Here is a 72,089-nt window from a genome sequence, read left to right as displayed (position 1 = left end):
TAGTACTCGAACCATGGAATCACCTCTCGATCTGCTACAAATCATGGTACTCGAACCATGGAATCACCTCTCGATCTGCTACAAATCATGGTACACGAACCATGAAATCGCCTCTCGATCTGCTGCAAATCATGGTACACGAACCATGAAATCGCCTCTCGATCTGCTGCAAATCATGGTACACGAACCATGAAATCACCTCTCGATCTGCTGCAAATCATGGTACACGAACCATGAAATCACCTCTCGATCTGCTGCAAATCATGGTACACGAACCATGAAATCACCTCTCGATCTGCTGCAAATCATGGTACTCGAACCATGGAATCACCTCTCGATCTGCTGCAAATCATGGTACACGAACCATGAAATCACCTCTCGATCTGCTACAAATAATGGTACATAGACCATGAAATCACCTCTCGATCTGCTGCAAATCATGGTACACGAACCATGAAATCACCTCTCGATCTGCTACTTAAAACCTCCAGAATGTTCCCTGTATCGAGTATGGGTCCTCTACTTTCAGTGGTACGGGCCCATACTACCTGCCACATCTACCCATACTTTCCACACGGACCATCCCCGAGTTCCTAAATAGCTGCTCGACCTTCTCAATCACCAACCCCGTCATGCGTGTTCGCTCCTCTGCGAAATATCCTACTCTGTCAGCGTACTCATCTGACTAGGGTCACCCTTTCTTAGGCTCTTCCTAGGTTCTCACACTTCTCCGCCATCAGCTGCTGAAGAATTCCTTATGATGCCAGCCATCCACATCCTGAATATCGTCATATTCACTTAGTATCTGACTCTCATCATCAAGAGTTCCACAAAGAACAAAGCAAGCAGCATTCGGGCATCGAATAATCTCTACCAACATGCAAAACCACTCTAGGTCGTTACCCACTTGCTCTCCTCATACTCAAAGGATACCACCGAACCCAAGCAACTATACCCCACGCGAGCATCTGACTACTCCCTCAGTAGACTCCTCAAATGCTTATCTAGGTATCTCTCCTAGATTACTCCTCTACTCAAATTCCTCTCTAGGGGATTTCTGCTGGATACTCTTACTCAGCACATCACAGACAACCGTAATTCCTAGGCTAAGGCATCACAAATCAGGCCACTCTAGTCCTAACATATGAAATACCTACCCTATATCTAACATGCATAAGATCTCATAGCATATCTCATAATACAAACGTAAGGGTATTTTGGGAAATCACCGTTCGGGCTCTGGCTGATTGTACACACTGCTCCAACTCGTATTCTTTTAGAAACTATTGCTCGTTTTCGAAAAATCATTTCTTTGAAATTTTTTCTCAAATCCTCAGTTTGAGTCCAGATTTACCCGAAGGCGCATCTGAATCCCTCAAACCAAGGCTTTGATACCAACTTGTAACACCGTAATTTTTAAACAAATTTTTCATTCTAAAATCGCATACTTTTCATAACATATTGTATAGAAATCTCGTTTATTCAAATTACAAAACACAACTCCATTAGTAATCCAGGATCCTCAAAACATAACTCTTTCTCTGGTGTGTACAAACAAGCCGGTGCCTTCCCGCGATCCTCTGAGATACCTGAAACACATAACACATAACACGGTAAGCACGAAGCTTAGTGAGTTCCCCAAAATACCACATATAACACATATTAGCCACTCGACGCTATAACTCTGTGGGCCCATTGGCCCTAACTCTGTCGACCCTATGGTACCTAACTCTGTGGACCTTCCGGTCCTAACTCTATAAACTCTGGAATACACACAGCATAAATCACATAGAAATAATGCAGTGCAACACATCACATACATAGCATACAAGATACTCTGTCACATAACTCTACTTACCACTCAAGGTAAAGTACAGTGAGAAGACTCACCTCGCATGATGTCGGATACCCTCTCGTGCTCGATAATCCGACCTATACTCCTCCTATCAAAATGATAACATCTCTAATCAAAATCCTCTCATGTTCTCATCCCTAATAATGGGTAGAAGACCATTCTACCCCTCTCTGACCTCTCTTGAATCAGCTTGACCAAAACCCAAGGTCAACTGAAGTCAACTCTAGTCAACGGTCAAACTTTGACCAGACTCGTCGAGTGCACATGGGTGACTCGGCGAGTCCAAGCGTGTCCTCTGAATCCTCCTATGGCCTCTCTCGGCTCGTCGAGTTAACCCTTCACTCGACGGGTTACCACGGATCACGAATCGTGGGGCAACCCGACTCGACTCGTCGAGTCCCCATATGGACTCGGCGAGTTCCCTCCATGGCAACACTCAAAAGACCTTCTGAGGCAAGATCTGTTTCTCTAACTTATAGATCTGACCTTCTTACACCCAATAATCACGTAAAGGTTCAATCTTTAAGCTCATGCAACCCTCTTATGCCCTTATATGAAGAATTAGCTCCTAAAATGGCAACCTAGATCCATAACCCCAAAGGGACTGCATAAAGCTGGAAGATTGGGACTCTCTGGACCTCTTAAGGTCCAGATCTAAAGCTTATTCCACATTGGGACCTCATATGCATCATATACTATCCAAGAAAGGGTAAAGAAAACCCTAGATTCAAGGATTTTACACAAAAACAGAAGGAATGGGCGAAATACTACCTCAAAATGGAGATCCTTGCTTAGATGTCTCAGGATAACAACCTCCTTTGGTCCCTCAAGCTGAATCCCTTCACTTCATTTGAAAAACCACACCAAAATTACTTGATTTCATCACAAGAACTCTTCCTTGGCTCCAATGGCGATTTAGGGTTTCTCACAGGAGATATGAGGCGCACCCAAGGTCATAAGTTCCTTTAAATATGCTCCAACCCCAGAACTTAGGGTTTTTTCTGCCCAGTACCTACTCGGCGAGTCCATCCTTGGACTCGTTGAATCCGCTCATTAAGTCCACGCGGCAAATCTCGACTCGACTCGGCGAGTTGGTCCCTCAACTCGTCGAGTCCCTCCTCAAATCTCAAGATTAACCTACACAATAATGTCCCTGTAAATCCGATTGTTACAAACAATAACAACATATAACATACCAAGTTTTATCTTGACATAAAACCAATAATAGCAACATACTTTATAACTTAACATATAGAACTTCCGAATATAGCTTCGGAACTATATCACACACAACCTATATATAGAATCCTAAGTATAACTCAAGATCTACATTAGTAAATTAACATGCTGACAAGTTGATAATAGTTGTATATATTCAAAATATTATATTTAGAACAACTATACCCCGGCTATTATAACTATATACTATCATATATACATAATAATAATGTATATATAATATTTAGCATGCGTTTTCCCCTGAAATATTAGAAAGTGGGGCCGTGAAACTCACCCTAGTAGCGTGATTTTATGTAATCTAAGCAGAAACGGTCAAGTTACAAGGTCGTCGGGGCTCGGGATGCAAGATGGTCTCAGCAAAGGAGAGAGGATAAGGAAGTTTAGGTGTAAGAATGGCTGAAGTCGGACCTGCTATTTATAGTAAGGATTTTGGACCCTCACGCCGTGAGTTTTATAAGGACGTATACTTTGAGTTGTATCATAAAGAAAGTCTATTTTAAATTCCTCTTATTATAGAGATTTATAGTGTTTGGTTTATCATAACTTCTTCATGCGAAGTCAGATTCAGACGTTCTCTATATTTTTGGAATCGTATGGACGTATACTTTGAGTTGTATCATAAAGAAAGTTCATATTTGTATTAGAATTCATCATGAACTACATAACACTCTTATCATATTACTAGTTTAACAAAATCACATTACATGATTGGCATAATCACATGTGATTGTCTATTGACCTATTTTGACTAGTGTTACATTCTCCCCCCGTTAGAATAATTTTGTCCCGAAATTTATCTTATGGATTGGGTTTTGTCAAACAGTTGGGGGTATTTTTCTTTCATCTGATCTTCACGTTCCCAAGTAAATTCAGGTCCTCGTAAAGAGTTCCATCGAACTTTCACTATAGGAATACGACTTTGCTTTAATCGTTTGACTTCTCGATCCATGATCTCAACAGGTTCTTCTACAAAGTTGAGTTTCATATTGACTTGTATCTCTTCGAGAGGTATAAAAAGAGTGTCATCGGAAAGACATCTTTTGAGATTTGATACGTGAAAAACATCGTGCACATTACTTAGCTCTTGAGGCAACTTGAGTTGGTATGCGATGAAACCAATTCTTGCTAGAATTTCAAAAGATCCTATATACCGTGGGTTTAGTTTTCCCTGTTTCCCGAATCGAATTATGCCTTTCCAAGGAGAGACCTTCAACATTACTTTATCTCCAACTTGGAATTCTAAAGGCTTACGTCTTACGTCAGCATAGCTCTTTTGACGATCACGTGCAGTCTTTAATCGATCCTTAATTTGCACGATCTTTTCAGTTGTCTCGTGGATTATTTCTGGTCCAGTACGTAAGGTATCGCCTGTACGTTCTCTGGCCATCTGTGTATCTCCAACTTCTGCCCAATACACTGGGGAACGACATTTTCGTCCATAAAGAGCTTCAAATGGTGCATCCTTGATGCTGGTGTGATGACTATTGTTGTAGGAAAACTCAATTAACGGTAAATGAGTATCCCACGTATTTCCAAAGTCTATTACATAGGCTCGGAGCATATCTTCTAAAGTCTGAATGGTTGTCTCACTCTGACCATCAGTCTGTGGATGGTAAGTTGTACTCATATCTAGACGTGTTCCTAAGGATTTTTGTAGAGATCGCCAAAATCGTGAAGTGAATCTACTATCCCGGTCAGAAATAATAGAATTTGGAACTCCATGCAATCTGACAATTTCCTTAAGATAAATTCTAGTTAGCTTTTCCATCTTGTCGGTCTCCTTAATTGGTAAGAAATGGGCGGACTTAGTCAATCTATCGACATTACCCAAATAGTGTCGAACCCACTAGGAGTTTTAGGTAACTTAGTGATGAAGTCCATTGATATCTGCTCCTATTTCCATTCAGGTATTTCTTGTTGTTGAAGTAAACCTGAAGGCTTTTGATGTTCTGCCTTTACTCTAGAACAAGTCAAACATTTGCTCACATAAGTAGCAATTTCTGCCTTCATGTTTGGCCACCAATAATGTACTTTTAAATCTAAGTACATTTTGTCAGAGCCTGGATGTACGAAATATCTGGACTTGTGCGCTTCTTCTAAGACCAAGTCCCTGACTCCACCGAACTTAGACGTCCAAATTCGGTTCATAAAGTGTCGCGTTCCGTCATCTTTTTGTATAAGTTGCTTTTCCATTCCTCGTAAAGCTTCGTTCTTGATGTTTTCTTCTTTTAGAGCCTCAAGTTGAGCTTCGCTTATTTGTGCGGTAAAGTTAGAATGGATAGTTATACTTAATGCTCGTACCCGTCGGGTTTTAATATATTCTTTCCGGCTCAAGGCATCTGCTACCACATTTGCCTTTCCGGGATGATAACAAATCTCACATTCGTAATCATTCAACAATTCGACCCATCTTCGTTGTCTCATATTAAGATCTTTTTTGTTGAAGATGTGCTGGAGACTCTTGTGGTCGGTAAAAATAGTACACTTAGTACCGTATAAGTAATGTCTCCAAATTTTTAGTGCAAAAACTACAGCTCCCAATTCAAGATCATGGGTAGTGTAATTATTCTCATGCACCTTAAGTTGTCGTGATGCATAGGCGATAACTTTTCCTCTTTGCATCAACACACATCCCAATCCTTGATTTGATGCGTCGCAGTATACAACGAAATCTTCTGTTCCATCTGGAAGGGATATGATTGGTGCACTACACAACATTTGCTTCATTTTCTGAAAAGCAGCTTCTTGTTTGTCTTCCCAGTTGAACGTCGTATCCTTCTGGGTTAGTGTTGTAAGCGGCTTGGCTATTTTGGAGAAATTCTCTATGAATCTATGGTAATAGCCAGCAAGTCCTAGGAATTGACGCACCTCTGTTGGCGTCTTTGGTGCTTCCCAATTCCTGATTGCTTCAACTTTGGATGGGTCAACATGAATTCCTTCATTGCTAACTACATGACCTAAAAATTGTACTCCTCTAATCCAAAACTCACATTTGGAGAATTTAGCGTACAACTTTTCTTTTCTTAGTAGTTCCAAGATTATTTGCAGGTGTTGACCATGTTCTTCCTTGGTTCGTGAATATATCAATATATCATCGATAAATACGATCACGAATTTATCCAAGTATGGTTTGAAAACACGATTCATGAGATCCATAAACACTGTTGGGGCATTGGTCAATCCAAAAGACATAACTAAGAACTCATAATGACCATAACGAGTTATAAATGCTGTCTTTGGAATGTCGTCTTCTTGTACTCTAAGTTGATGGTATCCTGATCTAAGATCTATCTTTGAGTAGTAGCTGGATCCTTGCAGTTGATCGAATAGGTCATCAATTCTTGGAAGCGGATAACGATTCTTGATCGTTAGCTTGTTCAGTTCCCGATAATCAATACACATTCGAAAGGATCCGTCCTTCTTCTTGACAAACAAGATTGGTGCTCCCCAAGGTGAAAAACTTGGTCGGATAAAGCCTTTGTCAAGAAGTTCTTGTAGTTGGCTAGACAATTCTTGCATTTCGGATGGAGCCAACCGATAAGGAAATTTCGCTACTGGTGCTGCTCCTGGAATTAAGTCGATTCGAAACTTGACTTGTCGGACGGGAGGTATTCCAGGTAGATCTTTAGGAAACACGTCAGGGAAATCACATACTTGAGGCATGTCCTTGATTTCTTTTGTTTTTCTCTTCCTATCTACAATGTGGGCTAACAATGTGCTACATTTCTTATGTAGATATTTATGGGTCTTAGTACAAGAGATGACTTTGAGGTTCTTCCCAGATTTATCACCATAGATAATCAGGGCTTCGTCGTTTGGTAAAGGTAGTCGTATGGCTTTCTCATGACATAGAATTTCGGCGCGGTGTGAAGATAACCAATCCGTGCCAATTATGACATCAAAACTACCGATAGGCATTGACATGAGGTTGACGTGAAAAAGGTAGTTATTAAGAGTTAACAGACAGTTTTCTAGGATTTCATGTGTTCTCTCAGTTTGACCATTAGCGATTTCTACTTCATAGATTTCTTTTAATTTACTAGACTTATGACTTAACAATTTTCTAAACGTCGGAGTTATAAAACTTCGATCTGCTCCAGAGTCGAAGAGTATAGTAGCATATAAATTATCTATGAGAAACGTACCAGATACGACCGAAGGGTCCTGGATAGCCTCTCTGCTTCCGATCACAAACGCCCTGCCACGTCCTATGCCTCCTTGACTCCTTAACTTTGGACATTCTTTCTTGATGTGTCCAACCTCCCTACACTCATAACACTTTCTTCCTTCACCATGGCCTGCTCCAGTATTTGTTTCCTGATTCACTGTTGCAGGTGTCGTGCTCCTGCAGTAACTAGCAGTATACCCCTTTTTCTTGCACTTCGTGCACACAAAACAGTCACCTGGATGATGACGGTTGCACTGATTGCACCATGAAGATTTTGGTTGCGTAGGTACTGTTGTCGTGGCTGCATAATTGGTTGCCACTTCTTGTCTTTTCTCAGATGATTGTTTGGGATTCTTCGTATTAAACTTGCGCTCGTTTGTCCCAGATTTGGGAGACTCAGCCTTTGAGACCACTTTTGTTCCTTGGATCTCTGTGAGGGTTAGCTGATGAGCTATTCTCTTGGTGCTGTCATAGGTCGTAGGCTTTGATGCGATCGCCATGCCTTTAATTTGCGATGCTAAACCCCAGATATATCACTCAATTTTCTTATATTCAGGGGTTACAAGTGTTGGACACATTACTGCAAGATCATTAAATCTAGCAGTATAAGCTTTTATTTCTGAACCCTTCATGGTTAGGGTCCACAATTCTTGTTCCAGTTTATGTATCTCCTCCCTAGGACAATACTCTTCTACTAGCATCAGTTTTAGCTCTTCCCATTTCATGGAATTTGCAGTATCAATTCCCATTGTATTCACATGGTTGTTCCACCATGTGAGTGCTGCATCAGCGAAAGTACATGCTGCAAAGCGTACTTTACAATCATCTGGACAGAAGCTTATTGGATAGACAGACTCTGTCTTTTCTATCCACCTAGTCAAATTAACTACCCCCTTATTTACATGAAAGCTTTTTGGCCTGCAATTCATAAAATCTTTGTAGGTACACGTTCTAGCGGTCCCTACATGGCCTTCATTTCTAACTCCATCTCTTGTGACATTAGATAGAGCCGCATCAATTCTTTGAGCTATGATTTCTTCCAGTTGTGCTGTACCTATTGGGGGGTTTGGTTCTGGTGGTTGTTGTGGTGCTGATGGTTGGTTAGGGTTTAGCCGATTACTCCTTCTAGGCATTTTGTTTTAGTTCCTAAAATAATAAGAATTTTTATGAGTTTTGTTAATTATTTAATACACGAGTACTAAATACTTCAATTATTCTTCAAAGTGTAAAACATGATGGACAACACAATGATTACTGTAATATATTCTTCATATTATTACCAGCGGTTACATCAGTTTATTTAGGTTTATAAGAGAAAAGTTTCTATAAACATTGCAAAATTGGCAAGGTTTTCTACATCCTTGCTATAAACTTTCCTCTTTTCGCCTTAACTAGTCTGATTTCTCTGTTTACACAACCACTAGTTTTAGCTTATCTACCAGAAACCTAAATGATGACCTAGCACGTTAGTGACATTAACCACTTTCTCCTCAAGTGCTTGAGTTCTCTGCTCAAGACTTCCCGTGCGTTCTTCATTTCTTGAGGTTTGATTGTAGAGTTCTAACTCTGCAATCCTTGCATCGTGAGTAATCATGTTATTATAGGCGAAATTTATACGATGATGGACATCCATCACCGATTCCTGATCTCGCGTCCTTTGTCCTTCTAGCCTTCGTACTCTTCCAGAGATATGAGTAGCCCTTCCTTCAACAATTTCAATTTTATCTTCAAATTTCACACTTTTCTCAAACAATTAAGATAAAGTGTTATCTTCAGAAGAATATGGGAGATGTGGTCGAGATGATTGACCAGTCTCATACATCTTAGCAGCTCTTTCTTCCGCCACCCACCTATCAACGGTTTGTGCGATCCGTGCAGGTTCATTTTGAACTCTATGACTTCCTGAAGATGTCGCCTTCTGATTCTTCTTAATCTTTTGCCATATCAGTATGGATTTACGTGCCGTGCGTTTCATTTTTACTCCTCCTGGAACTTTACGGTAAAGAGTGTTCGCGCAATCCGTCATTAACCGATTCGGAACCCATACCCGAACCAGACCCAGATCCTGAACCCCCTGCTCCATGACATGTCACCACCATTCTGAAAATACACCATAACAATCATCAGAATACTCATCATAACTAGAGGGATCACACACACTACAAGTTCCCTGGGTTTATCTCAGCCCTCCTTGACTCGAGTACAGATCCTCTGCTTCCAGTAGTATGGGCCCATACTACCTTCCATATCTATCCGTACTTTTCTCAATAATTTCCTTGACTCTACCAAGTCCCTTTCACTACTACTGCTATCAATGCTATTCTCATCCTAGGCTTACCCTAGGGTAATCTCCGACCCACTCTCTGCCATCAGCTGCATAAGAAGTCCCTGCTATCTCTCCCTAACTAGCTCGCGAATACCATTACATATCACTAAGACCAGATAATTATTCGAATGAGAGGTCCTACCCTACAATGGTTGGACTCAAACAAGAGCTGTGAAATAGGGCTAGACCTAACCTTCTGAAATTATTCAGCCCTCGTAATATGTAACTTAACGTATTCGTTTACTAGTTAATTAAAGATAACTAGAACTCCTAAAAGCACAAATCAAGCAACATTCGTGCATTGAGTAACCAAAAACAAGCATATCCTAATCAGCCCATCATATCACTGACTAATCAGTACTAGCATACAGTTCAATAAGCTCATACAGTAGGCATACAAGGCATCCTTCCTAGATCCTTAACCTTAATCTAGCATGCAGTTCTCATACAGATACAATAGGCATATTAGGCATCCTTCCTAGATCCTTAGCCCTAATCTAGCATGCAATCATCATAATCATATCATATATCATAACAAACATGTATGGGTATCTTACGGAAAACTTACTTGAGCTCAGCCGATTGCACGCATCACACTCCTTGTTCTTTCTCAAAACCCTTAATTTTAAATTTTAGAAAAAATATTTTCCTTGTAAAAACCTTTCAAACCCTTGATTTGAGTCCAGACACCCCGAAAGTGTGTCCGGATCCCTCAAACCAAGGCTCTGGTACCAATTTGTAACATCCCAAAATTTAAGACCAAAAAATTTCATTTTCAATTAGGTAATGTATAAAAAAAGTAGTTTGAAAACATGCACAGTGTCATCCGATATTAAAATCAATACGTCAATAATCCAAAACATGTCATAATAAAATATCATCAGAGTTTAACTCCCAAAGATCTCATGTGCGGAAAACATAGTGTGATGCGATGCGATCATGCCGAACCCTTTCCTTTCGAAGAAGAAGTACCTGAAACCAAAACTAAAAACCATAAGCACAAAGCTTAGTGAGTTCCCCCATCATACCACCTACCATACAATACACATACTGCCTAACATATCTGGGTGTTGGCCTACCCCTTCCGTCTCTTTCAACCGGTACCCGCCTAGCATATTAGGGTGCTGGCCTACCCCTTCGGTCTCTCTCATCAGGTAACTGCCTAGCATATCTGGGTGCTGGCCTACCCATTGGGTCTCTTTCAACCGGTTCCGGGGTCTATTTCGCCCCTACTACTACCATATAACAGGCTACATAATCATATATAAGCATATCGTCATACATATCTGGGTGCCCGACCTACCCCTTCGGTCTTATTGACCGGATACGGGGCCTATTTCACCCCTTACCACTAGAACATAATATCATAGAATACTAGCATATAAACTATAACAGATAGTGGCATACCAGACAATTATCACAAAGACAATATGTTGAGAATAAATCCGAGATGACGAATGCGGTATATCAAGAACAATCAAGAATCAATCACCATAATATGAAAGTAATTTGATAAAGGTTTTGTGTATATTGATTATGATATGAACGTACAAAGAAAACTCTAATCTGAAAAAAGCTTACATCAAAAGGTAACCTAATGATTATTTATAGGGAACATAAAATATTTACCATAAATATAAAACCAATGCCTTAATATAAAACCAATGCCATAGAAGAGCGCGATGAAGAACTTCTACTGTAAAGGCACTGTAGGGAATCATAAAACGATTAACCCTAAAAAGGCTTTCCTAAACAACCAAACATGCCAAATCAGTTTCAATATCTCAAATACTCAACAATCTCCCCCTAGATGATGAAACCGATGAAGATCATGATTTTCGATCTTCTTGGCATTTCTCCCCCTAAATTGTGAGACTCATCAGTGCATGGGGTCTTCAAAGCGAGAGAAACAAAAATATTATCTTCCAAATGCGAACTCCCCCTTGAATAATCATCACTCTCCCTTGAATCTTCAACAAATACCATGGAGAGAATCCGGAAAGTTAAGAAGAATCACCAACAATCTTCAAAACCCGTTAGATTAGATGAAATAAATCCTTTTAGAATATACTCAATTCTCAAAAATTAAAATCGGAAAAATAACAAAAATTAATTTTGTATTTTTTGATTTTTAAATATTAGACAAAAAGAATGGAATAAGAAGCAATTATTTAGAAGGGTTTGAAAAGAATAAGACCAACGAAGAGAATTAGAAATGAAAATATTTTGGTAAGAGGGGTAAAAAGTGGTAAAATCCCAAAAGATTGTAAAGAGATTTGGAGCTGAGGTAGAAACTGCTGAGTTGAGTATGCTCCAAGGACTGAACATGTAAATTGAATAATTTCCTTCAATTTAACGGAAACAAGTCAAACAACTCCGATCTTTGACTTGAAAAAGTCAAAATCAACAACATTCCTTGATTTGCGTTAAAAAAAATCGATCCATCTCGTTTCAAACAATTCCGATCCATGATTAAATTCCCATTTCGTTTCAATTTTAATAGATTGAAAATGGTCGATCAATTCCGATTACTAGAAACGCATTATTCTATTCGATTTCTGAATGAAGCTTCAAGATCCGATTTTGGTTTCAAAACAATACGAACCTTCGTTGACAATTAATTGCGATTTCAAAATTGAAGTTTGAATCACCGAATCTTTGCAAGCTGCGAATCATAATCAACATACGAACCTTGAATTGCGACTGTGTGTTAATTGTGAAACCGATTCCATCTGAATGTTCCTAGATGAACAGTGAACAACGAATGCTTGCAAGCTACGAAACGTTCGGAGCGTTCAATAAAGGAATCGATGAAAACGATGAATTTGGGTTGCGAATCTGTCTTGAACTGCGAATGCCTCCCAACGTTCGGAGGTATTCGGAGACGAACGTCAAAATTGTTGATTGCGAGTCCAAAATTCCGACTGCGAAGGTTAAGCGACAACAACGCTGCGTTCAATTGCAAAATTGGAATTTTACATCTAAGTTACGCATTTGGTCCCCAGAGTATCAGGGAAGTAGTGATTTTGACCCAATATTCCTAAAGTAACATCCTTTTGACAATAACTCCGAATCTGACCCTCGTTTTGCAGTACACAGACAGTTTCAGCCTACTTTTTGCTTTAATGTAAGATTGCAGCCCTCCTTTTGCAGAAAAATGTCCTTTTTCACCCACTTTTTCAACTTTTCACATTTTTGTCATTACCAACCATTAAATATCAATAAAAACTGATTTCTTCAACACAATTTCATATCTTTGACTGATTTTTCACTAGATTTCACCAGATTTTGTCCATTTTTTCGTTTTTTTTCTTATAAAGGACAACTTTTAAGACACTTTTGGTACCCATTTAAGATTCAAGATTAAAGTTGGTTTCTTACACACCCATTTATTTGAAGAAAATCTATCATCTTCTGAAAATAATACCCGCTTTTTAGTTGGAAAACAAAAATCTCAATAGAATTCATTAAACCAACCAAATTCTCTTTTCTCTTTCCTCCAACTTCTAACATATTTAGCTGAAGGAAAATGTGAATGAAATTTCCTTTGAACATTCTTGACTTCAGCTTTCTGAACCTTTTCACATGCATTAGGTACTTGTACCTTGGGCATCCAAACCTTCTTCATTTTACTCTTGTTCTTGTTCTTGTTCTTCCTTTTCTGATTTCTAGGCTTTAGAAACGAATTTTCAGATCTGAACAACCTCTTCATCTTTCTGAATCTAAACATTAGAAACCTTTGGTACACAAACTTTTGGAGTTTAATAAATCTGAACATCTTGAAGTATTGGCTTTCTGTAAGGAATCATTCATTCAAAAACATCATCAGAACATAAAAACTCATCTGTTTGAGTTCCAATTGAACAAAACTCCTTCACTTTCACGATTTCGGAGGAATTTCTTTGAGATTCGTCTTCTGAAGTACCAGATTCGGAATGTAACACTTCTGGAAAACATGAACCACTTGACTCCCCATCAACAAGAACATCTGGAGTCACCTTTTCTTCAGAAACATGAAGAACATTATGAACTTCACCAAGAATATCAAGAACATCTCCCTTTTTGCTTTTCAGCTCTTTTCATCTCCAAAGTTTGTTGTTTATTTTCTCGATATAAATGTTCATAGATAATATGTAATTGTTTTACTATTCTCTCATCCTTTTGTAATTCACCATCATTAACACGTGAGTATTTATATATTTTCTTATCAACAAAAAAATTATATAACTCAGTAACATCCGTCAACGTAGAATCACCAAGAATATCAAACATAGTCCCTTTGTAGAAACCATATATTGGTTTAGTAACCTTTAATCCAAGTTCTAAAATTAAGTCAAAAAATAAAGAATCCATTAGATCTTCAACAAGAAACTGAACTTGAAGAGAGAGAAAGTAGATTGATGAGAATTCTAGAGAGAGAAAAATGGATCTGAGATGGTTTCTAGAGAGAGAAAACAGATCTGAGACGAATTTTAGAGAGATAAAGTAGATTTGAACACAAAAATTCAAATAAACACGAAAATTTTTCTTTTAATTCTCTTCCAGAACACGATTCAAGAACAAATCAGATGAATTAATGAGTAGAAGATAACAGATCTAAGATGGGTTTTGCAATAAAATGAGATATTTTACTTTTTCTTTTCAGAAAACTTACAAAACTTGAAGAACAAGGTGAGATTCATGATAAAAATATCTCCATAAACAAGATCGATTCTTGCAATAATCACTTAGATCTATAAGAACCTGCTCTGATACCACTTGTTGAGAATAAATCCGAGATGACGAATGTGGATTATCAAGAACAATCAAGAATCAATCACCATAATATGCAAGTAATATGATAAAGGTTTTGTGTATATTGATTATGATATGAACGTACAAGGAAAATCCTAATCTGGAAAAGCTTATATCAAAAGCTAACCTAATGATTATATATAGGGAACATAAAATATTTACCATAAATATAAAACCAATGCCTTGATATAAAACCAATGCGTTAGAAGAGCTCGATGAAGAACTTCTACTGTAAAGGCACTGTAGGGAATCATAAAACGATTAACCCTAAAAAGGCTTCCATAAATAACTAAACATGCCAAATCAGTTTCAATATCTCAAATACTCAACACAATCATCTAACTACAAACTCCTACTAGTGGGTCGGCCTTCGTGCCTTTGACCCACTGCTACCGGGAAGGTAACTCACCTCGAATACTGGAAAGTAGCTGAAAATCCTCGGCTCCGAATATCAATCCAACTCAAGTTCCTAAACATAAAAGATTTCCTTTAATTACCCTTTCATACTCATGACCCCTTAAGGGTCAACTTTGGTCCAAGTCAAAGTCAAAGTCAACGCTCCGAGTTTACTTGACTCGTCGAGTTTTCCTTTCAACTCGCCGAGTTCCCATAACTCATAAAATCATGAAATCGCGATCCAACTCATCGAGTTCTTCCATGAACTCGTCGAGTTGTTCCTTATCAACAGAATCGGGACTTTTCAAATCAACTCGTCGAGTCCATCATTGGACTCGTCGAGTTCCTCAGTCTGTTATCCCCCTTCTTAACCCATTAAGCTATTATTCTTCAAACTAAGGCCCTATCTTCTGGATCCAATATGGAAATACGTCTAGGAGGGTAAAGTTTCCAACTTTACCCATTAAGAACCTCTCACCAAGACATAAACTCAAACCCTAACTCAAAAGGGCTTAGATCCAACTCCAAAAGCCATTAAAACTTCAAGATAGACCATGAGGTCATAGATCTAGACTTTAGGGACAATTTGGTCACGTAAATGATGGGTTTTGAGCATTCTAACACTTCCTAAGTGTACATGCAACCCTAATAACCTTGGATCTATGTTTGTCTAATAATCATGCAAAGTTGAATTCCAATGTTATATTCCTATCTAGCATACATGGGGAACATTTTTAACTTGAATGAAAGATAGAATAACTTACCTTGTTGTTGATTATGATCCTTGAAACCTTGTGCGCCTAGCACCCCAAGTGTGATGCCTCAAATGCTTCACACAACACCAAATGCAAAGGAGTAAACTTTGAGAGAATCTTACACTTGCAAAATCGGCTCTAGCCCTCTTGTTTCTTAGTGTAGCCTATTTTGGTGGAGAATGGGTTTCTTATATAGTGTTGACATATCTAGGGTTACACCATGTAAACCCTAATGTGTCATGACTCTTCATTTCCATGACCCATGGGTTTGTAACTCCCATGGAGCATCCTATGGGTGGAACCCAACTTGATAATCCATGGAGCCTCTTAGCCCACTATATAAGATATGGAAGATTTACATAATCTACCCATATATTTAATTAGTTATCTTTTGATCACTTAATTAATTCTAAATTAATTCTTGATCAAACTAATTAAATAATATTATTAATATATTAGAACTTATAATATATTAATAAACCATAAGTGTTATTTCTCTCATTTTAGTTTATCCAATTGCATGGTGCCATGCAACCCAAATGGACCATGCCGGGTCGGGTCAAGTACATACCAGAAATAGTTATGGACTTAAACACCTTATCCAACAGTCTCCCACTTGGATAAGTCTAATAACTATAACTGCAATACTTCAGGAACCGATCGGCAATCGTAGCTCTTTCAAGGTCTCTCGGAACTGAGAAGATGATGATACGCCATTTAAGATAAGTGATCATATAATCCTCTGTTCTAGATATCAGCCGGACAAATACATGGAACAGTGTCTTACTTTGTGTCCAACAGTTTGTTTCCCGACTTCCGATTTGTTTGACAAAGAACTTAATTGAACACATCAACTTAGTTCTGACCGGGCCCGGTACATAGGTCAAAACAAAATCATCGAGGGGCCCAGATATCAGCTTCTAATCCAAGAAGGAACAGATAAACTTTGACTCATATGTTTGTTCTACCACTCATTGAATTATACACAAAAGCACGTTTTATAACATCGAGTTACCAATGCATTAACGTACAATCAATGCATAACCAACTCATAAGTAACAAATCATATCTCTAGGTTTGAAGACTTATATGATATTACCGTCTCACGATCACTCGAGATAAATTCCATGAAGTGATTCCAGTGAGCGTGGGTTAAGTCCAATGCTCAGAACTTATGAGCACTCATGAGTGTTGTAGCCATGTCCAACAACTTAGACCTCTGCAACCAATCATGACAGTCTTGATTCATACCTACTTCCGACATATGACCGACTGTGGAGGTTCGAATAATATGATATACCAAACATAATTATTCTAGAAGTCAAAACATGCAAAAGAAATATAGTAAACGATCGACAAGAGATAGCAACACTTTACTCATAAATAAAACACCTTTTATTCATCATCTAATGTCAATTACACTTTACAAATTTCAAGGTTATCTAACTACTAAATCTAATATCATCCTTCAGCCCTATGCTCCGAGCATGCTGGAGATGCTTAACCTGAGTCAGTCCCTTCGTGAGGGGATCTGCTGGATTCTCATCCGATGATACCCTCTTTGCCACGAGGAGTCCTTCTTCTATTCGATGTCTGATGAAATGGTATTTTCTGTCGATGTGTCTGGATCTCCCGTGATCCCTTGGTTCCTTGGCTAAGGCAACTGCACTTTCACTATCACAGAAAATTTCCATTGGCTCTTTAATAGTTGGTACAACTCCAAGGTCTCCAATGAAGTTCTTCAGCCATATCGCCTCCTTTGCTGCCTCGCTAGCTGCTATATACTCTGATTCGCAAGTTGAATCAGCCACTGTCTCTTGCTTGGAACTCTTCCAAGAAATTGCTCCTCTATTTAAGGTAAAGACCCAGCCTGACTGAGAGCGGAAATTATCCCTATCAGTCTAAAAGCTAGCATAACTATACCCTACAACTCTCAAGTCTTCACTCCCCTTGAGGGTAAGGACCCAGTCCTTAGTCCTCCGTAGGTACTTGAGGATATTCTTTACCGCAGTCCAGTGTGCCTTGCCTGGGTTCCCCTGATACCTGCTAACCATGCTCAAAGAAAAGGCTACATCAGGTCGAGTACACGTCATAGCATACATGATCGATCCTACAGCCGAAGCATAAGGTATTCGACTCATTTATGCTATCTCAGCCTCAGTACTAGGGCTTTGTGTCTTACTCAATCTGGCGTTACTCTGGATGGGTAACTCTCCTTTCTTGGAGTCCTGCATGCCGAATCTCTTCAACACCTTATCCAAGTAAGTACTCTGACTAAGTCCAATTAGTCTTTTACTCCGGTCTCTCAAGATCCTTATCCCTAGAATATAGGCAGCTTCTCCTAGGTCCTTCATAGAGAAACACTTCCCAAGCCAGGACTTAACTTCCTGCAGAGTTGGGATGTCATTTCCTATGAGTAGTATGTCATCCACATACAATACCAAAAAGCTAACTATACTCCCACTAGCCTTGACATATACACAAGACTCATCTTCACTCCTAGAAAAGCCAAATTCCTTGACTTTCTCATCAAAGCAAAGATTCCATCTACGAGGTGCTTGCTTTAACCCATAAATGGATTTCTCAAGCTTACACACTCTATTAGGGTACTCTGTGTTGACAAAACCCTCTGGCTGACTCATGTAAACATCCTCAGCCAACTTTCCATTAAGGAAAGCGGTTTTGACATCCATTTGCCATATTTCATAGTCATGAAATGCGGCTATGGCTAACAGAACTCTAATAGACTTAATCTTGGCCACTGGAGAAAAGGTCTCATCATAATCAACTCCCGGAGTTTGTGAGAAACCCTTTGCAACCAGTCGTGCCTTATAAGTGTGTACATTACCATCCATGTCGGTCTTCTTCTTGAAGATCCATTTGCACCCTATAGTCTTACGACCTGGTACATTCTCAACCAAGTTCCAAACTTGATTGTCATACATGGACTGTATCTCGCTGTCCATTGCCTCTTTCCACTTGGCTGACTCAGGGCCTGCCATGGCTTCCGCGTAACTGTTAGGTTCATCCAGACCTATCAGTGTCTCATCACTGATAAGTGTATCACCTTCCGCAGTAATATGGAATCCATAGTAATGCTCAGGTGCATTCCTAACCCTTGTGGAACGCCTCAGAGGTACAGACTTGTCAATTGGCTCAACAGAAGTTTCCTCCTCAAGTTGAGTGCTAGGGTTTGAAGTTTCTTCACCACTTGACTCTTGAATTTCTTCAAGGTCAACTTGCCTCCCACTGTCTCCTTGGCTTATGAACTCTCTCTCTCTCGAAAGAAAGCCCTCCTAGCTACAAAGACCACATTCTCACTAGGTCTGTAGAAGAGGTAACCAAAGGATTTCTGTGGGTAGCCGATGAAAATACACCTCTCACTTCGAGGTTCGAGCTTATCATGAGTCTCGCATCTCACGAAAGCCTCGCAACCCCAAATCTTAATGTGGTCTAGTTTGGGTACTTTACCAGTCCACATCTCATGAGGAGTTTTGGCAACTTTCTTTGTGGGAACTAGATTAAGGATATGGGCGGCAGTCTCTAAGGCATACCCCCAAAATGAGATTGGTAGCGAAGCTCGACTCATCATGGAACGAACCATATCCAACAAGGTTCGATTACGCCTCTCAGCTACACCATTCAACTGCGGTGTCCTGGGAGGTGTCAATTGTGAGACAATCCCACATTCCCTAAGATAGTCGAGGAACTCTGAACTAAGATACTCACCACCTCGATCGGATCGAAGCATCTTAATGTTCCTGCCCAATTGATTCTCGACTTCCTGTTTAAACTCTTTAAACCTCTCAAAAGTCTCTGACTTATGCTTGATTAAGTAGACATATCCATATCTACTGTAATCATCAGTAAAAGTCAAATAATAACGATTAGCATCCCTTGTGGCATGTTTGAAGGGCCCACACACATCTGTGTGTATAAGATCCAACAAACCTTCACCCCTCTCACAAGAACCTGTGAAGGGTGACTTTGTCATTTTTCCAAGTAAGCATGATTCACAACTATCATCTGACTTTAGGTCAAATGACTCCAATACTCCATCCTTTTGGAGTTGGCCTATGCGTTTCTTGCTTATATGTCCAAGACGACAATGCCATAATGATGCTTTATCCAAGTTATTATTATTAACATAATCAATACACAATACATTATTTCCTAAGTTATCAACCACAGATACAGTTTCATACACGCCATCACAAGGTAATGCTTTAAAATAAAGAACATTATTAAAGAAAGCATTAATCGAACCAACTTCATTATCAAATGAAAAGGTGAAACCTTGTTTATACAATGCATGAAAGGAAATAATGTTTCTTGCCATTTCTGGCGAATAACAACACTTATTCAAATCTAAACTAAACCCACTACTTAGCAATAAAGTATAAACTCCAATCTTGGTGACAGGTAAAGCTTTCCTATTCCCCATGATTAAGTTTATTCTTCCATGCTCCAATCTTAGTGACGAAACCTTTCTTGGTTCCACTTGAAGAAGAGCCATCAAGGGTCCTAGCCTTGGTACCCTTCGAAGAGCTCTTCCTCTTCTTCCCTCTACCTTTCCCGATTGCCAAAACCGGGGCGGAGTTTGGAGTAGGAGTGTTAACAACCGACTTACCCTTAAGACCTGTTTCTGCGGTCTTGAGGAGTCCCTGAAGTTTGCTGAGTGTGACCTCTTCCTTATTCATGTGATATGTCATGCGGAATTGATCATAGCACGATGGTAAGGAGTGCAAAATGATATCTATTGCAAGCTCCTCAGGGAAGTTCACATTAAGCTTCAACAACCGATCCACATACCTTTGCATTTTCTGCATGTGGCTCGTGACGGATTCCCCGTCCTTCATCATGGTTGTTATGATAGAGCATATGATTTCATACCTCTCTTGTCGTGCACTTTGATGGTATCTTTCCATCAGATCTTGGTGCATTTCAAAAGGGTAGAAGTCCTCATAGGACTTTTGGAGTTCCGCTGTCATGGTGGCCAACATGATGCATGCCACTTTTGTAGCATCCCTTTCATGTGCCCGGAAGTCAGCGATCTCCTGGGGAGTTGTAGTGGTCTCATCAATCTCCTTAAGCTCCTTGTCAAGGACATATTCTTTGTCCTCGTAGCGGGTAATCATCCTGATGTTTCTGATCCATTCATTGAAGTTGGATCCATCAAAAGTGACTTTCCCACACAAGTTCATAAGGGTAAAGGAGCCATTAGGATTAGAGCCAGAAGCAACATTATTTGAAGACATCTGAAAGAAGAGAACAAGATTACTTTAGATATTAAGAGAGTCCTTAATAAAACACCCAAATGTAATATTAAGGCTAGGATCCAATCACAATATATTATAACTTAGAAGAGGTATGCCGTAATCCAAGCTATAACATATTTGAAAGGTAGGTGAATGACGATTCACCAATTTCCACCATGAAAAACGAAATATAAATATTAGGTTTTTAATTGGTTCTTAGAAATTCCTAGATTCTTTTGAGATTCAATGAACTTTTCAAAGGCATGTTTCAATCTCGAGTGTGCCCTCCAAGTTTTGTGACTGGGATACCGAGGATCACAAAACAAGGTGTGAAGTAACCATGCAAATCACTTGGTACCCTTAAGGTTTATCACTCAATCGATGTGCCGGTAAACCACACACGCTCCACCGATGCTATGGTAAACCTTAAGTCACCCTTTACCTACCTTGTTAAGTCCAAGTTAGTGTGCCGGTTAACCACACACGCTCCACCAACGACTTAAACAAAGTGTAAAGTGTAATTTCATGGATTAGCACCTTATTCACATTTTCCTAAAGTAACTAAGATTGGGAATTTAATAAAAGCATTTAGTTACTTTATAATATTCATCATACTTTTAATGAGAATTTATAAGTCCTTGTCTTACCCGTTCGGCTAACGACCCTCCACCGATCAAGGAAGCGGTGGGTGAGAGTGGACACCCATTAAGTTGCCATTTTATAGGCAACAACCTTATACCCCCCTTATAGACCGGCTTCGTGAATGAGGCGTACTAGCGGTAAGACGACTTGTTGTTATACATATATATATATTAGTAACTTATAATATTATAAAGTATAAGGGTTGAATTTTAACTTTTAAAAATTCTAAGGGTTGGAACTAAAGTTTTAATCAAGACTTTACATGTTCCAAAACTTGAGGGCAAGTTTTGTAAACTTCCAAAACTTTTCATTTCTTATAACTTATGAATTAATTGAGTAATAAAAATGAAGACTCTTCATTTTTATAACTCTTGTGTTCTTTTAATGGCTTTAATAAAAGTGAGACTTTTGGTTTTCCATAACTTGAGGACAAGTTATGGACTCCATTAAAACACATTATGATCATGAATTAAACTACCATGAAGGTTACAAACAATTCCTATGATCATCTAATCTTCATAAGTTCAAGAACATGAATATGAACACTTTCAAGAATCAAAAATTACACTTTAAAAAAAAACTTGTAATTTTAATAATTGCCATTGTAAATGGATTAGCATAAACATTACACCATCTAAAACAAGCTTTAAAACATCAAAACAGTTTAGGGTAATGTTTCTAGTCCATTTCCAGCAACAAATGTGCAAACTTTCATACGAGCAGAAAACAGAAAAACGATTTTTTTTTCAAGCTGTTTGCACACAAAAAAAAAACAACAAACAAACCTAGTCTCTGATACCACTGATGGGTTTTGAGCATTCTAACACTTCCTAAGTGTACATGCAACCCTAATAACCTTGGATCTATGTTTGTCTAATAATCATGCAAAGTTGAATTCCAAGGTTATATTCCTATCTAGCATACATGGGGAACATTTTTAACTTGAATGAAAGATAGAATAACTTACCTTGTTGTTGATTATGATCCTTGAAACCTTGTGAGCCTAGCACCCCAAGTGTGATGCCTCAAATGCTTCACACAACACCAAATGCAAAGGAGTAAACTTTGAGAGAATCTTACACTTGCAAAATCGGCTCTAGCCCTCTTGTTTCTTAGTGTAGCCTATTTTGGTGGAGAATGGGTTTCTTATATAGTGTTGACACATCTAGGGTTACACCATGTAAACCCTAATGTGTCATGACTCTTCATTTCCATGACCCATGGGTTTGTAACTCCCATGGAGCATCCTATGGGTGGAACCCAACTTGATAATCCATGGAGCCTCTTAGCCCACTATATAAGATATGGAAGATTTACATAATCTACCCATATATTTAATTAGTTATCTTTTGATCACTTAATTAATTCTAAATTAATTCTTGATCAAACTAATTAAATAATATTATTAATATATTAGAACTTATAATATATTAATAAACCATAAGTGTTATTTCTCTCATTTTAGTTTATCCAATTGCATGGTGCCATGCAACCCAAATGGACCATGCCGGGTCGGGTCAAGTACATACCAGAAATAGTTATGGACTTAGACACCTTATCCAACAGTAAAGCTCCCATCTTTACTCGCATGCATGACCAACTAGGGCAAAAAAGACCAAAAAGATGGTCTAGAAGTTGCATGGGACTTCCATGGCCATAAAGTTGGCACCTTTATGCCATGAAGTCCCCTCAAGACCCTTGATTTGAAGGGTTTGACCAAGTGGGACGTCCAAATCCCAACCATCAATATCTTTGGACCAAAACATGAAGCAAAACATCCTAAAACCAGATCTAAGCATGCCATAGACAAGGTTGAAGCTTTATACCTCAGACGAATAAGAAATGAAGCTCAACTTCTGGATCTACTCTCCTCCCACACGTTATTGCTCCTCCTTCCAACTTCTCCTTCTTCAACTCACCAAGAAAGCACAAGATTAGCTCACAATCACCAAAAATGGCTTAGGGTTTCGAGATCAAGATTTTGGACAGTGGAGGCTGGAAATGAGGCCAGCTTATGGGGGTTAAGGTGTTTAAATAGGGTGTAAAACCCTGAAAATTAGGGTTTCATTCTGCCAGCCTACTCGTCGAGTTGACGCCTCTAAACTCGTCGAGTAGGTTTCTTAACCTGCGTCCCAATTCGTCCCTACTCGATGAGTCTGGGGCTCCCAACTCGTCGAGTTTCTCTACAAAAGTGAATAATTTATAAATTCAAATACATACAAGGAACCAGGCGTTACACAACCATTTTGTTAACAGTAGACATGATGATCGAGGAAATTTTGATTTTCAACGCAGAGAAGGGTTAGGGTTCTTGCATAAATGTCGGGAATCAGAAAAGTTAGAATGAATGATCATCTAATATTTTATAACCGGCATGAAATTTGAATTCAAAATAATTTCCAATCACCAATTTGCACGTGTAAAGTTGGTAGTTGAAACGACATCACCTCCCGCTGCCACGTGTAAAAGTAATGAGCGCTTTTCTCAAGCCACTATAAAGCAACAGTAACGTCACATCCAACGACTAATAGTGCATTCCCAAAAGAACTGAACCGTTACCCATTATTGTTATGAACCAAGAACCATTCGTCGGTATGGAGGTTGGGCTCAATCACTTATGAAAATTGTAAGTGAAATCATTTGCAAGACTTTGCGAAATCTAGGTCTAAGTTGGTAATACCCATAACCTCGAGGATTTCAGTGCTTTAGTGTTCCAAACAAAAAGATTGAATTAAAATAAGAAAATTTTGGATTTTTTAATATCATAGAATCTTTGATATAAAGGCACTAATATCCCGGGTAAGGATTCTTCATTCATCATCAAGGGAGATGTCGAATTGCTTGTGTGGTGTCCTGTGAGTTACAATAGAATACTTATAAAGAAGTATCGAAGGGCCTCTTTTAACAAGATTTTTGGGTGGCTTCATTTTCATACAAATTCTCAACTTGACATAAGTATGAATAGTTGTAAGAAAATACTTGTATGACTAGTGTAGTCAATAACAAGTAAGCTTTGTGAAAATTTTAGTAACAAAAGATCAAGACAAATGTTCATACAAAAATCTCATTTCATAAAAAATAAAGAGTTGGATCTATTGGGAAGAAATGACTTGGGATTAGTACATTTCATTAGGATCACACAAAAGATATGAAAATGAGATTTTGAACATTGAAAATGGTACATTGAAACATAAGGTTTCGTTAAAATCTTGAAAAATAAATGTTCACCGTCAATACATAAGGTTGAAGTTTGTTGGGTTTCACCCTCATCATGGAAAAATGAATCAGTATCATAAACACATAATTTTAACATACCTACATCGTGATTGTTTTTTACTAGAAATGTCTTGGGTATGCGTCATTGTGTGTGCAAGTGTAAGAACTTTAGGGTGAAAAATATTGGTTATGAAAATCCATTGTACCTCTACGAATAGTAGGACCTTACAATCATCTCGTAACTCAAATGGAGAAGAGAAAGGTAGCTAGAGGACTATTGCGTAGACAACCTATTAGGAAGAAATTTTCGTAAGAAGAATTTCATTAAGGCTTCATACACAATGAGGTAATGAGGCTTTGGACAACATGTTCCAGCATGCTTCTAGGGACTCTTAATTAGTGACAAGTTACGAATTGTACCTGATCCCTGTCGAGATTTGCGTTGCATGCTTATGAGCAACATGTCTCACAATGGACTCCCCAATCGAAATTACAAAATCACAAATAAAGAAAATATTTTTGTATTTTTGAAATTTAATGAAATGAAATGACAAAAATAAAAAAAAAATATTTTTGATTTTTTGATTTTGTGAAATAAAAAATATCTTTTTGTATTTTTAATTGTTTTTAAATATTGCCTTTAGTTATCACTTGATATTGATAACGAATAGCCTTCCACTCGCAGACGCCAAGCCACCGCAATAGGTAACGAGTAGCCTTCCTCTCGTAAACACCAATCCATCAAATTTAGTAACGAGTAGCCTTCCACTCGTAAACACCAATCCATCGCAATTGGTAACGAGTAGCCTTCCACTCGCAAACTCCTTACGAGTAGTCATCAGGACACACCATTCGTTATTACTCCCCACTCGCAAATGCCTTACGAGCAATCATCAGTAATTGCTAATTTGTATTGTTCCCCACACGCAAATGTCTTACGAGCGATCATCAGGAATCACCATTTGTTATTATTCCACACTCGCAAATGCCTTACGAGTAGTCACATCTTGCCATTCGTAATCAAAATCATTATTTGGCAATACCTGATGAATTGAATCAGAGTGAATGTCGAAAATGAGCAGTATCGAATCGCTAAATGTGAACAGTAACCTATGAATGATATCATATCAATAAAGAATTTCAGTCAAAATTTCCTAATTCAAAAACAACAAAGATTAGTTAGAGGTTGGAACATAACAAGCTTCCATCATTCCCAGTCCATTTAAAATTCTCAAAAATTGACTTTTCATCAATTGGTTTTGTTAAAATATCAGCCAATTGATCTCTTTTTTCTAAAAAAAATGTTCTTTGATATTGCTATCTTCAACATGATCTTTGATGAAATGGTATCGAAGTGATATATGATTAGTTTTGGAATGTTGAGTAGGATTATGACATATGCAAATTACACTTTGAGAATCACAAAACAAAGGTATATTTTTCTTATTTATTGCATAGTCACACAATTGGCTTTGAATCCAGATCACTTCCATGGTACAAGAAGAGGTAGATATATATTCAGCCTCGACTGTTGAAATCGATACGCAAGTCTGTTTTTTCGACTGCTAACTCACAAACTTCCCATATAAGAATTGACATCCGCTTGTAGTGCTTTTGTGATCCAATTGACAACCCCCTAGATCAACATCAAAATAGGATTGAATAAAGAGTCTTGTGTTTACTGGATACCACAATCCAAGAGTTGGAGTTCGATGAAGATAACGAAAAATATTCTTAACGACTGTGAGATGAGGTTCCCTAGGAATCGCTTGGTACCTGGCCCAATTACAAACCGAAAACATAATATCAGGTCGCCTTGCAGCTAAGTACAATAACGAACCGATCATGCTGCAATATGTTTTTAAATAAAAAACTTGCTTATCCAATGTAGGACTTGAATGAGTGCTTTCACATTTGAGCAATTCGTCATTCCAAAACGTTCACGCCGGTTTCGCATATAACTTTCTTGATTAATAAATATTCCTTCCCTGCTTTGATGAATGTTTAGTCTCAATCTTCCCCATCATGCTCATTTCAAATTGACTCTTCATAAGATCTTCAAATTACCTTGACAATGAAGGGTCGGTAGAAAAAAATATTATGTCATCGACATACATTTGAACAAGCATTAGGGGATCCCTTACTATCTTACGAGATAGAGTGGGATCAACTGGCCCTTGCTTAAATTTAGCAATTTTTAAAAAGTTGGTTAGCGTATGTAACGCCCGCAAATTCGGGCTAGTCAAATTAGAGACACTAAGCGTCAAAATGACTTTTTGATAGATTAATATTTAGAGTAAATAATCTTAACCAAGTTATAGTAAATGTCACAAGGGTTCCGTACATATAAAGAACACTAAAATCCGAGTTATAACGAAGAAGTTATGACCCGTCGCAGTTTTACGACAAAACCGACACGACACCGAGAATCGTAAAAAGTGAGTTTGCGATAAAATACTTTTAGCCTTAGCAATATAAATGGAAGTCGTAGTATATGTTAAACCGAGAAAGTACATAAAAAGAACGTCCAAATCTGACTTCGTATGAGGAAGTTATGATTTTTCTAAGATTTAGCATAGCAGTGCACAACCCGGAAATTGAATCTTAGATCGATCGATTTTGAGATGACACAACTGAAAAGATAATTGATATCATTAATAGGATTTCAACGATAAAAAGATAGTCGAAAACGGAGTCCGTATGTAGAAGTTATGAATTTTACACGGTCGTTAAATACTGTTAAATTTAAAATCGGTCGAGAATTAGCCGATGGATTCAAAATGAGAATTGTAGATCTTGTCAATACCTATGCATGGATATAAAGAATGTCGAAAACGGAGCTCATATGCCAAAGTTATGGAATTTAGAAGTCGGAAGGGTGCTGCTGCGAAGGGGGTGACGTGGCACGATCTGAGCCCTTGCTTTCTCCCAATGCCTTGCCGCCAGATGGTGACACCTGGCACCCAACTCGACGAGTTGGAGGCTCAGAACTCACTGAGTTGAGCCATTTTTCATCCTATAAATACCATGAGAGGCTCACTCATTTTCCTCACACCTCAACCCTTCTCTCTCTCTCTCTCTAACTTCTCTCTAAACCCTTCCCAACCCTTAGTACTTCCCAAGTGCTAAGAGGAGAGTCCCGGAGCGCCTGAAGGCTCCGAGAAGAAGAGCTTCCGGCTTGGAAGTTATGACCCCGCAGGGCCCGGTTCCTAGCCAAACCTCCCGGTAAATGAGTTATGTTTACCCTACTTCAAGTATAACTTATGTTTAAGTTCAGTATTGTTATTATGAACTTATAACAATAAATATATTATAAAATATAATATAAAAAGTGTTATTATAATATCTTTTAACTACTCACGGTACGGGGAATCTGGTTTGAAGGGTCGCATAGGGTTGTTGGATTTAGAAGTGCTATAATGCCAAAATGGTCCTGCCCTCCGGTGTTTCTTGTCTGGCCCCTGTCTGTACATAATGGTTGAAAAGTATTGTTTAACACTTATAAAACAATATCGCTCGTAAATAGTCTAAATAAATATTAGACTAAAATCTAGCGGTAATGATACTAGGTTTCGTCGATGGAAAATAGAATTGTTAGAAGCGAAGCGTTGCCCGAGTTTGGAATCTGGTTTGAAGGACCGCATAGGGTTGTTGGATTCAGAAGTGCTATAAAGCCAAAATGGTCTTGCCCTTCAGTGTTTCATGTCTAGCCCCTGTCTGTACATAGTGGTTGAAAAGTATTGTTTAACACTTATAAAACAATATCCCTCGTAAATAGTCGAAATAAATATTAGACTAAAATCTAGCGGTAATGATACTAGGTTTCGTCGATGGAAAATAGAATCGTTAGAAGCGAAGCGCTGCACGAGTTTGGAATCATCACTTTAACAAGTGAGTGCATAGTTACTTTCTTCTAACACATAAATATGAAGTATTTAATATAAATTACGTGCTATGTGTGCATATTATCTGTGTTCTTGATATCTATGATGGATGAACAAAATATACATGTTTTATTCAATTTAAATTGTATACGTATTTTATACCTATAATTATGATGGGTAGATTAAAGATGAGATGAGATGAGAGATGAAAGATTAGATGAATGATGAGAGATGAAAGATGATATAGATGATGAGAGGTGAAATATGATGAGAAGCGATGACCCAAGCGATGGCCCAGTCATCTAGTAGAGTATATATGACAACCACAGACTATTCTAGACAGTCCAGTGGAACACTAGCAGGCTTGCAACCTGTAGGTGTTGTGAACAATGTTTTCACCTGATGTACTCTAAAAATCCATTGACATGTATTGTGGGTGGACTCCTAACATAATATTGTCAATAAAAGAGATAAACCCTGGTATATATGGACTTAGTGCCTTACAAATGAACCCTGACAGCTATAGACTTAGTGTCTTACAAATGAACCCTGGCAGCTATGGACTTAGTGCCTTACAAATGAACCTTGGCAGCTATGGACTTAGTGCCTTGCAAATGAACCTTGGCAGCTATGGAGTTAGTGCCTTACAAATGAACCTTGTAAGCTATGGACTTAGTGCCTCGTAAATGAGCATTCGCAGCTATGGACTTAGTGCCTAATAGATAACTCCGGCAGCTATGGACTTAGTGCCTATTAGATCAACCCTGGCAGCGATGGACTTCGTGCCTATTCCTTAGGACAATCCTTAGGAACGAATGAATGAAGAATAGGTGATTCTTAGGGTAGATCCTTAAGAATAAAGAAGATAATGGGGATTGGGAAGTTGGGTTAATTGTTTGATGATTAAACGTAATAACTATATTATTGTGGGTTGAAAACCGTATGTACTCACCAGGTATCCCAACCTGACCCACTCAGTTTATTTGTATCACAGGTGTCGATACGAAACTACATTACACTAAGAGATTAAAGGAGATGTAAATCACTAGTTTGAATGAATGTAAGGTCTGTTTATGCTTATGTTTCTGTATTGACGATGACATCCCAAAGTTTTAATATAAACAAAATACATTTCTTCGGAAATGCTTTGATAATATATTTATCATGTTTTCTCGGAACAAATTCCGCAATATTATTCTTTAAAATGAACACTCTGATTTTCAAATAAGCATAAATAAAATTTTTAAAATGACCGTGAATTTGGGGATGTCTCAATTGGTATCAGAGCATTAGTTTAAGTGAACTAGGAATTTGTAGGAAACTTCTAGAATTAAACTTAGAATGCTAAGCGATGATCGTGAGGAGTATGTCTAATATATTTTAGATAGTACACCTGAATAGACACTAGCACTAGCTTATTTAAGGAAAATGCCTAAATTGTTTTTATGTGCTAAATGATTTATGATGCTATCGTTTGATCGGATCTATGGTCTGCTGCCGACCAGATCTGGAAATTTTATGTGTTCAGATTTCTAAACGTTTAATTACGGTATTAGAACTGGAATGTAACTTTTCAAAGTAATAAGGATGAATACGCATCTAAACCTTCCTCTATCTATATTCTCGTCTCGATACACCGAACGCCTGCTTTGGTGTTTAGAATTTCATGATAAGGACTCGTAGCAGACTGAGCAAATAGAGGAAATAAGAAAGTTGATGATAGTAAAAGATACCTATCAGAAGATATCGTAAGAGAGGTATCTTGCCTTTAGAATGCGTATAATAAATAATACGTCTACTATGGAAGAAGTACACTTTCGATTAGCAGAAAGAAAGAACTTTTGGTATAATCCATGAAGTTATCCTATCGTCTGCCATTTCCACCACCAACCGAGTTGAAGTAGAATTGATGATTAAAGATACGCTTAGAAGAAATCCTAGTAGAGTCTAGGGAAAATTTTATGATTATTTGGACACATTCATATGTGTTGAATGACTATGTGAAATTCTTGTATGGTGACTTGGAGAACTGCAAGACAATACTTGGGAAGAGTATGAGTAGGTGTGAATGGTAGTAGAGGCCTATACTACCGGAAGCACAGGACTTGCACTTGGATCGGGGAAAGTCACAAGGTTACCAAGGCGCTAGTAATTGATTATGTTTTATTCATGTATGTCGTTACCATCGTTTCGGTAATGACTAAGAAGATGATTGTTATTCCGACCCTAGTGGTCATATCAAATCGAGTCCAACTAAGATGAGTATGTTACGTGGTTCAGAGAACCAATATCGATGTAACATCCGACTTAAGCCAGACGATTGAAGTGAAAGATAATCGAAGCGATCAATAGAAGTGTCGTGGTCACCGTTAAAGTAAAGAAGCTTGTAGCTAGAAGTGCTACATGCTAGAATGTGGTTATATCACATTAGAACATGAAGATATGTATATTCCGTTCTGGAATTTGACTCTAAGAGACATGAGTCTAAGCGTTGCATCATACGACATGAGGTCATTAGAACATGACCCATCAGCCTGTCATGATAAATCGAAGTAAAGATCTTTTCTTAAGTTAAGTTTGTTTAAGAAGAAGTAGGAGTCTCCAATAAGGATTGATTTTGTAACTCGAAGGTTACGATTGAAAGTCAAACATAGGATAAAGAGCGGGTGCAAGATTCAGCATCGCCTGCAGTCAAGAAGTCCAAGAGTTAGATACTCATTCGAAGGAACATAGGAAGTAACGGTTATTACCTAGGATGAAGAGATAACGTATGGAGTCATTATACGACCCCTGTTTTGTTGATGATTCCGGGACGTAACCATCCTAAGGGGGAGATAATTGTAACGCCCCCAGATTCGGGCTAGTCAATTTAGAGACAATAAGCGTCAAAAATGACTTTTTGATAGAAGATTATTTCGAGTAATAATCTTAACCAATTTATAGTATACGTCACAAGGGTTCCGTACATATAAAGAACGCTGAAATCCGAGTTATAATGAATAAGTTATGACCCGTCAAAGTTTTACGGCCAAACCAGCACGACACCGAGAATCGTAAAAAGTGAGTTTGCGAAAAAAAATACTTTCTAGCCTTAGAGATCTAAACGAAAGTCATAGTATACGTTAAACAGAGAACGTGCATAAAAAGAATGTCCAAATCTGACTTCATATGAGGAAGTTATGATTTTTCTAAGATTTAGCATAGTAGTGCACAACCCGGAAATCGAATCTTAGATCGATCGCTTTTTAGCCGACACAACCTAAAAGAGAATTTAAGATCTCATTAATAGGAGTTCAATGATAAAAAGACAGTCGAAAACAGAGTCAATATGTAGAAGTTATGAATTTTACACGATCATTAAACAATGTAATCTTCTCATACTGTTAAATTTAAAATCAGTCTAGATTTAGCCGATGGAGTCAAAAGGATACTTGTAGATCATGTCAATACCTACGCGTGGATATAAAGAACATAAAAAACGGAGCTTGTATCCAAAAGTTACAGAATTTAGAAGTCGGAAGGGTGCTACTGCGAAGGGGGTGACGTGACACGATCTGAGCCCTTGCTTTCTCCCCACGCCTTCCCACCAGATGGTGACACCTGGCACCCAACTTAACGAGTTAGAGGCTCCGAACTCGCTGATTTGAGCCATTTTTCAGCCTATAATAACCATGCGAGGCTCACTCATTTTCCTCACACCTCAACCCTTCTCTCTCTCTAACTTCTCTCTAAACCCCTCCCAGCCCTTAGTACTTCCCAAGTACTAAGAGGCAAGTCTCGGAGAGCCAGAAGGCTCTGAGAAGAAGAGCTTTTGGCTCGGAAGTTCTGGCCCCGCATAGCCCGGTTCCTAGCCAAACCTCCCGGTAAGTGAGTTATGCTTACCCTACTTCAAGTATAGCTTATGTTTAAGTTTAATATCATTATTACGAACTTATAAACAATAATTATGTTATAAAATATAATATACAAAGTGTTATTATAATATCTTTTAACTACTCACGGTACGGGAAATCTGGTTTCAAGGGACGCATAGGGTTGTTGGATTTCAGAAGTGCTATAATGCCAAAATGGTCCTGCCCTCCGGTGTTTCATGTCTGGCCCATGTCTGTATATAGTGGTTGAAAAGTATTGTTTAACACTTATAAAACAATATCACTCGTAAATAGTCGCAATAAATATTAGACTAAAATCTAGCGGTTATGGTACTAGGTTTCGTCGATGGAAAATAGAATTGTTAGAAGCGAAGCACTGCACGAGTTTGGAATCATCACTTTAACAAGTGAGTGCATAGTTATTTTCATCTTACACATAGATATGAAGTATTTAATATAAAGGAGATGTAAATCACTAGTTTGTATTGACAATGACATCCCAAAGTTTAATATAAACAAAATATATTTCTTCAAAATGCTTTGATAATATATTTATCATGTTTTCTGGGAACAAATTCCACAATATTATTCTTTAAAATGAACACTCTGATTTTCAAATAAGCATAAATAAAATTTTTAATATGACCGTCAATTTGGCGATGTCACAGTGTAGCATGCCAAGCACGATGTGCTTGTTTTAACCCATAAACAGCTTTGTCAAGGATATAAAAATGACCAAGAAACTTATCGTTTACGAATCCAGGTGGTTACTCGACATAGATCGTCTCTTCAAGTACACCATTGAGAAATGCACACTTTACATCCATTTGATAGACTTCGAAATTCTTATGAGCTGCATAACCAAGAAAAATTCTTACAGCCTCGAGTCTTGCGATAGGGCAAAGGTTTCATTGTAATCAATTCACCCTTGTTGCGAATAACCTTTTATGACTAATATAGCTTTATGACGAACCACATTATCCTCTTTATACATTTTATTTTTAAATACCCATTTTAAACCAACAACTGAAACATTTCCAGGTTTGGGAAGTAACCTCCAAACTTTGTTCTTCTCGAATTCAGACAACTTAGACTGCATTGCAACAACCCAATCGGGATGTTCTAATGCATTCTTGACTGTTTTTGGTTCGATTTTTGAAATAAAAACATTGAACATGTAATATTCTTGATGAAAATTAAGAACCTCATTCCTAGATCGAACCTGTGCTCGTGTTAAAACACCAGAACTAGGATCGGGGATGATCCCTCGTCCATTTCTCCAAAGGAAGAAATGATGGATCAAAATCGAAAGGTGCATCTTCAAACATTTGTTCAGCTTTAGAAAATTCATCGGAAATGAAAAATATTATCATCTGCATTACCTGGCACGAAATTATGATCTTCGTTATTAGATCTACTTGGCTCCCCCTCAACCAATGGATTAGCTGCATGTTGCTCCTCCTCAACACCAACTTGCAAAGACAACTGCTCCCCCTCGATACGAGTACGAGAATATAAATGCTCCCCGTCAAGATGAGTACAAGAAGACAAATGCTCCCCCCTCGACATGAGGTTGAGATGTCGAGTGCTCCCTCCCAACACTATCAGGTATCACAATTTCACCTTCCTCAACATTTACTCTTGGTGTCCATGACGAATGTTCATCAGTTTACTCATCAGTGATTGTCGAGTCATCTAAGTGCTTTGATTATTTTGGTACTTTATTATCATTGATATTGACCCCAACATCAATAGCCCTGTAATGTATACCAAAGATTAAATCAAAATCAACATCTAAAGTAAGAATTTTCTTAGATTCTTCATTTGTCTCAGAAAGAATAGGTTTCTTTGAAAATTCATGTTTAACTCTCTTGGCATAGTAATCGTCAAATGTGAGATTGAACATCTGCAACCAAAAACATGGAAGAATTTAACATTAGGTTTCCTTTTGTTAATGATTTCATAAGGTTTGATGTTAAATATTCTATGAATGAAAGAGCTATTTTAAGTGAATCAATTTGTCGATACTGCCTCTGCCCAAAAATATTGAAGTAGATTAGCGTATGTGAGTATCCTGCTGTAACGAGCAGTTCCTCCTTTCGACAACACCATTTTGTTGTGTTGTGTAAGAAGTCGAAAAGTTATGGGAAATTCCTAAATTCGTCAAAAACGAGTCTAAAGCTTGATTCTTGAATTCATTTCCATTATCATTCTTGATCTTGCGAACTTTCTTCTTCAAACACAATTCTACGTTTTTGACAAAATCGATCATCACTTAAGTTGTTTTTGATTTCTGTGTAAAAAACAAAACCCAAGTAAATTGTGAAAAATCATCTGCAATAATGAGTATGTAATTTTTCTTATTGAGAGACTCAATAGTCGAAGGTCCACATAAGTCAATATGTATACGTTCCAACAGTTTGACAACCTTGGAATCGATAAAGATTCGATGACCTTGACGATGTTGTTTTCCATGTTCGCAAGCTGCACACAAGGAATCATTGTCAAATTTTAAAATAGGAAAACCACGAACAAGATCATTTAATACAAGTTTATTTAAATTTTTGAAGTTGAGATGAGAAAGTATTTGATGTCGAAGACAACCTAGGTCAGATGAAACCTTCAAAAGTAAACAAGTTGAAGGAATGGCAACAACATGTTTCATGTCCAGTGTGAACATATCTCCTTTCCTCTTTGACTTTAACAAGACTTCCACTGTTTCTTTGTTCAATATTATACTTCTTTCTTCATCAAAAAGAACTTGATTCCTAGTTCCAACAATGAGTCGAGATGCACTTATTAAGTTGTGCTTTAACCCTTTAACATAAGCGACTCTTTTTACAATAAAATTTTCATTTGTAACCTTTCCATATCCCTTGAATTTACAAATCTGATTGTTCCTAAACTTTACAACACCAGTATTCTCGAGTTTCCTGCTCGTCACATAGTACCTGCGATTATTCAGAGAGATTTATGTCCCCAATACTTTTGGGTCCCTGGACATTAGCGTGAATAGTAGTGTGAAGTGCAGAACTAAAATCGAACTACGAACTTTGGTTTTGATTTTTTTCATTAAGTCAATTTTTTCAGTTTTAGGCATAGAAATGTAATCATTCAATGGCAAATTCTCAACTTTGATTTTATCCTTTTCAACCTTTCTTTGAGAAACATCAACTTTCTTGGTTTTAACTTCTTGCCTTTTTTGACATTTTTGAAACTGATTATTGGGAAGAAGTGCTTTTACTCATTGATTCATTTAGGTAATTCTTGTAAGCCTTTTGTACTTGTCCTTGATAATACTCTTTTGACTGAAATTGCCTTCCTTTTCCTTCAAACCAATGATTAAAAAAATTCATTTCAAATTTCCCTTTGACAAAAGAAACATTCGACTTGTGCTTTGAATAAGGATTTGGAAAACATGGACATCAGGTTTGAATGGTACGTTTTTCTTCATAACATTCGTTGGTTTTGGAAAACTCATTTGCAAAAAAGGTTTGTGTGATTTTTAATGAAAATGGTTTTGATACCGAGTTTGATATCCAAAATGAGATTCTTTTTGTGAAAACTCCTTTCCATATTGTTCTGAAAACGATTTTGTGGAAAGTTCCTTTGAGATCTCTTGGATCATGAGTTTGTGAAAAATTATTTTGAGCATTTTGTTGAACAAAATTTGGACCTTCAAGTTTTAGTGTCTTATTTGAGTTTTGAGCACCATTTGTCTTTTGTGAAAAACCATTATGTTTTGTTCACAACATTTTTATTGACAACTTTGGGAACAACTTTCGAAGGCTCTTTTGAAGTTTGAGTTTTTGATGTTTGAGAAAACTTCTTTTCAGGATTTGTGATGATTTTTGTTTCAATTCCTTTGCCTTTTGAAAATCTTTTAGTTTCTTCCAATAAGCTTTGTTTTGAGCGTTCCTTTTAGAAATTTCATCTTTCAAATCAGATATCTCAACTTTTTTGTCATGATTTTGAGTCTTTTCCTTTGGATTTTTGGAATCATTGGGAATAGACTTATTACAACTCTTCTCAGTTTTGCCTTCGACATCAGGCTTAACAGTTTTCACAATCGAAACTCCATTTATGTTTTATTTATTTTCTTTTGAAAATGATTTTTTGACTCATTTGATATTGAAAAACTTTGGACCTTTGAATCAAACCATTTTCAATAACATTTTTGTTAGAATAAAATCCTTCATCATTCACTTTTGAATTATCTTATTTTAACTACTCATTTATTTTTGGATCGACATTGTCCCCATTACCAGTTGTAACGAACACTTGGTTGGGAAGACATTTAATGCAAGTTGAAAAAACATTGAATTTTGTTCCAGAAAATGTTTTCCTTTTTTCTTTTGAAATCTTCGTGAATTCCTCAGTGTCCTCAAATACTTCACCTTCAACAACTCATGGATTTTCCTTTTCACAAGAATCATCGTCACTATCACTTTCGTTTTTTGTTATGTCCTCGACAATAATAGACTCCTTTTGAGAACCACAAGTTTTGGTTGTCAAAGATGAACCATTGTTTAGCTTCATTGTTGAATCAACATTCTCTTTGCCTTTATTAACGAAGTGACATTAATGATAGACGTTTTTGAGCAATCAACACATTCCTCTTCCTCAATTTCACTGATATTGTTAGAATCGTCTTCGATAACAGCAAAATTTTATTAAGTACTTTGTGTCGAACTCTCAGTCCTTTTTAAAATTTTGATTTGTTCGTTTTTTTTTGTCAAAGTCTCATTCACAATATCAACAAGTTCATAAGCATCCAAACAATCATTAATATTTACAAAAACATATACATACGAATAATTAGGAATAGTATCATAGTCAGTTACTTTACTTTCACAAGCAAATGTAGTCTCAACTACTTTTCTTTTGAAAGTAATAAATAGGAGTAGCTTCCTATGTTGTTCTTTACATATATCTGATGAGTGATAAAGGTCTGTCAATTTACTATATAGACGCTTAGGTATATTACAGTAAATGTTTCTCTGTTTTATCAACATGCAATTTTCCATACGAATCGAATCCCTATCAATCATAATGTTCATAATTTTTAACTCTAAGCCTTCTATCTTACTATTCTTCTCCTCCAACTTATTATGAGCTTCATAAAGTAAGGACTTAGATTTCTCTGCTTCGCCACTCATAAAGATCAACATATCATTCAGGTAAGAGTGGGTATCATCAAAGTTAGATTAAATAGCATGATAAGAATTCAAAGGAACATTAAGAGACACAAGAAGATCATGTACCTTTGCAGTCAATGGTGACTTTGAAGCATTCGTTACGAAAAAACTTCCAGTTAGTTCCTTATCCTCTTCTTCACTCTCTTCTCCTTTCTCATTCTCCATGTTTTCCCAATCAACATCTTCCTCATCATCACCAGCCAAACTCTTCCCTCCAGATTGACCCTCTTCATATTTTGGAAATAGGACTCCATGTGTTAGATGACACATCTCCTCGTTATCGGAGCTGGAGGACCAAATTTGTTATGTTTCTTCATTATCATCAGCACCCTTCGCCATTAATGAAAGATTCTTGGACTTTGTGAGAATTTCTTCTAATTTCATCGAGTAGTAGGCCTCATTCGTTACTTTCTTCTTCTTCTCATCCTTCTTCCTCAACATGTTATCCTTTGGAAGATGATTGTATCTGTTACGGTAGTTACAGTTATAACCGAAATAACCCTTCTACTTCTTCTCAATCTTCTTCTCTTCTTCCACACTTTCTCCACATCTTTTTTACCAGAACCTGTGTTCATTATTGCTTCTTCTCTGAACTGTTCTTGAAATTCCCACCAATTGGCTTCTTGTAGAACTTTTTCACCTATTATTGGAATAATAGGCAACAACTTCATCATCAGAGTTGAGAAGAAAAACTTCTTCACCTTCATTCACTTCTTCATCAGACTCATTCTCTATCGCAGTTATCTTGGAGACTAGAGCCATTGGACCTCTAAAATTCATTTTTTTCTCTTCAGCATTCTCCTTCCCTTCTAACCCGTGTGCTTTTAGGATATTATAGAGATTCGACAACGAGTAGGTGTCGAAATTCTCTTGAGTCTTTATCATGCAAAAAATATTTCTCCATTCCTTCCTCAGCCCCAAAATGAAGGTAAGATTGATCTCCAAGTTGATACGAACAACTCCATATCTGTTGTATTTGAAGATAAGATCATTCAACCTATCGTAATACGCCTTGATAGTCTCATTCTCCTTTTGCTTAAAATCAACCAATTCTGACTGGCATTGCGTTACAGAGCTCATTTTGGTTCTTTCATTGCCTTGATACCTTTCCTTCAAAGTATCTCAAATCTCCTTCGCTATCTTTGTCACACCCCGGCCGTCGGCGGAAACACCGGGCGGTGTAACGTCATTTCTCGTATCATAGTTATCAACTTCCTGAAAACACATGCATTTAAAAATACGTCAACATAAAGTTGGTGAGTTCATAGGTTTTGACTCCATATAAAATAACACTTTTCTCATGTTCAAAAAGTATAGTTTCAAAAGTATCATTTTGATTCTCCAACATTTAGTATATATATTAGGTATAATGGTTTACTTATTAAATAAGTAGTTTACCTATAAGTCTCATATACTATGAATATAATGGTTTGTAATTCCATACAAACGAAAGTTGCTACGTATAAATCTTATTTCAATTCTATACGAGTAAAACCGCTACGTATAAATCTATTTCAATTCTATAAGAGTATGTGTGTTAGGTATAATTATCTACTTAATATACAAGTAGTACCTAGGGTATAAGTAGGGGGAAACTTATACTTAACATTAATACTTGTATAACGACAAAGTATAATGCTTCTAACAATTTGCTACCATGAGTCTATAACCGCTGCTTGACAACAAAACCTCTAACAAAACACACTCATGATTTACCATGAGAAACAATACAGTCATGATTTACCATGAGAAACAATACACTCATGATTTACCATGAGAAACAACACTGCGCGCTTCATCGACGCCGGAATAACAAGTAAAAGGAACGGATCGTCACTTGCTTGTCTTGGGTTGTAATTAACAACCACGAGTGGGGTCGTCAACCCGTATCTTATTCATACACGACTTCCTCGCTCACACGGGATTAACGGTTACAGGTCAGAGGACTTCCACTAAGATCCCCAATCTTAGTTGATGAATGAGGTAGCTCATGTAGACTTTGACGGCTTCCTATAGCTCTAACAACAAAAGCATTTTCATGTCTAAAACCCTAAGTTACTAGACTATGCTTTTAAACATTACTCCTAACTTCATAACATTTAGGCAGTATAACAGCTATAACTTGAAGTAAAACCAGGTTTTATCTTGACATAAAACCAATAATAACAACATATAATGTTCCTAGTTTTATCTTGACATAAAACTATCAATAACAATATATATAACATACTAATTTTTATCTTGACATAAAACTAATAATAACAACATATAACATACCAAGTTTTATCTTGACATAAAACCAATAATAACATCATACTTTATAACTTAACATATAGAACTTCGGAACTATATCGTACACAACATATATATAGAATCCTAAGTATAACTCAAGATCTACATTAGTAAAATAACATGCCGACAAATTGATAATAGTTGTATATATTCAAAATATTATATTTAGAACAACTATACCCCGGCTATTATAACTATATATTATCATATAGACATAATAATGTATATATAATATTTAGCATGCGTTTTCCCCCGAAATATTAGAAAGTGGGGCCGTGAAACTCACCTTAATATCGTACTTCGATAGAATCTAACTAAAAACAGTCAGCGGTTCGCGATCACCGGGCTCGGGAAGCGAAACGGCTTCAACAAACGAGAGAGAAGGAAGGAGATCATGTGTACTAAGCCTTGGGGTCGAAATTTCTATTTATAGGCTGATTTTTGGCCCTCACGACGTGAGAAATGATAGGTTCACGTCGTGAATTATGGATAGAGTCATCCCGTAGTCTTCCCAGGTGTTTTCTAGCCTCGATTCGCGTCCTGCAGCGTCCTCACATCGTGAGAAAACCTTGCTCACGTCGTGAGCTTTTGGGTTATCGTTCCATAGACTTCTAGATTCAAAATGTGGCGGTTTGACTCCTCACGTCGTGAGTTTTTATGCTCACATCGTGAGTTCAGTCAAATTAGGGTTTTCTGACAGCGACATCTTCGGAAGGCTATAACTTTTCCATACAAACTCCGTTTTTGACGTTCTTTATATCCACGCGTAGGTATTTACGAGCACTATAACTCTATTTTAGACTCCAATAGATAATTCTAAGTCTATTTTAAATTCCTCTTATTATAGAGATTTATAGTGTTCGGTTTATCATAACTTCTTCATGCGAAGTCAGATTTAGACGTTCTCTACATTTTTGGAATCGTATGGACGTGTCCTTTGAGTTGTATCATAAATTATGTATGAATATTCATACTTTAACATGAATTACATAGTAAGTTTATCACATTATTAGTTTAACAAAATCACATTACATGATTGGCATAATCACATGTGATTGTTATTGACCTAATTTTGACGGGTGTTACATTCTCCCCCCGTTAAAGAAATTTCGTCCCGAAATTTATCTTATGGATGAGGTTTTGTCAAACAGTTGGGGGTATTTTTCTTTCATCTGATCTTCACGTTCCCAAATAAATTCAGGTTCTCGTAAAGAGTTCCATTGAACTTTCACTATGGGAATACGACTTCGCTTTAATCGTTTGACTTCTCGATCCATGATCTCAACAGGTTCTTCTACAAAGTTGAGTTTCATATTGACTTTTATCTGTTCGAGAGGTATAACAAGAGTGTCATTGAATAGACATCTTTTGAGATTTTACACGTGAAAAACATCGTGTACATTGCTTAGCTCTTGAGGTAACTTGAGTTGGTATGCGACAAAACCAATTCGTGCTAGAATTTCAAAAGGTCCTATATATCGTGGGTTTAGTTTGCCTCGTTTCCCGAATCGAATTACGCCTTTCCAATGAGAGACCTTCAACATTACTTTATCTCCAGCTTGGAATTCTAAAGGTTTACGTCTTACGTCAGTATAGCTCTTTTGACGATCACGTGCAGCCTTTAATCGATCCTTAATTTGCACGATCTTTTGAGTCGCCTCATGGATTATTTCTGGTCCAGTGCGTAAGGTATCGCATGTACGTTCTCTGGACATCTGTGTATCTCCAACTTCTGCCCAACACACTGGGGAACGACATTTTCGTCCATAAAGAGCCTCAAACGGTGCAACCTTGATGCTGGTGTGATGACTATTGTTGTAGGAAAACTCAATTAATGGTAAATGAGTATCCCATACATTTCCAAAGTTAATAACACAGGCTCGGAGCATATCTTCTAAAGTCTGAATGGTTCTCTCACTCTGAACATCAGTCTATGGATGGTAAGCTGTACTCATATCTAGACGTGTTCCTAAGGATTTTTGTAGAGATTGCCAAAACCGTGAAGTGAATCTACTATCTCGGTCAGAAATAATAGAATTTGGAACTCCATGCAATCTGACAATTTCCTTAAGATAAACTCTAGTCAGCTTCTCCATCTTGTCGTTCTCCTTAATTGGTAAGAAATGGGCGGACTTAGTCAATCTATGGACTATTACCCAAATAGTGTCGAACCCACTAGGAGTTTTGGGTAACTTAGTGATGAAGTCCATTGATATCTGCTCCCATTTCCATTCAGGTATTTTCGGTTGTTTGAACTAAACCTGAAGACCTTTGATGTTCTGCCTTTACTCTAGAACAAGTCAAGCATTTTCTCACATAAGTAGCAATTCCAGCCTTCATGTTTGGCCACCAATAATGTACTTTTAAGTCTAAGTACATTTTGTCAGAGCCTGGATGCACAAAATATATGGACTTGTGGGCCTCTTCTAAGACCAAGTCCCTGACTCCACCGAACTTAGGCGTCTAAATTTGGTTCATAAAGTGTCGTGTTCCGTCATCTTTTTGTATAAGTTGCTTTTCCATTCCTCGCAAAGCTTCGTTCTTGATGTTTTCTTCTTTCAGAGCCTCAAGTTGAGCTTCTCTAATTTGTGTGGCAAAGTTAGAATGGATAGTTATGGTTAATGCTCGTACCCGTCGGGTTTTAATATATTCTTTCCGGCTCAAGGCATCTGCTACCACGTTTGCCTTTCCTGGATGATAACGAATCTCACATTCGTAATCATTCAACAATTCGACCCATCTTCGTTTTCTCATATTAAGATCTTTTTGGTTGAAGATGTGTTGGAGACTCTTGTGGTCGGTAAAAATAGTACACTTAGTACCGTATAAGTAATGTCTCCAAATTTTTAGTGCAAAACTACAGCTCCCAATTCAAGATCATGGGTAGTGTAATTATTCTCATGCACCTTAAGTTGTCGTGATGCATAAGCGATGACTTTTCCTCTTTGCATCAACACACATCCCAATCCTTGATTTGATGTGTCGCAGTATACGACGAAATCTTTTGTCCCATCTGGAAGGGATAGGATTGGTGCACTACACAACATTTACTTCAGTTTCTGAAAAGCAACTTCTTGTTTGTCTTCCCAGTTGAACTTCGTATCCTTCTGGGTTAGTGTTGTAAGCGGCTTGGCTATTTTGGAGAAATTCTCTATGAATCTACAGTAATAGCCAGCAAGTCCTAAGAATTGACGCACTTCTGTTGGCGTCTTTGGCGCTTCCCAATTTTTAATTGCTTCAATCTTGGAAGGTTCGACATGAATCCCTTTGTTACTAACTACATGTAAAAATGTGTACTTCTCTAATCCAAAATTCACATTCAGAGAATTTGGCGTACAACTTTTCTTTTCTTAGTAGTTCCAAGATTATTTGCAAGTGTTAACCGTGTTCTTCCTTGGTTCGTGAATATATCAATATATCATCGATAAATACTATCACGAATTTATCCAACTACGGTTCGTAAACACTATTCATGAGGTCCATAAACATTGTTGGAGTGATGGTCAATCCAAAGGCTTAACTAGGAACTCACAATGAACATACCGAGTCCTAAATGTTGTCTTCGGAACATCGTCTTCTTGTACTCCGAGTTGATGGTATCCTGATCTGAGATCTATCTTGAATCTTCTAGAATCTTCAGGTGTTTTAGTCTATCAACCACCGTATCCAAGTTTAGTTGTGCATCGGTCTGACCATAATTAAACATAGGTGATCAGTCTACGTTTAGTTGTGGTTCGGCCCATGTACAATAAAACTCGACTAAGTGCTTTGACCTAAAACATTGCATTGAATTCTTATCGAGGGTTTGGGTTTTCTATATTTTTGGGTTATACATGTGTTCTCATCGCGGGACTGAGTTCATACATAACTCTATATCTTTGTGTTTGTTGTATTCATGGGTATTATTAATTATTGTTTGTTACTTCAGGTCTAGTTGATAAGGCACCGGCCAGTCAGGACAGTCGGTGGGCAGGATCATTTTAGCATATAGCCGTTCTGAAATCCAGCAACCCAAATCGACATGTCTATCCTTGTCACCGCTCCCGTAAGTAGTCCTTCAGAAGAATATTTAATAATACTTTATATTGTAGGCTAAGGGATATACCTAAACCTAACAGAGTAAGCCCTAAACTATAGGCGTGCTTTCCTAAGAAAGTACTAATTCACTATAGTTAATAGCTCTGATACCAATCTGTCACACCCCGGCCGTCGGCGGAAACACCGGGCGGTGTAACGTCATTTCTCGTATCATAGTTATCAACTTCCTGAAAACACATGCATTTAAAAATACGTCAACATAAAGTTGGTGAGTTCACAGGTTTTGACTCCATATAAAATAACACTTTTCTCATGTTCAAAAAGTATAGTTTCAAAAGTATCATTTTGATTCTCCAACATTTAGTATATATATTAGGTATAATGGTTTATTTATTAAATAAGTAGTTTACCTATAAGTCTCATATACTATGAATATAATGGTTTGTAATTCCATACAAACGAAAGTTGCTACGTATAAATCTTATTTCAATTCTATACGAGTAAAACCGCTACGTATAAATCTATTTCAATTCTATAAGAGTATGTGTGTTAGGTATAATTATCTACTTAATATACAAGTAGTACCTAGGGTATAAGTAGGGGGAAACTTATACTTAACATTAATACTTATATAACGACAAAGTATAATGCTTCTAACAATTTGCTATCATGAATCCGTAACCGCTGCTTGACAACAAAACCTCTGACAAAACACACTCATGATTTACCATGAGAAACAATACAGTCATGATTTACCATGAGAAACAATACACTCATGATTTACCATGAGAAACAACACCGCGCGCTTCATCGACGCCGGAATAACAAGTAAAAGGAACGGATCGTCACTTGCTTGTCTTGGGTTGTAATTAACAACCACGAGTGGGGTCGTCAACCCGTATCTTATTCATACACGACTTCCTCGCTCACACGGGATTAACGGTTACAGGTCAGAGGACTTCCACTAAGATCCCCAATCTTAGTTGATGAATGAGGTAGCTCATGTAGACTTTGACGGCTTGCTATAGCTCTAACAACAAAAGCATTTTCATGTCTAAAACCCTAAGTTACTAGACTATGCTTTTAAACATTACTCCTAACTTCATAACATTTAGGCAGTATAACAGCTATAACTTGAAGTAAAACCAGGTTTTATCTTGACATAAAACCAATAATAACAACATATAACGTTCCTAGTTTTATCTTGACATAAAACTATCAATAACATACTAATTTTTATCTTGACATAAAACTAATAATAACAACATATAACATACCAAGTTTTATCTTGACATAAAACCAATAATAACATCATACTTTATAACTTAACATATAGAACTTCGGAACTATATCGTACACAACATATATATAGAATCTTAAGTATAACTCAAGATCTACATTAGTAAACTAACATGCCGACAAGTTGATAATAGTTGTATATATTCAAAATATTATATTTAGAACAACTATACCCCGACTATTATAACTATATACTATCATATAGACATAATAATGTATATATAATATTTAGCATGCGTTTTCCCCCAAAATATTAGAAAGTGGGGCCGTGAAACTCACCTTAATATCGTACTTCGATAGAATCTAACTAAAAACAGTCAGCGGTTCGCGATCACCGGGCTCGGGAAGCGAAACGGCTTCAGCAAACGAGAACGAAGGAAGGAGATCAGGTGTACTAAGCCTTGGGGTCGAAATTTCTATTTATAGGCTGATTTTTGGCCCTCACGACGTGAGAAATGATAGGTTCACGTCGTGAATTATGGATAGAGTCATCTCGTAGTCTTCCCAGGTGTTTTCTAGCCTCGATTCGTGTCCTACAGCGTCCTCACGTCGTGAGAAAACCTTGCTCACGTCGTGAGCTTTTTGGTTATCGTTCCGTAGACTTCTAGATTCAAAATGTGGCGGTTTGACTCCTCACGTCGTGAGTTTTTATGCTCACGTCGTGAGTTCAGTCAAATTAGGGTTTTCTGACAGCGACATCTTCGGAAGGCCATAACTTTTGCATACGAACTCCGTTTTTGACGTTCTTTATATCCACGCGTAGGTATTTACGAGCACTATAACTCTATTTTAGACTCCAATAGCTAATTCTAAGTCTATTTTAAATTCCTCTTATTATAGAGATTTATAGTGTTCGGTTTATCATAACTTCTTCATACGAAGTCAGATTTAGACGTTCTCTACATTTTTGGAATCGTATGGACGTATACTTTGAGTTGTATCATAAATTATGTATGAATGTTCATACTTTAACATGAATTACATAGTAAGTTTATCACATTATTAGTTTAACAAAATCACATTACATGATTGGCATAATCACATGTGATTGTTATTGACCTAATTTTGACGGGTGTTACAATCTTGCAACCTTGAACATAATTATAAACAAGATATGGAAAAGCTCATCGCATTTCATAGAGACATATTTTATCGTTCGACTTCTTTATGTTTCTATAACACTTGAATACTGGTAAGTTTCTTTGTTTGCCCTTGTTCTTATTAATTTGGATTTTTAGTCCCTGAGTTGTACGCGGGGCGTACCACTTGGTACGCTTAGCATACAAGCTGTAAAGTGAGTACGCAGGGCATACCAAATGGTACGCTTACCGTACTCATGCGAGAAGGGATCGGGACTCCGGACACGTACTCTGGGCGTACGTGCATTTACGCGGGGCGTCTGTGGGTCATTTAGAAACCCTAATTCTAGAGGTTGGACACTATATAAACATCATTATGGACCATGAAACCCTCATTTCTCAGCCTCCTCTTTCCTCCTAGTCCTATACTCGAAACCCTAACCCTATCTCTTGCATTTCGAGCTTATAGTTTCCATTTTTGTGTGTTTTGATCCATTCTCAAGAAGTAGAAGATTGGTGCAAGGTGGTGGATCAAAGAAGAGCTTGTGGATCTGGAGTATATGCTTCATTTCGAGCTTGTTTGAGGTATAAAGCTTTAATCTTGATCTTCAGAAGCTTAGATCTTCCTTGTTTGAGTTTTGGACCCTTTTTGGTCCCGTGGATGTGATCTAGTGGTTTGATACCACTCCAGAAGCTTAGAGTTGCCACTCTTGGTGTTTTTGTGGTCCTAGATTCATAAAGTTGACACCTTTAGGGCTTAGAGTCCCCCATGCATGAGTTTGAGTTCATTTAATGGAAGTAGAATGCTAAATTTCGAAGTTGGGACCTTTTGGGGCATCCATAAAGTCACCAAGTCAGTGACTTTATGGTTCTAGACACTTTTTGGGACTCAGATTTGTGGTCTGGACCTTTGGACTTCAGTATCAAGAGCTTAATGGAAAAGTTGGCTTAATGGATTAGTATCATGGGAATACAAATCTGTACGCGCAACAAACAAGCCTAACTGCGAGTACGCTTAGCGTACAACTGAGTACGCCCCGCGTACTCAGTCAGAAGGATTTTGCAAGTTGGGCCAAGGGTTTGGGCTTTCTTTTGGGCTTGAGCTTATGAGATCTTGTTCGACATTCTAAGAGAAAGTGTTTTGGACTAGGAAAAGTTATTAGGCTTTAGGGTAAGGACCATGAAAGGGTTGGGCCCAATTTGGAAAATTGGGCCATAAATGGGCCATGAAAGATTATTTGGTTTTGGGCCTTTTAGATTGTGGATTTTTTCCTTAGTCTTGGATCAAACTAGGTCAAGGGTAAAATGGTTATTTTACCCAAGTATGGATTATTGGATATAGATTGGAACCCAAGTGTTAATTGGGTGTTATTTTGTATTGATAGCTCGGGGGGTCGTCAGGGCAGCAGCTAGGGATCTTTAGTGAGATTTAGCATTCGAGGTGAGTTTTCTCACCATGTATACCGGGTCGAAGGCACCATTGCCAACCCATGATCTGACATGTTAAAATACTCATTGTCTGTGTGACATTAATATGTATATGTGCTTTTATGCTTTCTGGGAGGGGCCCGATGATTATCATGTATGTATCAGTTGTTATGTGATATGATTTTTATGTGGGCGGGGCCCATTATCCGAGTTAGGGCGGGGCCCGTTATACTCATTGGGCGGGGCCCGTTATCCGAGCTAGGGCGGGGCCCGTCATACTCTTTGGGCGGGGCCCGTTATATGTTATGTATGTATGGTATGAGGTATCTTGGGGGACTCACTAAGCTTTGTGCTTACGGTTTTCAGTTTATGTTTCAGGTACTTCCGGTTCCAAAGGGAAGAGCTTGGGTTGACTCATCGCACACACCATATGGATTCCGCATTTGAGATTTCACTCTAATTTTTATGATGCTTGATACACTTATTTTATTTAGGATGTATGGATTATGTTTTGCATATTGTTTTACTTAAATTTAAAATGAAAATTTTGGATCATATTTTTTGGAACGTTACAAGCTGGTATTAGAGCCTTGGTTTGAGGGATTTGGGCACACTCTCGGGTGTGTCTGAACTCAAACTGAGGGTTTCATAAAGTTTTGTTTTCAAGAATAAATTATATTTTAAGAAAAGGGTTTTTCTAAAATAAGATACGGTGTGGTGCATGCAATCAGCCGAGCTCAAGTATGTTTTCCCAAAATACCCATACATATTATCTATTATGCTTTGATCTGTGAATCTGTGAATCGCATGCTAGTTAGGGCTAAGGATATGCTCAGTTTTTGCATGTTAGAATGCTAGGAGAATTTGGTACCACTCCAGGAGCTTTGAGTTACCCCTCTTGGTGTTTCTAAGGTTCAAGGTCCATAAAGTTGGCACTTTTAGGGTTTAAATTCATCCATGCATGAGTTTGGGTCCTTTTCATGATAATAGAATGCTATATTTTGAGGTTGGGTCTTTTTGGGGCATGCAAAGTCACCAAGTCAGTGACTTTATGGTTCTAAACTTTCATTAAAAAGTAGATTTGTGGTTTGGACTTCTAGACTTAAGCATTAAGAGCTTAATGTTGATTTTGGCTTAATGGAGGAGTATGTTGGGCATACAAGTCTATACGTGCAGCGTACAAGCCAAACAGCGTGTACACTTAGCGTACAACTGAGTACGCCCCATGTACTCAGTTTGGGAGGGATTTTGCATGTGGGCTTCAGTTTGGGCCATCTTTTGGGCTTAGTTGTCTTGGGCCCTATTGGTCCATCAGGTTTTGCATTGATGATTATTTTGAGAAGGTCTACAATGGGTTGGACCCAATTTGGAAAAGTGGGCCATGAATTGGGCCTTGGGCCTTGGGTGGTTCTTGGTATTTGGGCCTTGTGGATTATTTGGTTTGGGCCTAAGTCTTGGTCCAAACTAGGTGAGGGGTAATTTGGTCATTTTCCCTAGTAATGGATTTATGAATATGGTTTGGGACGCAAATGTTGATTGGGTGTTGTTTGATTTTGATAGTTCGGGGATCGGTCAGCCAGCAGCCAGAGATTTACTCTCAGGATTCAGCAATGTGAGGTGAGTTTCCTCACTGTGTTTGGCGGGTCGAAGGCACCAATGTCGGCCCTTGTTATTATGTTAGGATGCTATTAGTCTGCGTGCCCTTGCATATGTTATGTGCTGCTATGTATGCGAGGCGGGGCCCGATGACGGCGGGACCTGATGAGTATATTGCATGCTGGATATTAGTGCCTGTTTTTATGCTTACCGGGCGAGGCCCGATGCCGGGCGGGGATGACTGTATGGTATGTTATAGTCTTCGTGATTATTGCATGTGCTAATAGGTTATATGTTTATATGATTATTTGGTTATATGAATATGTGTGTTTCAGGCGGGGCCCAATGTCAGGCGGAGCCTGGTGAATGACTGATCTGTAATCTGAGCGGGGCTCGATGCCGGGCGGGACCCGAGGCCGAGTGGGACTCGAGACCGGGAGAGGCCCGATTAAGGGCGGGGGCCCAGTATGTGATTTATCTAAGTATGGTATGTGGTATCTTGGGGAACTCACTAAGCTTTGTGCTTACGATTTTCAGTTTATGTTTCAGGTACTTCAGTTTTTCAAATGAAAGAGCGCGGGATGGTTGCAGGGCACACACCACATGTTTCCGTATTCTGTGATTTACTCTGATTTGATGATATTTTGATAAATATTGATTACCATGGTTTTATGGAAATGATATGTATTAATGATTTATTCATTTAAAAAAAATGAAAAATATATGTCATTATTTTTGGGACGTTTCAAGTTAGTATCAGATTTTTGGTTTGAGGGATTCAGACATACCCTCGGGTGTGTCTGGACTCACACTTAGGATTTGGTAAGTTTTCAAAAATGAAAGAAAATGATTTAAAAATGAAAAATAAGTTTTCTAATACAAGAATGGGTGTGGTGCATGCAATCAACCAAGCCCAAGTAAGTTCTCCCAAATTACCCATATATGTTATCTGATATTATTTGATCTATGAATCTGTGAATCCCATGCTAGTTAGAGCTAAGGATCTGCTCAGTTTTTGCATGATAGAATGCTAGGAGAGATGCATTGTATGCCTATTGTATGAGCTTGTAGACTTTCTTGCTAGTTTTGGTTAGCCAGTGATAGGATGGCCTGATATGGGATGCCCAGTAGCCTAGGAAGCATGGGATGCTGGTTTGGGTATGATTCGGATGCGTAAGGCAACAGTAGCGGGGGTGGGAACTCCTAGTATGAGTTGTAGTATGTGGGATTTGATGCTCGTGATTATTCTATGGATTGGAGTGTTACTACAGGAATGTTGCTTGCTTTGTGCTTTGTGGAACTCATAAGTGATGTGAGTTAGAGATTAAGTGAATATGTCAAGTCACATGTGGCAAAGGTTGGATAATCTCAGAGTGACGGATTTGACCCCATTGCACAGCTCTTATTTGAGTCTAACCGTTGTAGGGATGAGTCTGTTACTCAAAGGATTATCTAAGCTTTGTTGCATGTGATTGTGTTCATGAGGTAGCTAACTGACATCATGAGGAGTTCTTCAGCAACTTATGGCAGGGTGAGGTCGGGAACCTAGGTAGCCTAGGGATTGCTTCAATGGGTTTTGTAGCACTGGGCAGCAAATGTTTGGGATATGGGGTTGAGAGGGTGACTTAGAGGATTCGGGAGGATTCTTGAGTAAAGTATGGATAGGTGTGGAAGGTAGTATTGGGCCCGTACTACTAAAAGCATAAGATCCATACTCGAATTCGGGAGAGTCTTGGAGAATATAGGAAGCATGTGGGATGAGGATTCGTGGGTGTATGCGGACCTTCTGCATGTTGTTTCAGTATAGTGTTGAGCACTCTGGAATGGAGTTCAAACTATGGTTCTGGCTCACGACAGGTAATGAGCCGATTGATGCGCGGACGCGGGAGTTCATCTCATCGGAGATTACTGACGATATTTTGGAATGGACCTTATGTTGGATTAGTGTCTAAGTCCATAACTATTTTGGTATGTACTTGACCCGATGGTGCATGGTCCTTTTGGGTTGCCTTCACCAAAGCAACTTGATAGGATGAATTATGGAGAGAGAGAGAGGATTAATTATGATTTATTAATATATTATGAGAATAATATATTAAAGGAGAAATCATATTGTTTAATTAATATTAGTCAATAATTAATTAAAAATTAATTTTGCGGCTAAAAGAGATTAACTAAACTTAGGGGACTAGAACTGTCAATTGTGTGATATTTAAATATTGGGCTATTGGACTTCATATTAGAGGAGTGGACGAATTCTATGGGGAAACCCATTAGAAATCGTCCAAGGCCTCTAAAGGAGGAGTCCATGGGTTGCTTAGGGCCTAAGCAGTCAAATTAGGGTTTCCTTGTTAGATAACCCTAATAGCCTCACTATTTAATCACCCCTAGGGCACCAAAAACGTGGCAATCTGATTCCTTAGGGTTTCTAGACGTTTTTGAGTGCCTCTCCTCTTCTCCTTCTTCATCCTCTTGCTCTTGGTGTTTGTCAGCCATTAGAGGAGTGACATTTGTGACTCTAAGCTTTTAGAAACCTATTACTACAAGGAATAGAATGTTATTGCTATATAACAATCAAGGTAAGATCTAAACCCTATTCTTATGTTTATATTGATTATCACATGCTAGATCTAGGGTTTATGGCTTTGGATGATTATTGCATGTTCATTAGACAAACTAGATCCAAAGCTTTAGGGTTTGCATGTACACCATAGGAATGTTGTAGTGGTCAAAACCCATCACCTTAGTGGTCTTTGGTTCAGTCAAGGAAGGGATTTCGGAGCTCTTGGATAGTCATCTCGGGGCCTTTAGGGCCGAGATTGTAGCTGGGCAGTTGAGGGCTCATCTGGAGCCCAAAGCTTGTGGATCTCTAGAATCCTTCAGGAAGGAGGAACCTATTGTTAGTTCTTGTCATTTGGGATCGGAGGGGAGTTTGGCACCATGTCCTCAGGGTGGTCGGGGTAACTCAGGAGGAGGAGGTCAGGATTCTTTCGGATGCTTTTGTGGTATGTTATCTTCTGTTTTCTTCCAGGTTGCGATTGGGAATTTGTATTGCATTGGAATTGTGATTGGGTTTGGGCAAGTTACATCTCGGGTCGGTTCTCTACTATTTTCTGGGTTATCAAGGATTGTTATATGTCATTCTGCATGACAAGAGTCTTCAATGAATCATTAGAGGGTCATATCTTATTGAGCGGGTTTCAACGTCTTCAGTTGTTGATCGGGGTGTACGTCGTGATCAATTTAGGGGTATTGATTAGAGGATCTTTGGTTAGGACTAGCAAGTCAGTTCTCCAGTGAAGTTAGGGTTCAATGATTCTATCATCTATTTTGGTATAATCGGCGGTTGCCTATGGAAGAACTTTTGGGTTCAAACACTACCATTGCTACAAGAGGAGTGGTAGCAGGAAGATAGGGGTGTCAGTTGCATGAGTTGTTTGGTCTTTGGATGGGTCAGGGGAGCGGTATATTTTCATGAGTTATAGACGGTTGGAGTTCATTGGTTCTTTGAGAATGGAAGTTGGGGTGAAGATTCGTCAGTTCAGGGTAAGGGTTATGGTTTTTTAGTTTTCGGCATAAGAACTCAAGGAACTGGTATGGTATCATGGGAAGTGATTTGGATTATCAGGTTAGTTAAGATCTCTAGAGTATTCTTCGGGATTTCAGAAGTTGGGCGATCGTTGAATTGGCCAATAATGGAATGTTGGTATTGATTGGCGTGGGTCGCAGGCAGTTCATGCTATCTGAGGTTGATGGGTCAGGAATCTATCGGATTTAAGAGAGTTTCGTTGAATCCAAGTGTGGGAGAATTGATAAGAATTTCTGAAAGTTTGGAAGGGTGTGGAACTAGGGAAATTTTCACATCATCGCCAGGGAGAGAGACGACCTAAGTGGCCGTTTAGATTGAGATTATGTAAGTGGTAGTTCATGAAACTTCTAACCATTGGTCGACTTCTTCTTTATTATGCATATCAGGTTTGTGGGTGAGTCCGAGATGAGGGCTTTGGGAATTCGAAGTATCATCCGAACAGCTGAGTGGATGCATGTTTCGGCTCAGTATACGTGTGGATGTGATGGTTAGGGTGTGGTAAGGCCATGGGTGGTAACCATGGTTGGCTTGAAGTGTTGTAAGACTGCGATGGGATCGTATCATTCACCAGTTCGAGGTAGACCACCGTTGGAGGTGATCATGAGCATAAAAGGGGGGATCAGTTCGTGCCTTGGGCACGCCGGTCAGGATGTCCGAGGAGTATTATCTGTTTAGGTTGAGGACCATTGGGGTCTGAGTCGGAGTCGGGCCTGTGTAGCTCTAAGATGGGTAAGACGTGTAACGCCTAGTTCCCGGTATGAATCTATATTTGCAATTGTGTATATTTCTTTGGAGAACTTGGTGAGTTGGAAGCCTCAACTCGTCGAGTAGAAGTTGTCTTGACCGCGGGGTTTCATGAGGCAACTCGACGAGTTGAGGTGCCTCAACTCGGCGAGTTGGCCGCTTAGAGGAAACCCTAATTTTAGGGTTTTGCACCCTATTTAAACACCTTAAATCCCAGGTGTTGGCCTCATTTCCATCCTCCATAGTCCCTAACCCTAATCTCGAAACCCTAGAGCCTCTTTGAGTGTTGTGAGATCATTGTGAGTGAGTTTTGGTGTGTTTGAAGCTCTTGGAAGGAAGAGAAGCTTGGTGCAAGGTGGTGATTCAAGTAGGAGCCTTCAGATCTGGATTCTTTGCACCATTTCCAGCATATTTCGGGTATAAAGATCTAACCTTGCTTAATATTTGATTAGATCTCTTTTTGGGTTAGTTTGGATGCTTTTTAGTCATGTTTGGGTGATTGATGGGATTGTAGGACATCCCAGGTGCTATTCTTTCAGATCTATGATCCTCATGAACTCTTTTGGCATAAAGGTGCCAACTTTATGGTCTTAAGAGCTCCATGCATTCATTAAGTCCATCTTATGGCTTCTTTTGAGCATTTAAGCTTCTTCTAAGTATACTTAAAGGTAAAGTTGGAAACTTTACGTGGTATCTCAGCTTTTAGGGACAGATCTACAGTTTGGGATTATGCCTTTGATGATTTAGTGCTTAATGATTAAGTCCTTACCCTTTTAAGCCTAGGGTTTGGGTTTTGAACCCATTTTGGTGGTTCTTAGGGGTAAAGTTGGAAACTTTACTCTTCTTGAGTCCATTTCAGTTAAGATCTGAGTCATGAAGCTCTTAGTTTCATTAAGGACGACTTAATGGATTAAGATGTTGGATTTCTGGCGAACTCAACGAGTTGATGGAGGAACTCGATGAGTTGGATCGGTTTATTCCCGACTTTGTAGACTGATGGATAAACTCGGCGAGTTTATGGATGAACCCGACGAGTTGGGTCAACTCAGATTGTTAACTTTGACTTTGACTTTAGTCTTTGACTAAGTTCGACCTATAAGGGGATTTTGGGCATTTTGTGTTGTACTTAAGGAAATCCTTTATGTTTAGGGGCTGATTAGAGTCAATATTCTGAACCGGGATCCGTTCAGCTATCTTTCTGTATTCGAGGTGAGTTTCCTCACTATTTTAGCGGGTCTAAGGCACCAAGGCCGAACCTCGGTAGTTATGTTAGTATACTTGTTGTCTGTGTGATACTTGTATGAAATTGTATATGTATGTATGTTGGGCGGGGCCCGTTATATGAGTGTGGGCGGGACCGTATCTCAATTCTATCCGAGTGTGGGCGGGGCCGTATCTCACTATCATTCGAGTGTTGGCGGGGCCCGTATCTCACTATTATTTGAGTGTGGGTGGGGATCGTCTCTCATTATTGCATGTTATGTATGGTATGTGGTATTTTAGGGGAACTCACTAAGCTTTGTGCTTACGGTTTTTAGTTATGTTTCAGGTACTTCTAGTTCCTAGGGGAAGAGCTCAGGATAACTGCATCGCACACACCATTAGGATTCCGAACATGATGTTTTATTCTGATTTTATGACAATTCATACATTGGTTTTTATTTTAAATGATTGGATGATATTGGAATTACTATTTTATCTATTATTAAAAAAACAATTTGGGACCATATTTTTGGATGTTACAAGACGCGTGGGCGAGGCCGCTCCGTGGTATAGTTGAGTGGGACCCGTGGGTGAGGCCCATGTGATCATGGCAATACAGGTAGGACCTGGTGGAGACTGTTGGATCAAGGTTTTGGAGCTTGAGTTACAGGATTAAGTGGATGGTGATTGTGCGTGTGACGCACTGTTATTTTGGACTCCTGGGATCCTGGTGGTTGGACCAGGTGCGAGACTAGTAGTCTCAACGATGGTTGGGAAACTTTATATCACGATCTAGTGAGGGGTTATCGTGAATCAGAAGGTTTTGGGTGAAACGCAAGTGCATATCTGTGGATCTCGGATTATGATTTGAGTATCGGGTTGGTTTTTGGGTGAAATACTGGTCTGGGAATCGCGAAGTGTTTATGTGCAGGATTTTCTTTTCAGTGGGATGAGAATTAGGGTATCTGTATGCCGAGGGCATCAATCGAAGGTTTCAAGGCGGTATTATTAATTTGGAACTCGTGTGTGGAGTCGCGTGTTATTCAGAGAATATGTTAGGGCACTTGCAGTTTGGATTGGATAATCTCAGAGTAAATGATTTGACCTTGTTGCGCAACTCTCGTCTGAATTTAACCGTTGTGGGAATGAGTCTTCTACTCGAAGGATTATCTGAGCCTTCTGTCAAGTATAAGTGTTCTGCAACAATATTTGGTCTGTGATTATGTTTTTGTAGTGGGAACCTCAAGTTATGAGAAATTGAGTAGTCAGTTGGGTGATAAGTGGAATAGATTCAACAATGGTTTAATATGGGCGGTCTGTCAAAGAATGAAACCATCTAGAGACTTCAGATTTTAGGTTGATTAGATGTGGTTATTTTGCAAGGGATTATTTTCGGATGAGTAAGGGTTCGTTCATCTTCGGGTTGGGGAGCCCTGCTAGGGTTGGTTTCGGTTGTCTTGGGAAGGTTGTGGTATGCTCGGGGTTGTGGTCGTGATGCTCAGGTTGTTGGATGTGTTGGGGATGGTAAGGAATGATTACGAGGACGAAATCTAATTTAAGTGGGGGAGAGTTATAACGCCCTGTTTCGAATTGTTTCCCCATTTCAGGGTGGTGATCAAGGATTGGATAATAGCAGACTGGACCCTTGAAGAATTAAGATTTGGACTCATTTGGGGTAGATGATGTAATTTGGATGACCCGGGTATTTGGTGTGTGCTTTAGATCTATAGGGTATTTTAGTAATATGTTAGCTCGGGCTTTTATGGAAATTGGATGTTTGTTCGGGATATTATAAAGCAGGTACGAGTTGATTGAAGTGTAGAGCTTCTCGTGACCTTTTCGTGGATATATGGATCGTCGGAATCAGAATTATAACGAAGAAGTTATGGACTTCGGAGGGCTTAAGGGTTTAAGAGGAAACCCTAGTACGCGGGGCGTACCTGGGGAGTACGCGGGGCGTACTGGTGCGAAGGTCATTACGCTGGGCATAAAGTGGTGTACGCTTAGCGTACTGCGAGGGTTTCATCGGGGGGGGTGCGAGACCTCGTACGTTGGGCGTACGAGGGGTAAGTGAAAACCCTAATTTGGGTGTTGTACCCTATATAATCTCATTAAGTCTTTTTGGCTGGCCTCTTTACCAGCCTCCAAATCTCCAAAATCCTAGAAATCGTCCCCTAGCCACCATGGTGATGGTTTTTTAGCTCATTATGTGCATTTTGGTGTTTTTGGGTCAATTTCAAGAAAATGGAGTTTTGTGCACGGTTATGGATCTATGAAGAGCTTGTGGATCTTGATTATGTGCTTCATTTCCAGCTTGTTTGAGGTAAAAAGCTTTGATCTTGTTCATTGTTGGCTTAGATCTATGTTGTTTGAGTTTTGGTCCCTTTTGGCCCCAAGGATGAGATCTAGTGGTTTGGTACCACTCCAGGAGCCTTGACTTGCCCCTCTTGGTGTTTCTGAGGTTCAAGGTCCATAAAGTTGGCACCTTTAGGGTTTAAATTCATCCATGCATGAGTTTGGGTCCTTTTCATAATAGTAGAATGCTATATTTTGAGGTTGGGTCTTTTTGGGGCATGCAAATTTACTAAGTGACTTTGCATGAGTTTGGGACCTTTTTCATAATAGTAGAATGCTATATTTTGAGGTTGGGTCTTTTTGGGTCAATTTCAAGAAAATGGAGTTTGGTGCAAGGTTATGGATCAATGAAGAGCTTGTGGATCTTGATTATGTGCTTCATTTCCAGTTTGTTTGAGGTAAAAAGCTTTGAGCTTGTGCATTGTTGGCTTAGATCTATGTTGTTTGAGTTTGGTCCCTTTTGGCCCCAAGGATGAGATTTACTGGTTTAGTACCACTCCAAGAGCCTTGAGTTGTCCCTCTTGGTGTTTCTAAGGTTCAACGTCCATAAAGTTGGCACCTTTAGGGTTTAAATTCATCCGTGCATGAGTTTGGGTCCTTTTCATAATAGTAGAATGCTATATTTTGAGGTTGGGTCTTTTGGGGCATGTAAAGTCACCAAGTCAGCGACTTTATGGTTCTAGACGTTCATTAAGAAGTAGATCTATGGTTTGGACTTCTGGACTTAAGCATTAAGAGCTTAATGTTGATTTTGGCTTAATGGAGGAGTACATTAAGCGTACAAGTATGTACTCGTAGCGTACAAGCCAAACAGCGTGTACACTTAGCGTATATCAGAGTACGCACTACGTACTTAGTCAGGAGAGATTTTGTGTGTGGGATTTGGTTTGGGCCATCTTTTGGGCTTAGTTGTCTTTGGCCCTGTTGGGCCGTCAGGTTTTGGGCTGATGATTATTTTGAGAAGGCCTACGATGGGTTGTGCCAAATTTGGAAAATTAGGCCATGGATTGGGCCTTGGGTGGTTCTTGGTATTTGGGCCTTGTGGATTATTTGGTTTGGGCCTAAGTCTTAGTCCAAACTAGGTAAGAGGTAAATTGTTCATTTACCCTAGTAATGGATTTATGAATATGGTTTGGGACCCAAATGTTCATTGGGTGTTGCTTGATTTTGATAGTTTGGGGATCGGTCAGCCAGCAGCCAGAGATTTATCCACGGGATTCAGCAATGCAAGGTGAGTTTCCTCACTGTGTTTAGCGGGTCGAAGGCACCAATGTCGGCCCTTGTTATTATGCTAGGATGCTAGAAGTCTGCGTGACCCTTGCATATGTTATGTGCTGCTATATATGTTGGGCGAGGCCCGATGCTGATCGGGGTTTGATGACTGTATGGTATGCTATAGTCTTTGTGATTATTGCATGTGCTAGTAGGTTATATGTTTATATGATTATATGGTTATATGATTATATGTGTTTCGGGCGGGGCCCAATGTCAGGCGGGGCCTGGTGAATGACAGATCTGTAATCTGAGCGGGGCTCGATGTCGGGTGGGGCCTGAGGCCGAGTGGGACTCGAGACCGAGCGAGGCTCGATGGCAGGCGGGGGCCCAGTATGTGATTTATGTAAGTATGGTATGTGGTATCTTTGGGAACTCACTAAGCTTTGTGCTTACGGTTTTCAGTTTATGTTTCAGGTACTTCGGTTTTCCGAATGGAAGAGCTCGGGATTGTTGCAGGGCACACACCACATGTTTCTGCATTCTGTGATTTACTTTGATTCGATGATATTTTGCTAAATCTTGATTACCATGGTTTTATGGAAATGATATGTTTTAACGATTTATTCATTTAAAAAAACGAAATTTTTATGTCATTCTTTTTGGGACGTTTCATGCCAATTATAGGAGCTTGTAGAATTGCATGCTAGTGCTAATCAGGCGGTGATTGGATGGCTTGGTTAGGTCATGCTTGGTTCTGATTAGTTGATGCTTGAATGCTTCCTTCTTTATGTTTTTTGGAGTTCTAACTAACTTTAGCTAACTAGTAAGTGAATATTCTAAGTTACATATTATGGGAACTAGATAATTTTAGAATGTTGGGTTTTAACTCTATTGCGCAATTCTTGTTTGAGTCCAACCATTGTAGTGTGTAACCTCTCATTCGAAGAATTATCTGGTTTTTGTAATATTTAATTGTATTTATGAGCTATTTAGATGAAGTTAACGGGAGTTCCTTCTGCAGCTGATGGTAGAGAGTGGTGTGGAGTTTGCCCTAGGAAAACCTAGGATGAGATCGAGTATTGGGAGCCAGGAGCCTTATATGTGAGGGGAATTGTATGGATATAAAGTGACTTGGTAGAGTCAAAGCAATCCTTGACGAAAGTACGGATAGATATGGAAGGTAATATGGGCCCGTACTACTAGAAGCAAAGGATTCGTACTCGATTCAAGGAGAGCTGCGATGAAGCCAGGAAGCTTGTGGAGTTATGATTCCCCGACGTATATATATATATATATATATATATATATATATATATATATATATATATATATATATATATATATATATATATGATGAGCATTCTGATGGTTTGTCTGGTCTATTTTCAGTATGGTGACAATGCGAGGCAGACCTGTTGGCAGTTCTGGTGCCGGTGAGGCTTCGGGCTCAGGTTCTGGAGCCGGGCAGTTGGATGATCAGACCAGGGAGTTCATCTCGTATGAGATTACACGCAGTATCCTCGAGAAAACTCCTTTGATCTTTCGCACGGTCAAGTAGGGTATTCTGGAGATTCTTGATGAGCGGTTGAGCGCCTTTCGCGCAGAGATGGTGGCTTTGGTTGGGACGCGTTCTTTGACCTTCAGGGAGTTCCGGGCATGTGGAGCTCCAGATTATCACGGGGAGAGGGACCCAAATGCGAGCAGGAGGTGTTTAGCATATTTTGTTAACGCCTTCCGTACCATCCGTTGTCCCGAGGGGGACAAGGTCAGACTAGCTTCCTGCCTTCTGAAGGACAGGGCACAAGATTGGTGGGAGGAGGTAGAACGTGTGGTGGGTGATGATGTTGTTGATGTGATGACCTAGGATGATTTCTCGACCAAGTTTTGAGCTAAGTTTGCACCGGTGATTAAGGTGCAGCAGCTGGCGTGAGAGTTTCAGGATCTTTGCCAGACTATTGAGACGGTGGCTAAGATCACCGCTACGTTTAGGGAGATGGCGTTTCTGGTTCCGCAATATGTGGTGGACGAGGAGATGAAGAAGGCCCGGTACTGTGAGATGTTGAGGAGTGACATTCGACAGTTTGTGAGTCGATCCAGCTGTTAGACGCTAGAAGACATGATAGCAATGGCTAAAGAGATAGAGATTGATCTGGAGATGGAAAGGAAGAGGAATACGGATGAGGTTCAAGTATCATGAGGTTCGGGCAAGAGGCCCAAGGTTGTGGATACAATAGGGAAGGGACAGTAGGGCCGAGGCCACTACCACAAGTATGGCAGGTCGCACGAGGGGACGTGCAGGGTGGGTGGTTCTGGCTGCTTCAAGTGCGGCCGGAATGGTCATATTAGCAGGGATTGTACTGCTACCACCAACATCAGCCCGATATCTGATTTGATTTGCTTTCAGTGCAATCAGAGGGTCCACAAGAAGGCCCATTGTCCGAGTTTAGCTGTAGCAGGACTGGTGTCAGCACCCGCTCCTGTGACTCTTCGGATTACTGACGGCCGCCAGGGCAGGCAGACGCGCATGTGGCGAAGAGCAAGGCTTTGCAGTTGACGGCCGAGGAGACGCGTGCAGCTCCTGATGTGGTGACGGGTATGTATCTTCTCCTTATCTCTTTATTTATATTGAATTGATTGCTCATATTTGTGTGTTTTATTTTAGGATCGTTCCTCGTGAACGGTATTTCTGCAACGGTATTGTTTGATTCGGGGGTTACCTGATCGTTTGTATCGCTTGTGCTTAGCAAGAGATTTGTTGGAGCTCCGGGAGAGATGGATTGTCCTCTCGACATCGAGATTGCTGATGATAGGTCTATTCGGGTTAAGATGGTCCATCGGGGTTGTACTATCCATTTATTCAGCGAGCAGTATCTGTTTGATTTGCTTCCCATTCCTCTGCGTAGGAACAAGGTTATCATGGGTATAGATTGGTTGAGCCATAAAGAAGTAGGGATCGACTACGAGCAGCAGTTAGTTCGGGTTCGGACCACAAGTGGGAGAGAGCTGGTGATTCATGGTGAGAGACCGCAACATGGGCCGATTATGTATTCTGCAATGAGGGCCAAACGCTATCTTCAGCAGGGTTGGTCGGGTTATGTCGCCCATGTCATGGATACCTAGGATAAGGGTAAGGCGGCCGTGGATGATGTTTCGATTGTGCGGGATTACCCGGATGTATTCCGGGAGGATTTGCTTAGGGTGCCTCCGAAGAGGCAGGTTGAGTTCAGGATTGATCTGGTTCTAGGTGCGGCTCCAATAGCCAAAGCACCGTATCGGTTGGCTCCTCCTGAGATGCAGGAGCTATCTACACAACTGCAGGATCTGTTAGACAAGAGATTTATTCGACTGAGCAGTTCGTCCTGCGGAGCACCGATTCTGTTTGTGAAGAATAATGACTGGTTTCATCGCATGTGTATAGATTATCGGGAGCTGAACAAGGTATCGGTGAAGAACCGTTATCCATTCCCGAAGACTGATGATCTTTTCGACCAGCTTCAGGGTGCATCTTGGTTCTCCAAGATTGATTTGCGATCGGGTTATCATCAGATGTGGGTCAGGGATGAGGATGTGTAGAAGATAGCTTTCCGGACTCGATATGGTCATTATGAGTTCACGGTGATGCCTTTTGGGCTCACAAATGCTCCAACTGCGTTCATGGATCTCATGAACTGTGTGTACAGACCGATGTCGGATCGGTCTGTGATAGTATTTATTGATGATATCTTGGTTTATTCCAAGACCCAGGAGCAGCATGAGGAGCACTTGAGGGAAGTGCTGGAGACATTGAGGAGGGAGAGACTTTTCACAAAGTTCTCCAAGTGTGAGTTCTAGTTGCACGAGATGCAGTTTCTGGGGCACCTTGTCAACCAGAAGGGTATTCTGCTCGATCCGGCCAAGGTCGAGGTCGTGATGCAGTGGGAGGTTCTGAGGTCTCCATCTGAGATTCGGAGCTTTCTTGGTTTGGCTGGTTATTATCGAAGATTCATCTATGATTTCTCCAAGATCGTTGTTCCTTTGACCCGACTGACCAAGAAGTCGATGACATTTCGCTCGGGGCTTGAGTAGAAGGCAGCTTTTGAGACTCTTAAACAGCGGTTGTGTGAGGCGCCAATTCTGACCTAGCCAAAGGGTGTTGATGATTTTGTGGTTTTTTGTGATGATTCGATCTCCGGTCTGGGGGAAGTGTTGATGCATAGGGGTCGCGTGATCGCTTACGCTTCAACGCAGCTGAAGCCTCATGAGGCAAATTATCTGACGCATGATTTGGAGTTGGGGCCGTGGTTTTCGCCCTCAAGATTTGGCGACATTACCTTTATGGGGTCCGTTATACTATTTACATGGATCACAAGAGCCTGAGGTACTTGATGGATCAGCCAAATCTGAATATGAGGCAACATTGATGGTTGGATGTGGTGAAGGATTATGATTGCGAGATCCTTTATCACCCAGGGAAGGCCAATGTGGTGGCCGATGCTCTCAGCGACAAGGCGGTCGCGGCTCCGATCAGAGACATATGTTTAAGTATGACCGTGATTACTCCATTGTTGGAGCAGATTTTTGAGGCTCGGGCCGAGGCCATGAAGCAAGAGCACCGGAAGAGCGAGCACATTGTGGGTCAGGTGGCTTCCTTCGATTATGATATCCGTGGATTGGTGACTCTGCATTGGCGAGTTTGGGTTCCTTATTGGGGCAGTGTACGCCATATTCTGATGGAGGAGGCTCACAAGTTGAGGTTCTCCATTCATCCAGGGGTGACAAAGATGTATAGGGATCTTCGTATTGATTATTGGTGACCCTGCATGAAGCGGGATGTGGCCTGGTACGTGGAGCGGTGCTTGACTTGCAGGAAAGTCAAGGCTGAGCATCAGCGACCTCATGGCAAGATGCAGCCCTTGGAGATTCCTTTATGGAAATGGGAAGACATCACCATGGATTTTATCACAAAGTTTCACAGGACTGCGTAAGAGGTGGATTCGATATGGGTCATTGTGGATCGTTTGACCAAGAGCGTGCATTTCATTCCGGTTCAGGAGAGTATTTCTGCAAAGAAGTTGGACGAGGTTTATATCAGGGAGGTGGTGGCACGTCATGGGGGTGGCGGTATCAGTGGTTTCTGACAGAGATATTGGTTTTATTTCCAGATCTAGAAGCTGTTTCATGACGAGTTGGGCAATCGTCTCCATTTTGGTACAACATTTCATTCGCAAACCGATGGTCAGAGTGAGCGGTCTATCCAGACCCTTGACGATATGTTGCGTGCGTGCGTGTAGGATTTTGGTTGGAGTTGGGATACATATCTTCCGTTAGCGGAATTTTCATATAAAAACAGTTATCACGCCAGCATCGATCGACCTCCTTTTGAGATGCTCTACTGGAGGAAATGCAGGACCCTGATTTTTTGGAGCGAGGTCGGTCAGTGGGTTATGGGGAGTACTGAGGTGGTACTCAAGACCACTGAGCTGATTTATCAGATTCAAAGCAGGCTCCAGATAGCTCAGAGTTCGAAGAAAAGTTATTCCGACAGGCGCCGGTCAGACATAGAGTTCCAGGTGGGAGATATGGTTCTCCTGAATGTGTCACCTTGGAAAGGTGTCATCCGGTTCAGGAAGTAGGGAAAGTTGGGTCCGAAGTATATTGGTCCCTTCAGGGTTTTGGCTTGGGTGGGCCCGGTTGCTTATCGTTTAGATTTTCCAGCCGAGCTCAGTCAGATTCATAGCACGTCCCGCGTCTCTTAGCTGCGGAAGTGTTTAGTGGATGATTTATCAGTGGTACCATTGGAGGTTATTCAGGTGGATTACCTCCTGAACTATATTGAGAGACCGGTGGCGATCTTAGATCGACAGACGAAGACCTTGAGGAACAAGGTTGTCGAGCTAGTGAAGGTGCAGTGGCAGCACCGCAAGGGATCAGAGTGGACTTGGGAGCCCGAGGATGAGATGAGAGAGCATTGTCCAAAGTTGTTCGGGGGACCGGACTTCGAGGACGAAGTCTGATTCAAGTGGGGCAGAATTGTAACACTTGAATCCTGGTAAGTTTCTTTATTTTCCCTAGTTCTTATTAATTTGCATTTTTAGTCCTTGAGTTGTACGTAGGGCGTACCACATGGTACGGTTGGCATACAAGATGTAAAGCGAGTACGCGGGGCGTACCACATGGTACACTTAGCGTACTCATGCGAGAAGGGATCGGGACTCCGGACACGTACGCTGGACGTACGTGCATGTACGTGGGGCATACGTGGGTCATTTAGAAACCCTAAGTCTCGGGGTTGGACACTATATAAATATCATTATGGACCATGAAACCCTTATTTCTCAGCCTCCTCTCTCCTCCTAGCCCTATACTTGAAACCCTAAGCCTCTCTCTTTCATTTTGAGCTTATAGTGTCTAATTTGGTGTGTTTTGATCCATTCTCAAGAAGTAGAAAAAGTTAGAAGGATTTTGCAAGTTGGGCCAAGGGTTTGGGCTTTCTTGTGGGCTTGAGCTTATGAGTTCTTTTTGGGCCTTCTAAGAGCAATTGTTTTGGACTAGGAGAAGTTATTGGGCTTTAGGGTAAGGCCCATGAAAGGGTTGGGCCGAATTTGGAAAATTGGGCCATAAATGGGCCAGGAATGATTATTTGGTTTTGGTCTTTTTAGATTGTGGATTTTGACCTTAGTCTTGGATCGAACTAGGTCTGGGGTAAAATGGTCCGTTTACCCCTAGTATGGATTATTGGATATAGATTGGAACCCAAGTGTTAATTGGGTGTTATTTTGTATTGATAGCTCGGGGGTCGTCAAGTCAGCAGCTAGGAATCTTTAGTGAGATTTAGCATTCGAGGTGAGTTTTATCACCATGTATAGCGGGTCGAAGGTACCAATGCCGACCCATGATCTGACATGTTAGAATACTCATTGTTTGTGTGACATTATTATGTGTATGTGCTTAAAATGCTTTCTGGGCGGGGTCCGATGATTATCCTATATGCTATTAGTTGTTATGTGATATGATTTGTATGTGGGCGGGGCCCGTTATCCGATTTAGGTGGGGCCCATTATACTCATTGGGCGGGGCCCGTTATACTCATTAGGCGGGGCCCGTTATACGAGTTAAGGCGGGGCCCGTTATATGCTATGTATGTATGGTATGCGTTATCTTGGGGAACTCACAAAGCTTTGTGCTTATGATTTTCAGTTTATGTTTTAGGTACTTCCGGTTCCAAAGGGAAGAGCTCGGGTTGACTGCATCGCACACATCATATGGAATCCGCATTTGAGATTTCACTCTGATTTTTATGATGTTTTATACACTTATTTTATTCGGGATGTATGGATAATGTTTTGAATACTATTTTACTTTAATTAAAAATGAAATTTTTGGATCATATTTTTTGGGACGTTACAGTTTCCTTGTGCGATCATGTCTTCAGCGGCTCCTGCGTTACCAACAGTTTGAATCAAATTAGCATGATATGATCCAGTTTCAATATATCTCTAAATATTCTCATCGATACCATTGAGATAGTCTTCCATACGATCAACCTATTGATTGTACTATTTAGGAATCAACATTGGAACCATGGTTGCATATCCAAGCAAGTTCGTGCAATTCATTGTAAAATCCCATTTATTAAATAAATAAATAAATAAAAATTAATGAATGAATAGTAACCTTAAAATCAATAATTACATAGCAAGGTCTGATCTCGAGGAGCTAATTGTCACAATTTTAGAGATTGGGGGTTAAAAGTGTGAAATTCGGATTTAGGTTGTAAATATTTATGAAGACAGGGGCTCCGTGGTAGTTATTGGAACTTAAGTTGAAAAGAATGAGAGGAGGAGGGACTAAAAATGTTAACATGGCTGAAGTTTGATCATTGGACTTAAATTGAAAAGAATTTGGAATATTGAGGGCTAAAGAGTAAATTCCGGATCTAGTTTGAAAAGGATTTGTTGAGGATGGGCTGTTAGGTAATTGTTGGACTTAAAATGAAAGGAATTAGAGGAGCAGGGGTGTAATGGGTAATTATGGGAGCTATTTCGAAATTATTTCTGGAAGAAGGGACCATAGTTGTCATTATGGGGATGAGTTTGGATGGCGTCGGGTATATAACCCCCGAAACCCTAACCCTAGCGGGATTATCAGCCGCCACCCTCTCCAACCTCCGGCCGCCATCAGTGAGTTCGTTCGTTTTCAGACCACCAGCCACCGCGTAGGAGCCATAAAACCACCATGACCCCATCGTTTTCGTCTCACTGCCGACGGAGGGTGTTGTGTTCGTCGTGGATACTGCTTACCCGTCGCTCGTCATCGTCGTCAAAGCTGAAAACCATCATTGAGGTGTCGTCACAGTCGGAGATATCGCTGCCCCCGGCTGTAGGCGCAAAGGCGGCCACCGTTCGCTGCCGCCGTTCTTTTTCTTCTTCCTTTCGTTCTGTCGTCGTGTTGCTTCAAGCCGCCAACGAGGCTATGAACCGCAAGGACCGACCGCCGGCTGCCTTATGTTGCCGCTTGGTGGTTGTGTGGGTGCCTATTTTCTTGGGGCCCGAGCTCTTGTTTGGAGTATGTGTGCGTTTTTCTGTAGGTCGGAAGTTGTAAGGGAACCACCATAGCCGCCAGCCATGGTGGCTGCCACCACGTGCCACCGCCGGCCACCACTAGGGTGGTTGTATGTGTGTGTGTGTGTTTAGCTTAGTGTGTGTGTGTGTTATTTGAGATGTTGCATTGTATGATGTAATCGGTAAAGACATAATGGAAGAAAACTCAAAAACCATCACCATAGGGTGGTGGCTGCCGCCTCCTGCCGCCACCAATCGCCGTGTTGGGTGGCGGTGTGCTTTTGCTTGCATGTAGTTGATTTTTGGATGGTTGGAAAAAATGGACTAGAAACCCTAACCACCACCGTGAGGTGGTGGCCGCCACCGTGAACCGCCGTTGACCACCACTACCCGAGGTGGTAGTGGGTGGTGCCCGACTAGCGAAACCCTAATGGGCCTAGTGAAACCCTAATGGGCCTAATGAACCCTAATGGATCTAAGGACTTAACTTTTGGGCCTATTGGGCTATGATTGGGTTGGAAACCCTAATTAGGGTTTAGAAAACCCTAATTTTGGAATCATGAGCATGGACTTATCGGGACCCATATTTGGGCCATTGGAATGGAATTGTGAATTACACCCAATCACACCATATGACTTATCTAGTAGAGTGATTGACTTAATAGATTAAGTCCTTAATGGGTTAAGTGAGAAACACTTAACCCTAATTGTCATTTTATGTGAAACCCTAATTTCACTTGGGCCTTGAGTTGGGCTTTTTTATTGGGTTTTGGTAATTGGGCCAATAATGGGCCATCCAAGAATGATCATCTAGACTAGAATATTTAGATGAGCTTTAGGGTAAGGCCCATATGAGGGTTTGGGCTCAATTTGGAAAATTGGGCCATAGATGGGCTATAGTTTGGGCCTTGATGGTTATATGATATTGGGCCATTAGAATGTCAAATGTTTGGACTGGACTAAATGGTCGGGCCTTAAGAGAAGACCATGTAGAGGTTTGGGCCCAATTTGGAAAATTGGGCCATATGTTGGGTTTTGACTCATATTTGACTTTTGGGCCTTTGGACTGGGCCTTGGGCTTGAATCAAGCTAAGATAGGAGTAAACCAGTCTTTTACCCCAAGCATGGACTTATGGGTATATGTGATGGAACACAATTATTAATTGGGTGTTATTTTGATGTTGACAGATTCAGGAATCTGTCATCTAGCAGCTAGGGTTTTTTCAACAGGACTTCAGCAGTGTGAGGTGAGTTTTCCTCCCGTAGGAACGGGTCGAAGGCACCAATCCCAGCCCGTTTATGTATGTTAGTATATGTCGGGCTTAGGCCCGATGACAGGGTTAGCCCGATGCAGCTTATATGTTCCGGACTTCGGTCCGATGTCGGGGCGGTCCCGACAAGAGTATATGTGTGCTTGATGTCTTTGTGATTCATGAATGTTGTATGTTATGTATTCCAGGGCAACCCGATGTTGGGGTAAGCCCGATGCAGAAATAGCTTATATGTTATGTGTGCCGGACTTCGGTCCGATGCCGGGGCAAGCCCGATGAATTTTGTTATGTTTATATGTTTTATGCTTATGTGTTATGTGCTTGTTGCTATGATATGTATGCCAGACTTCGGTCCGATGCCGGGCGGGGCCTGATGCAGTGGGCAAGGCCCCGTATGTGTTGTTATGTGTTTATGTTATTTGCATTATTGATGTGTTTATATGTTTACCGGATTTCGGTCCGATGTCGGGCGGGGCCCGATGTAGCGGGCAAGGCGCAATGTATGGTATGTGGTAGTATGGGGAGACTCACTAAGCTTCGTGCTTATAGTTTTCAGTTTTGGTTTCAAGTACCTCGGTTTTTAAAAGAAGAGCTCGGGAAGATTGCATTGCACACACCATTTGTTTAGGCTGGGATTTTGATACTCTGATGTATTTTGACAGCTGTTATGATATTCTGAGATATACTATTTTTGCTTTTCATATGATGATGATATTTATGGTTTTATAAATGATTTAAAAACGAAATTTTTGGCATGTATTTTTGGGATGTTTCATTCATCATGGTGTTGACGTTGACATTTGCCATCTGATTAAGTTGCATTCGAGAGAAAAGAAGATAAAACTGAGAAAAATGAAATCAATATCTAAGTGATTGAGAAAATATATGCAGAATCGATCAATCACATTGATTAATCAAAAAATTATGCTTCCACTTTGTGGAAATATTGAATCAGAACAATCGACTCAATAAAGTGAAATCACGAACAAAATTCTTTAATTAAAATGTTGATTTCTGCTCTGATACCAATTAAAAACATATTATGAAATATGTTTTAATCAATCAATAGTAAATCAGAGTAAAGAACACGAAGATCTAAATAAGATCTGGTTTTAGCTCAATATATTCCAGAATGAGTACAACAAAAGTTGTAGTACAAGTGTGCCCAAGAAGTTACGACTCTCTATAGTACTTACCAAATTTATAGGCTACTCATAGAATCAAAAAATACTAGGACTCGACATTACATTGTTATTCGATAATATGCGTAGTAAATAAATTACATAACGGGGACCTATGAACACTCATTATTTACAAACTACTCGATAACGAGATAACTACCTATTCGACATATCACAACAAAACATGATTCAACAGTGAGGTCTCATAAAGTTTGCAACTTTATTAATCTCTGGGAAATTTGGGGTGTTTGGTGCCTTGGATCTGAAGTAAGAATGAGTTTTGGTGTCATGCATGAAATCTTGGTCATAAAACCCTTATTTTAGCCTAACATTAGTTCAAGACATGCATTGGACATGTATGTCTGTAAAGAACAAATTTTTATGATAAGTGTTGGTGCCAGAAACTCTTTTGGAGTTGTTGGACAAGGAACTTTCAAGATTTAGTGCTTAATGGTGAAGTCTATGTTATGTTTTGCCTTGTTTGGACCTAGGGTTTGAAATCTTGATCTCTTGGAGGGTCTTAGGTATAAAGTTGGAAGGTTCATCTATCTTGACCATAGGAAGGACCAAATTTGAGCTTTGGAGCTCTTAGAATCGAAGAAAACGACTTAATCCATAAAGCTGTTAAGAACCCAATGCCCACGACATGACTTTAGGTTGCCACGACGTGGCGTTTGGGAAAACTCTTGTATGTGTTGTCTTTTATGGGCCATGATGTGTTCGTGGATGGCCACGATACCGGTCGACTAAAGTCAACTTTGACCGCTAACTTTGGCTGTTGAATTTTAACTTAAGTTGACTTTTAGTCAAACTCCTAGTTTTGGAAGAAGGGATAACGGTTTACCTTGCGTGACTATATAGGTTGTGTTTAGCATATGTATCTTGGCTGAGAGAGCCGTAGCAGCTGATTGTCGTATGAGAGGTGAGTCTCTTCACTGTACTCGTAGGTCGAAGGCACCAATGCCGGCCCACTGGATTATGTTTGTAGGATGCTAGTTGTCTTTGTGACTCTTGCATGTGTTTGTATGTTTTATATGGGTTGGGCCCGATTATGTATCTAATGATTTCGGCTCAATTTTATGGGCTAGGTCCGTTTATGTATGTTATGGGATGGGCTCGGTTATATGGACTGGGCCCGATTATGTATGATATGGGTTTGGCTCGAATTGCATAGGCTGGACCCAAAGCAATGTATGTTAGGCTAGGCCCGTTGTTGTGTGATGTATGGTATTTTTGGGAACTCAGTAAGCTTTATGCTTACGGTTTCATTTTTATGTTTCGGGTACTTCTGGTTCCAAGGGGAAGAGCTCGACATGATTGCATCTCATCCACCAGTGTTCTGCACTCTATGATTTGTTTTGTACTCTGATGACTTGTGATACATTTTCCTTATACTTTGATTGGGTTTTGGAATGAAAGAATAGTTGTTTTGGTTGACTTAAAGAAAATTTTTACTTAGTATTTTTGGGATGTTACAAGTTGGTATCAGAGCCTTGGTTTGAGGATACCTTTAATTAGGTTTTCCCAAAATACCATATGTGTTGTTATATATGATTTTATGTGGATTGCATGATAGAGTAGGGCTAAGGATACCTTTAGGAATTATATCCTAGAGTTTCCAGATTTATGTGATGCCTTATAGCCTAGGGAGATTGAATGTTATGTATTACTCGGGATTTATATCGGCTCAGTTAATTGCTAATTGTATGCTTTAAAAATTGTATACGATTAGGATCATATAGCCTTAGAACGACTGGTTTGGCCTTATTTCTTGTTCATTGTCTGGTTGTGGGCTTAGGTTAGAATTATTTATTCCAAAGTCTATGTGATCTCATTTTATGTATAGTTTGCATGCATAAGGCAACCTACAGTGTTGGCATAAGTTCCTGATAGTGTGGGAGTAAGTGAGTTATGGATTCCTAAGAGAGTTTAGGATATATAGTAGTTTGTTGTGTGTATGTCCAGTTAGTGGGGTTTTCAAGAAGTGATTAAGGAGGTGGCTTAGAGGATTCGGGATAATTCTTGAGGAAGGTACATATAGGTGTGGAAAGTAGTATTGGGCGCGTACTACTGAAAGCACAGATCTGTACCCGAGTCAAGGAAAGTCATGATGATTTTCAGAAACTACTAGAGTGTGAGCTTCTTTGTTTGTATATTGATTGTTTATATGTGGTATTTAAGTATGGTGATGACACGTAGTGGAGCAGCATGTTCAGGATCTAGTTTTGGATCAGGCTCTAGTACCGAACCAATTGGTGAGGGTGTACACGAGTTTATCGCATTAGAGATTATGCAAGGAATGGATTGTTGAGATGATGGAAGAGCACTTTTGGACCTTTTGAGCTGAGTTGTCCACCGGACAGTATGAAGCCGGTACCCTCACGTTCAAGGATTTATGGGGATGTGGGACACCAAAGTTCTTTGGGCTGAAAGACCCTATTATCGCCAGACGTTAGATAGCTGACATGGAGTGTGCCCAGATGACGAGCTTCTGCCCGAGGGGTCGAAGGTGAGGTTCGTTGCAGGGTGTATGAGGGAGTAAGCTCATGATTGGTGGGATGAGGTTGGTTATGCTCTATGAGAACTAACCATTGAGGACATGACTTGGTCTGCGTTTTTGACTAGATTTAAAGAAGAGTTTGTATCGGCTGTTGAG

Source organism: Lactuca virosa, chromosome 1, assembly GCF_052849685.1.
Source record: "Lactuca virosa cultivar CGN04683 chromosome 1, Lactuca_virosa_CGN04683_v6, whole genome shotgun sequence".
NCBI classification, from domain to species: Eukaryota; Viridiplantae; Streptophyta; class Magnoliopsida; order Asterales; family Asteraceae; genus Lactuca; species Lactuca virosa.
Note: the sequence above shows the minus strand (reverse complement) of the source record.